This window comes from Ranitomeya imitator, unplaced genomic scaffold (assembly GCF_032444005.1).
Source record: "Ranitomeya imitator isolate aRanImi1 unplaced genomic scaffold, aRanImi1.pri SCAFFOLD_222, whole genome shotgun sequence".
NCBI classification, from domain to species: Eukaryota; Metazoa; Chordata; class Amphibia; order Anura; family Dendrobatidae; genus Ranitomeya; species Ranitomeya imitator.
In genome coordinates, this window is record NW_027193821.1 from 83,270 (window position 1) to 155,358 (window position 72,089).

Genomic DNA, 72,089 nt, shown 5'->3' on the forward strand with positions numbered 1-72,089 from the left:
CATACACCAATGGTTCCTGTGTCCCCCAATGAAGGCTCCGAGAAACAGATTTTATGGTAAGCAACCAAAACCCTGTTTTCTCTGTCCCCCATGACGGCACCACGGAGAGAGGGGATCCGCCCACCAAGGACAGGAAACCTACAGATAAAAAGGCGGTACCTCTCTCCCGCATCAGTTTGTGGTTTCCTGTTCTTGATGGGGAACCTGCAGCAATCTCACCTCAGATCGTCGTTGGAATTCCGGGGCCAGTCAGACCGGTTCAGGCAGCGGGGGTTCTCTGCCTCAGCTGGCATGGACACCAGAAGCGCCGCCGCTGGGATCAGTAGGTCTCTAGGGTGCGTGGGGAGCAGTAACAAGGATGCTGCTGCTCCTAAAAGAATCTTCACAGTAGCCGGCCAGGAGCTCCGCAAGCACCACGAGGGGTCCCTCCAGGTGTAGATACATGGCGCGGGCAATGAACGCACTAGCAGCCGTATCATCGTGCCGGAGATTGGCGGCAACGTGAGCCTCCTTGCGCAAGGAACCTCTGGAATGAGGTAATGCACATGCGCGGGACGACGCGCCCGGTACACTGCATGCTGGGGTAGTCACGCGTGCGCACACGGCTTTGCGGCCTTTCCTGCGCAAAGCTTCTCTGGGAAGAGGCAATGCGCATGCGCAAGGGGGGGTGATGTACCGGCCACAATGCATGATGGGTCCGGTCGATGTTATGACCTGGTGGTTAAGAGGCCACACTGAAATGACCTGGTGGCTAAAACGCAACATGGAACGAGCTCTGAGAAGGTGGTATCTCTACTGACCGCAGTCCCTAATCCTAACAACACAACTAGAAATAGCCGTGGGATGTTCCTGACACTCCCTAGACACTTCGTCACAGCCTAAGATATAACTACCCCTAAAGAAGGAAATAGAAAGCTATCTTGCCTCAGAGAAACCCCCAAAAGGAAAGATAGCCCCCCACAAATATTGACTGTGAAAGGAGAGGGAAATGATGAACACAGAAATGAAATTAGAATTCAGCAAAGGGAAGGCCAATACTAAACTAGATAGACAGAGAGCAAAGGATACTGTGCGGTCAGTATTAAAAACTACAAAATCCACGCAGAGTTTACAAAAATGAACTCCACACCGACTCACGGTGTGGAGGGGCAAATCTGCTTTCCCAGAGCTTCCAGCTAGCCTAAATAAGACATAGTGACAAGCTGGACAAAAGAGACAAAATGCAAAGCAATAGAGTCCTGTTATGATCCGGTGGTTTGGACAAATAATGGACCTAATTGTTACTGATAATAAGGACGAGCTCTGGGACGTGGGAACTCTGCTGACCGCAATCCCTAAACCTATCAAAACACACTAGAAATAGCCGTGGATTGCGCCTAACGCTCCCTAAGCAACTCGGCACAGCCTAAGAAACTAGCTAGCCCTGAAGATAGAAAAATAAAACCTACCTTGCCTCAGAGAAATTCCCCAAAGGAAAAGGCAGCCCCCCACATATAATGACTGTGAGTAGAGATGAAAATACAAACACAGAGATGAAATAGATTTAGCAAAGTGAGGCCCGACTTATTGAACAGACCGAGGATAGAAAAGGTTACTTTGCGGTCAGCACAAAAACCTACTAAAAACCACGCAGAGAGTGCAGGGAAAAATACCTTCCGCACCGACTCACGGTGCGGGAGGCGCCCCTCTGCGTCCCAGAGCTTCCAGCAAGCAAGGCAATATTGACAAAAGCAAGCTGGACAGAAAAAATAGCAAACAAGCAAAATAGCACAGAGGAACTTAGCTTCTGCTGGAGCAACAGGAACTCAGAACGATCCAGGAGCGAACTAGAGCCATAGTACAACATTGACAGCTGGAAAGGGGCAAAGATCTAAGTGGAGTTAAATAGAGCAGCCCACTAACGAATTAGCCTCGTCACCTGTGGAAGGAAACTCAGAAACACCCACAGGCACCAGAGAAAGTCCATGGACAGAACCAGCCGAAGTACCATTCATGACCACAGGAGGGAGCCTGACAACAGAATTCACAACAGAGTCCAAACAAATGGACAAACAAACTAGCAAAACTTATCTTTTGCAGACAAGGACTGGCCATATGAGAAATCCAAGGAAAGAATCAAATCCAACCAAGAACATTGACAGCAGGCATGGACTAAAGCCCAGAGCAGGTTTAAATAACAAACCCAGGCAAGGCGATTAGTGAAGGCAGCTGCTACAGCTACCTAACGGAGCAGCAGTTCCACTCGAAACCACCAGAGGGAGCCCAAGGGCAGAACTCGCAAACATACCATTAGCAACCAAAGGAGGGAGCTCCAGAACGGAACTCACAACAGGTCGGAGAGTGAGCAGACATCCGGTCACAAGAAGATCTACCTACCACATGGGAAAAAAGACTATGTAAATTATGTATAGAGCAAACACTCTGTGAAGGGCTTCCCGCGTTCGCTACAGAACTCAAATCGTTAATCAAAATCCAAGTGGAGGATACCTTTAACCCCTTCAAGTTGCGGCCCTTTTTCGTTTTTGCGTTTTCATTTTTCACTTCCCTCGTTCCCAGAGCCATAATTTTTTTATTTTTCCGTCAATATGGTCATTTGAGGGCTTATTTTTTGCGGGACAAGTTGTACTTTTGAACGACACCATTGGTTTTACCATGTCTTTTACCAGAAAACGGGAAAAAAATTCCAAGTGCGGTGAAATTGCAAAAAAAGTGCAATCCCACACTTGTTTTTTGTTTGGCTTTTTTGCTAGGTTCATTATATGCTAAAACTGACCTGCTATTGTGATTCTCTAGGTCATTACGAGTTCATAGACATCTAACATGTCTAGGTTATTTTTTATCTAAGTGGTGAAAAAAAATTCAAAACTTTGCTTAAAAAAAAAAAGTGCCATTTTCCGATACCCGAAGCGTCTCCATTTTTCATGATCTGGGGTCGGGTAAGGGCTTATTTTTTGCGTGCCGAGCTGACGTTTTTAATGATACCATTTCGGTGCACATACGTTCTTTTGATCGCCCGTTATTGCATTTTAATGCAATGTCACGGTGACCAAAAAAACGTAATTCTGGCGTTTCGGATTTTTTTCTCGCTACTTTGTTTAGCGATCATGTTAATGCTTTTTTTTATTGATAGATCGGGCGATTCTGAATGCGGCGATACCAATTTTTTAGGATGGGGCGAAAGGGGGGTGATTTAAACTTTTATATTTTTTATATTTTTTTTCATATTTTTAAAAACATTCAGTGGCAGATCTTGTCAGAGGCAATTTATCTAGGAGGAGATTTAGAAAGTCAGTTCAGTTTCTCATCAAACACAACTTTCTCACTAGAATGGTGGACAAAGGAGAGCAATCTGGGCCGAGGTATTCCATGGGTAGTCCCAATATCAAAGGTGGTAACCACAGACGCAAGTCCCAATGGTTGGGGGGCTCACCTAAATGATTTAGTGGCTCAGGGGACCTGGTCAGACAACTTGAAACCAGTATCTTCCAATATGAAAGAGCTACTAGCAGTGAAATTCGCGCTCATAGAATTCCTGAACCCCCTTCGCTCACATCATGTAAGAATATTTTCAGACAACAGAGTGGTAGTGGCTCACCCGAATCACCAGTACCCACTCTCAACCGTTAATGGAAGTAACACAATCAATCTTACAGATAGCCGAGAACAATCTAGCATCCTTGTCAGCCCTCCACATAAAAGGGGTGGACAATTTCAGGGCAGACTACCTAAGTCGGTCTAAGACAAGGGGAATGGGAGTTGAACCTATCCATATTCAACCAGATCGAGGAGAAATAGGGGACTCCTGTTATAGATCTTTTCGCGAACAATCTGAATCGGAAAGTGGCTACCTTTTGTTCCATAAACCCAGCAGGGAACCCTGTAGCGTTGGACGCTTTTCTAAAGGTACCGTTACACTAAACGATTTACCAACGATCACGACCAGCTATACGACCTGGCCGTGATCGTTGGTAAGTCGTTGTGTGGTCGCTGGGGAGCTGTCACACAGACAGCTCTCTCCAGCGACCAACGATCAGGGGAAAAACTTCAGCATCGTTGAAACTGTCTTCAACGATGCCGAAGTCCCCGGGTAACCAGGGTAAACATCGGGTTACTAAGTGCAGGGCCGCGCTTAGTAACCCGATATTTACCCTGGTTACCATTGTAAAAGTAAAAAAAAAAAGCACATACTCACATTCCGATGTCTGTCACGTCCCCCGGCGTCAGCTTCCCTGCACTGTGTAAGCGCCAGCCGTAAAGCAAAGCGGTGACGTCACCGCTGTGCTCTGCTTTACGGCCGGCCGGCGCTGACACAGTCATTGCGGGAAGCTGATGCTGGGGAACGTGACAGACATCGGAATGTGAGTATGTGTTTTTTTTTTTTTACTTTTACAATGGTAACCAGGGTAAATATCGGGTTACTAAGCGCGGCCCTGCACTTAGTAACCCGATATTTACCCTGGTTACCAGTGAACACATCGCTGGATCGGCGTCACACACGCCGATTCAGCGATGACAGCGGGTGATCAGCGACCAAAAAAAGGTCCTGATCACTCCCAGCGACCAACGATCTCCCTGCAGGGGCCTGATGGTTGGTCGCTGCCACGCATAACGATTTCGTTAACGATATCGTTGCTACGTCACAAAAAGCAACGATATCGTTAACGAAATCGTTATGTGTGAAGGTACCTTTATTCCTTGGAATTTCAGACTAGCATATGCGTTTCCCCGAATCGCATTAATACCGGCAATTCTGAGGAAGATAAGGGAAGACAGAGCCCGAGTAATATTAATAGCCCCCTTTGGGCCGAAAAGAATTTGGTTTTCTTAGGTCAGGAGGATGTCCATATCCGATCCTTGGGTACTCCCAGATCTGCCCAATCTCCTATTCCAGGGACCAGTAGCACATCCGCAGGTGGCACGGCTGCATATGACAGCTTGGAATTTGAAAGGGCGTTGCTAATGGAAAAAAGGGTTTTCACAAGGTTTAGTATCAACCCTCCTGAAAAGAAGGAAATTAACAACCACCAAACAATATGGTAAAATCTGGAAGAAGTTCCTTTCTCCTACGCCTCACTGGGGGACACAGGACCATGGGTGTTATGCTGCTGCCACTAGGAGGACACTAAGTAATACAGAAAGAATAGCTCCTGCCCTGCAGTATACACCCTCCTGCTGGCTCCAAGTGAACCAGTTCTTGCTTAGTGTCTGTAGGAGGCACTTGGGTCTGCTTTCAGACCCCACCGTTTTTATTTTAATTTTTACTTTTTATTCTATTTTTTCACTTAACGGAGTGAATGGGGGCGATGGATCCTTTCTAGGTTCCGATCTCCCCCAAATCATCAACAGGCGAGCACATGGAGCGCTCCTCCCGTATCCTTTCCTGCAACGTTCGATGCCAGCCCTGAGCCCATCTTACGGGTGACGGTTCCTTCACGTTCCGATCTCCCCCCTCCATAGCAGGCGACCACATGGAGTAGCCCTCCATCTACCTCTCCTGGAGCCAGGTGTATAGCCGGACATAATATGTATGGCGTCCGTGCAGCCCCCCTCTGCATCACCACTGATATAGCGGATGACGCAAGGCGGCAGAAGCTCTCCACCCCCTCCCTGACTATGGCGATGGTGGATTGAGCACCGGCCCACTGCATCTACCGTGAGTACACTGCGGCGGCCGAGGCGCTGGGGGGTCCTGGTCCCCGGGGTATGGGAGGTCCGCACCTTTAAAGCCCGGGTCCGTGGGTGGTCCACAGTGCGGCAATTCATTCACGGAGTGTGGCTTAAGAACGGCGCTAATAGCGGTCGTGGCGCTGCAGGCCGCAACCGCAGGTTTAAAATTTAGCCCCCGGCCTTTTCCCTTCATACAGGCCGGAGTTTTGGCCACGCCCACCGGCAGTTACCGCCACCCACTCTTTTCTGGCGTTTCTCGTTCCTTGAGAAGCTCTCACTTCCTGATCTCGGTGGCCATCTTGGTACACCCACAGGGCTGATGCTGCAGCACTGCTCCAGCCTTTTCAATCACAGCCTTCAGGACTAGCGATTCCTGTGCATAACTCCTGTGGCATCGCACTGCGGACCTCCCCTGGGGACTCAAGACACAGGACCTGGGTAAGCTCCAGAAACATAGCTTAACCCTTCCCCTGTGTAATAATTATAGGGGATAACTCAGGAGACTCTTTGCGTGGAACAAGACAACTACAGGACACAGTTTTATAAGTGGTAAAGTCTATATTATCACACGGTGATTCAAACAGGTGCAGAGAGAGACTCAAGTCCATAACACTTGGTGTAAATATTAAACGCAGCTTAACAGTCTATAGGGAATTTCAGAGGAAAATGCAATCACGCAGAAAGTCCACGAAGCATAATTATTCTTGAGGATACTTGACACGAATAAGTCCTTGTTTAGTCCGAACACATATAGCTATGCTTATAAGGCAGTTCAAATAATATCTTAGCTCAACCAGGGAGGCCTGGATAATAGTCTCGTGCCGTGCTGCGCTAATCCTCTGGAATGCTCTACCCCAACAAATTAGGACCATCCAAAATTTGCATAGTTTTAGGCGCTCCCTCAAAGCACATTTGTTCAGAGCGGCCTATCATGTTCCCTAATCAGTTATTTTGTTTGTGTGTAGCCCATTCAATACTTCCACCCCCCACCCCCTGAAGATGGCTGGACCATCATTGTAAATACATCATTGTAAATGCACACCTGTACTTTGTATTTCCCCACCTCATTGTAGATTGTAAGCTCTCACGAGCAGGGTCGTCTTGTGTTGCTTTAATTATTGTATTGTTAACATTGTTACTTATGGCTGTTTGTGTTTGAAGCTGTTAAACTGCAAAGCGCTGCGGAATATGTTGGCGCTATATAAATAAAGATTATTATTATTATTATTAGTCTCAGGTTTTTGCAGAGCAGCAACAGCTTACATGTCCAACAAATGCAGATGGAAGAAAACACAAGCAGCAGATGAAGGAGGATTACTGGAAACTGGTGTATGCAGCAGGACCTCAGAGCAGAGTAGTAGGATCACCACACAGGTTCACAGGAGCAGGTATATAGCCAGGGAGTCACCAGGGTCAGGAGCTGGATGCAAGGCAGAATACTCTAGCACAGACTGAAGGCTGGGGTGGAGTTTTATAGCAGGAAGACACAGTGCACATGAGACCAAAGACGCCATCTTGGAAAAGGGCAGTAATGCAGAAAAAGTAATAAAAAATGTTCAGAGTCCTGACATTACTCCCTCCTTAGAAGCGGCCTCAGGACGATCCTGGACCTGGTTTCTCAGGGAATCTCTGATGAAAACGAGAAATCTTCTGTTGGGCATTGATGTTTTCCACAGGTTCCCAAGAGTCTTCTTCAGGGAAATATCCCTGCCATCTTATCAGATATTGGAGCCGATTCCTGCGAATCCTGGAATCAATAATTTCCTCCACCACAAATTGTTCTTGCCCATCAATCACTACAGGCTGCGGTGGCACAACACGTCCCTGAAAGGTATTAGGAGATACAGGCTTTAGTAAAGATACATGAAAAACTGGGTGTACCTTCATAGTCCTAGGCAGCTTCAGCCGGCAGGCCACAGAGCTCACAATACCGTTGATCTTGAAAGGGCCAATGAATTTCTGTCCAAGTTTTTGTGAAGGAACATTTAAAGGGAACGTGTCACCCTGAAAATCGCGGGTGAGGTAAGCCCACCGACATCAGGGGCTTATCTACAGCATTCTGTAATGCTGTAGGTAAGTCCCCGATGTAACCTGAAAGAGGAGAAAAAGACGTTAGATTATACTCACCCAGTGGCGGTCCCGCTGCTGGTCCGGTCAGATGGGTGTCTCTGGTCCACAGCGGCGCCTCCCATCTTCATTCCAAGACGTCCTCTTCTGATCTTCAGCCATGGCTCCGGCGCAGGCGTACTTTGCCCTGTTGAGGGCAAAGCAAAGTACTGCAGTGCGCAGGCGCCGGGCCTCTCTGACCTTTCCGGCGCCTGCGCACTGCAGTACTTTGTTCTGCCCTCAACAGGGCAGACAAAGTACGCCCGAGCCGTGGCTGAAGATCAGGAGAGAACGTCTTGGAATGAAGATGGGAGGCGCCGCAGCGGACCAGAGACACCCATCCGACCGGACCAGCAGCGGGACCGCCCCTGGGTGAGTATAAGCTAATGTCTTTTTCTCCTCTTTCAGGTAACATCGGGGGCTTATCTACAGCATTCTGTAATGCCGGTGGGCTTACCTCACCCGCGATTTTCGGGGTGACAGGTTTCCTTTAACTTCAGATTCTTAGTTGCTAACCACACGGAATCTCCTACCTTAAACATGGGTGCCATGAGACCAAAGACACCATCTTGGAAAAGGGCAGTAATGCACAAAAGGTAATAAAAAATGTCAGAGTCCTGACACCCTGTTAGTAAGCGCTCTCCTCAAGGCTATGCTATACTTCAATCAAAGCCTCACAAAAAGTCAGGGAAAAACCCACACTATGTTTTTTTGCGGCATGTACCGCTCGTCAGGTGTCATTACCCCGGGGTCACAATACTGCATTATGCACAGCTTGTGACCCGGTGACTGCTCAGGAACCACCTGTTACTGATACCGAACCCAGTGACCCTAGTCCCCCTGAGTGGGCTACCTCCCTTACCCGGTCTATGGCATCCCTGGCAAAAGCGTTAGAATCGTTCCGAGACCCTTCCTCTAACCAGGGCACTATTTCGGACGACGCTTCCGATGATCAGAACCCCTTGTAGTCCAGGGGTTGTACCTTGCCAAGGAGCTCTCACTCTTCCAGGAACAGGACTCATGCCATATCCTTAGATCATCACCGGGATTCGGGTTCTGAGAGCTCCATTTCTCGCTCCCCTTCCATTGGGTCTAGTAGAGAACCTGTTTCAGAGGACGATTCTGATACGTCCCTAGATCTGAAATTTTATCACGATCAGGAGACTCTCTCATTGAGTCAGTGAATAAGGCTTTGAAGCTTGAGGAGGAACCTTTATCTAAAACGGATCATGCCGTGTCCTTTAAGAGGACCAAGCAAGCTCACAGAGTATTCGCCACTCATCCCGAATTTAAGGGATTAATTGAATCTTACAAGATCCGTCCAGATAAACGATTCACAGGGCAGAAGCCCATGGAGTCAAAATATTCTTTCGCCCAGGATCCAAGAAAAGATTGGTTGCAGTCTCCCCTGATTGGCTACTAAGTCGGTTATATACTCCTCGGAGGGTGCCTCTATTAACCCTGCTGTTCTGTTCGGGTCATAGTGACCCGAACAGACTTTTTGCGGCCCTGTAGATTTTTTCTGTAAGTCTATAAAACTTGAGACTCCTTGACTTTTCCTCATTTGAGGGGACCTACCTATGAGTATTTGTTTTTGTTTTTTTTGGTTACTTTTTGCTACACGCAAAAAGTTACACTTGTTGTGTTCGGGTCATATTGACCCGACATCGTTTTATACAGCTGTGAGGCCATATTTTCAGTTAAATAAAGGAGTTATAACCTCAGTTGGGTCTATTTATTGCATCTACTATTGTATATCAATTGATTTATTTCCTAAATTATTTCAATGGGGTCGTACACGCGCTCTACCGGGGGTATGCATTGAGATCTGCGCACCATAAAAATGGCTTTATATTGATTATTTTTGGTGCGCAGTCTATTCTAAAATGTAGAGTGCATCCGGAGAGATCACTAGGCGTGCACTACACGTGTATATTATGCGCAGAATGGACTGCTCAGAATGCGCTGTCTAAGACGTTTTTGTTTTTTTTTTGTAAAGCTGAGCTGTAAATTCTTGCAAATAATTTTTTTTTTGCTAAGTAAGTCTGTCTTCCTGGCTTATCTGCTTGTTTTCAGAAGGGTTCTTATCTTCTCTGCTCTTATCAGTACACATATGCTAGCCCAGACATGTTACCTTTCAGTTTCTTTGGAGAGCAGCTGTGTGCTTCTACCCCCATGGCCTCTTCCGGCATCAAAAGAAAAAGATGCAGCTATTGCCCTTCTACTTGTGACAACAAGACGAGTATACATGTTCTGGCTGTAAAACATTTCTATGCAAAAATCATGTGTATTGTTTTTCATGCAAGAATCCGTAAATTTATATGATCATGTAAATATATTCACATTGTAATGTTTATTATCTTTAATTTTTCATCACAAAATGTTTGATTTGATTGTTTTGTTTTTTTGTTTTTTACAAAATATGTGTAGTTTTCTATTTTCGTTTTGCTCATTGGATGGATCTGTTTTTTCAGAATAAAAAAAAAAAAAAAAAGATTTCTAGTTCATTTTTCTTTTTTTTTACTACCAAACATGTTCACAAACAGTCTAGTAAGCAAAAAGTATTAAAAAAATGGAGTTAGAGTGTCTAAAATCAAGGTTTAATAAGCTGGGTCATAGTGACTCGGAACACTACAAGTGTATAGTAAATGCGAACAAAACAGCAGGGTTAAAAACCCAACCGATTGTCAGATCGACAATATGGCGCATACAGTCCTTGAAGCCTCAGCAGCCGCACTTTTCCCATCTTTTGCCGCTACGTGGGTGGCTAAGGCTATGACCCACTGGGCTTCAGATAGCCAGAGTTGGGGATTTTGTAGTGACCGCGTCCCTGGATGCCGCTAACTGCGCTTCTCAAGCAGCAAACGCCATCACCATCCGGAAGTCCTTATGGCTCAGGGACAGGCGTGCGGATTCTGCTTAAAAAAAGTCATTGACTTCTCTACCATATCAGAGCGGTCGCTTTTTTGGCGAAAAGCTCGACCAATTGATTTCCAACGCCACTGGAGGGAAGAGTAAATTTCTTCCACAACCACAGGTTCGGTCCCAATTTTTTCGTTCCTTTCAAACTGCTCCTCTACTTCCACATCTCCCAGTTCCGGCCGGGCACAACATGCAGACAGAGGTTCCCAGGCCTCTTATACACCTTTCCCTTGATGGAGAGGCACGCCTAGGCAGTCGGGATCCAGAGGCTTCAGAACGGGCAGATCTTCCACACAATGACTCCCTGTGGTATCCGGGGGACACCCTCAAAGTAGGCGATCGCCTGCTTTCCGTCAGTGCCGCATGGCTCTCAGTCTTTCACGACGAGTGGATCCGCGACTTAGCGTTCTCCGGATACAAGATAGACTTCATATCTCGTCCTCCCAGGGCAAAAGCTTCAGAGTTCTTCCAAGCTATATGCTCTCTGAGTAAAGACGGAGTTATTATTCCAGTCCATCAAGGTGAACGGTTTCAAGGTTTTCATTCAAACCTCTTCATGGTTTCAAAGAAGGTCACTACAGTACGGCCCATACTGGACCTAAAACTGCTGAACACGTTCGTCGGGGTGCGACGGTTCCGGATGGAATCGCTTCTTTCTGTCATCGCCTCCATGGGAAAAGGCGAGTTCCTGGCGTCTAAAGACATCCAAGACGCGTACCTCCACTTCCAATTCGTTGCTCTGCCCTTTGGCCTTGCCATCGCCCCCAGGGTACTCACAAAGGTCATGGTTGCTGCCGTGGCCATATTCCACTCCTGTGGAGTGGTGGTGCTACCGTATCTAGACGACATCCTCATCATTCTCGCCTGGGTTAGAAGATAAACTTTAAAAAAAATCTTCCCCAGTACCGGCTTAGCGAATTTCTTTTCTAGGAATGATACTGGACTCGTCCCAGGAGTTAGTGCTTCTTCCCCCGGAAAAGATCTCAGCCTTACAACGGGAAGCTCAGAAGCTCTCTCAACCTCACTCTCACTCTCTAAACTTCAGTATGAGAGTCCTCGGCGGGATGGTAGCAGCCTTGGAGACGGTTCCGTTTGCCCAAATACACCTCCGTCCCTTACAGCATGCCCTCCTGGCTGTTTGGAACAGGAACCCGTTCTCCGACCGTTGGTTCTTCTTTCCCCAGCGAGTCACAGTCTCTCAGGTGGTGGACATTAAAGTCCTCTTTGAATCAAGGGAAGTTTTTTCTTCCACTACATTGGCCAGTTGTGACAACAGATGCCAGTCTTCTAGGCTGGGGAGTGGTATTCTTACATCACACTGCTCAGAGCCGCCGGTCACTTCAGGAATCACGCCTTCTGATCAACATCTTAAAAATTCGGGCAATCAGGTTAGCTCTTCTCCAATTCCATCCCTTCCTGGCAGGTCGTCCCATCAGGATGCAGTCCGACAATGCCACTGTAGTGGCATACATCAACCGACAAGGGGGAACCCACAGCAGGGTAGCCATGAACGACGTAGGCTACATTCTCCGTTGGACCAAGGAAAACCACTCAATGTTTTCTGCGGTTCACATCCGGGAGTGGACAATTGGGAGGCAGATTTCCTCAGTCATCAAGGCCTCGACTCTGAGGAGTGGTCTCTCCATCCGGAGATTTTCCACCTGATCTGCTGTCGTTGGGGCTCCCCCCGACGTGGATCTGATGGCCTCCCAGCTAAATTCCAAGGTTCCCATCTTCATAGTTCGGTTCCACGATCCAGCAGCAATCGGGGCAGATGCACTCGTACTCCTGTGGCATCATTTTCAGCTTCCGTACATATTTCCCCTGCTCCCCTTGCTGCCGAGAGTCATCAAGAATATCAGAGCGGAGGGAGTACTGGTAATCTTGAATGCGCCAGTTTGGCGCGCCTGGCGTGGTACGCAGAACTAGTCGCCGATGTTCCCTTGCAATAGCCGAATCGCGCAGACCTTGTTTCACAGAGCCCCATTTTCCACCAGAACGCCGAGGCTCTGGTTTGACAGCATGGCCGTTGAGTCCTGGGTTCCAACCCAGGCAGGTTTCTCTCCAGAAGTCATCTCTACCATGTCAGCGCTAGAAAGCCAAGTCTATGCACATTTATCATCGCTCTTTTTCCTGGTGCAACGACCGGGGACATTCTCCTCTTGAATTTTCTATTCCTTCCATCCTCAAATTTTTACAAACGGGTTCCGACTTAGGTCTCGCCCTTAGTACTTAGTTCTGTTCTAACGCAGGATTACTAATAGGTTACAAGTGAAGACGTCCATTCTGGGAGTCTCCCAAAGGGTGCCGCCCTATGAGATGCCGTTGGAACCATGGGTCCTTAATCTGGTCCTTGGAGTCTTGCAAGAAGCTGGTCCTCTACAGGAGGTTTTTCCCTGTCTTTTCTTTCTAGGAAGGTTGCCTTCCTGGTTGTGGTCACGTCCATTAGACAAGTTCCAGAGCTGGCGGTTCTGTCTTGTCAAGCTCCGTTCCCGAATTTTCATCAGGATAGGGTGGTTTTGAGAACATCCCCGTCCTTTTTTGCCAAAAGTTTTCTTATTCTTTCATCTCAATCAGGAGATTGTCTTACCGTCTCTCTGTCCGGCACCAGTATATCGCATCGAGAAGGCCCTCCACACACTGGATTTAGTGAGAGCTCTCAAGAGATACGTCTCGCGGACAGTGTCCTTCCGCAGGTCGGATGCCCTATTTGTGCGCCAGGAAGGGCCAAGGAAGGGGTTTCCTGCTTCCAAGGTGACAATAGCAAAATGGATTAGTTCAGCTAATCAGGAGTCTTTCCGAGTCAGAGGTCATTCTGTCCCAGCAGGGATTAAGACTTTCTACTCGGTCAGTGGGTGCATCTTGGGCCATCCGGCACCAAGCTTCAGCAGCACAAGTTTGCAGAGCTGCGACCTGGTCCAGTCTGCATACGTTTACAAAACATTACCATATTCACTCTCAGGCCTCGGCAGATGTGACCGTCGGCAGACGAATTTTGCAGGCGGCTGTGCTGCATCTGTAACCTGTGGGTACAGGGAGCAATTGCAGTTGATTTTTTCCCACCCAGGGACTGCTTTAGGACGTCCCATGGTCCTGTGTCCCCCAATGAGGCGTAGGAGAAAAGGAGATTTTTGTGTACTCACGGTAAAATCCTTTCCTCAGCCAATCATTGGGGGACACAGCACCCACGCTGTTAGCCTATTGGCTTTGTTTTTTCTGTTTTGACTTGATTTTGACATAGTTCATCCTTGTTAAATGTTAAGCTCCTACTGCTTTGTTACCGAACTGGTTCACTTAGAGCCAGCAGGAGGGTGTATACTGCAGGGAAGGAGCCATTCTTTCTGTATTTGCTTAGTGTCCTCCTAGTGGCAGCAGCATAACACCCATGGTCCTGTGTCCCCCAATGATTGGCTCGTAGAAAAGGATTTTACGGTGAGTACATAAAAATCTCCTTTTTGTCATTTGTACTGAAAAAAAAAGTCATGATGGAACCATAAAAAACATGCACTGGATTTGTGCATGTTTTTTATGGTTCCATCATTACTTTTTTTTTTCCCCTAGATAAAACCTTCATTGTAGAACATTTTCCAACATACAAGTACCTGCTCACAATGTCGGTATACTGCAGGATGCCCACAGGCCCCCATAAGTTAAAGTGGAAGCAGCTCAGGTCTTTTGGTTACCGTAAAATCTGTTTCTCAGAGCCTTCATGGTGGTGTATGCTGCTCTCACTAGGAGGCTGACACTATGCACAAAAAAATTAGCTCCTCAGCAGTGTTCACCCCACCGATTGGCATTAGGAGAAGCAACATGTAAAAGAGAAACAAAACACACAATTGCAAACTGTAGCAATATAATAGAGTAAACAGAGCTGTTAAACTTGGGAGGGTGCTGTGTCCCCCAGGGAAGGCTCCGAGAAAAAGATTTTACAGTTAGTAACCAAAAATCCTGTTTTATTCAGTCTCCCATGACAGCACCACGAGAGAGGGGATCCTCTCTTCAGGGACAGGAAACCTACAGACATAAAAGGGGGCGGCACCTCTCCCACGCATCATCAGTTGGTTTCCTCTCCCTGACGGGAACCCAGTCCTTACAGATATACCTGTGGAAGATCGATGGAACCCAGGCCTGGCTGGTCTGTTCAGGCAGCGGGGGTCCCCTGCCTCTGCCAGTGCGGGGGCCCTGGAGGCCACAGTGGGTTCAGGGTGGACCGCACGACAGTGAGCGGTGCAGATGGAGCAGTGTCCAGGGAGGATTACCAGCTCTGGAAGGTCAGCACTGGAAGAAAAGTATCCTGCAGATGCTGCGTGGTCTCCGGTGTGTCGCTACCTGTAGCATGCAGCAAGGCTGGGGTGTGTGCCCTGGGGCTCCGGTGATGCGTCTGGGGGCATGACGTGACCGGGGTGGTCCGTGGGGCTCAGGTGGTGACATGTCCTGGTGGGCTCTATGGTGCCTGAGGGTGCGTTCCAGTTACCCGGCTGTGGCCTACTCAGCCGGATGACGCAGCAGGGTGGTGCCACCGAGGGATGAGGCACCCGGGTCCAATGCGGGTCGGTGGCACGGTCATGGGTCTGCAGGGAGGCAAGCGGTAGCATCACACCGAGTGTAAGGTTTTAGACAATTTGCTATATCTGCTGTTATTTTTTTGTAGAACCTAGTTTTTTCCTGTCGGCCATTTTGCTTTCTGTTCTGCTGTATCTACTTTGCCCTTAACCAGCATGGAGTTCTCAGTTTCAATGTTTCTGCCCTGTTCTCTGCCACTTGCCCTTTTAAGCAGCATCAGCTGTTTAATCAGTGCTTCAGAATCAAGTCTGCAGTTTACTTGACACCTTGCTCCTGGAAGACTTGGACTTATTATCCTACCACCTTCTACTTCAGATCCTTGGACATGTGTGGACTCAGGAATCTCTCAGCTTACCATCAACATTGGCAAGGGAAGTAGAGAGAGAACCTTTAACCTGTTTCTGTGACTAGATGGACTTAAGGTTTATTCCTGCCTGTCTTGTATCCTGCCTGCAACTGTGTTAACCCTTACTTGTATGAAGTAATACAAGAACTACTTAAACAAGCCTGTGTCTTCTGTGTTTCCTGGCACCCACGCACAAGACTCTATACAGACTGTATTTTACATTTGACAAGATTCTGAAGCCAACGTTAGAGTCTGCTGTGGACTGTGAATGCCAGATATCCAGTTATACCTTCTGTGATGATAGTGGTTGTGACTTCTCACAACCATTTCAGCATTTGTATCTGAAAGGATCTGGGAAGATATTAATTTATACATTCTGTGATGACAGTGGTTGTGACTTCTCACAACCATTTCAGGTGTGCGCATTCCCTTTTTTCAGCCAGGTGTGTTACCACAGGTAAACACTATTGTGCGCTCTTTCCTCTTTTCCAGCTTTTCTGCCGTAAAATATCTGGGAAGATGGAGGCTCGTGTAAAAGATTTATGTGGAGTTACTGATCAGATTCAGGCTTTAAAGACCAGCTTTGCAAGCCAGCAAGATCTTAATAATCACAACTTGCAAGTTTTCAGACAAAATACGCAGGAATTGCGAACCAGGAGTGAGGCTCTGGAGGAACGAGTCCTGGCACCATCTGGATCCCTGGGTTCTGGGTTTCCAAAATTGCCACCTTTCCGTTTTGGCGGTGAACGGGAAAAATTTAGGGGATTTATTAATCAATGCAAACTGTTTTTCTCTGCTCATGCTTCACAATTTCTCTCTGAACGATCCAAGGTGCTAACTATAATCATGCTGCTCTCCAACAAAGCTCTGATGTGGGCAAACCCCCTGATTGAGACGGAGGATGAATGTCTAAATAATCTTGAAGCTTTCATTTCAGCTATGGAGCAGGTTTTTGATGACCCAAACCGAGGTGCAACAGCTGAAGCAGCCATGTTGGCTTTGCGCCAAGGTAAGCGCTCAGTAGCTGAATATGCCTTGGATTTCAGGAGATGGGCTCTCGATACCACTTGGGACAGTTCCGCAAAGAAATCAATTTTCCGTAAAGGGTTGTCTCCAATGATTAAAGACGAACTTGCTCGTGCCGACCCTCCCACCGCGTTGGGAGACTTTATTAACTACTGCATCCGTATTGATGCCCGTCTTACTGAACGCAGACAGGAGAGATGGTCTGAAATTAATCGTCCTAATCATTTCCTGCCTTCCTCCCCAGCTAAGGAGTTTGTGAGCCGGACCACACGGGAACCAGAACCTGAACCAATGCAGGTGGACTCCTTACAGAGACGGGTGAGTGATGCCCGCAAGGAACATCGACTAAAAGAAAATCTATGTTTCTATTGTGGTAAGTCAGGGCACTTCATTACAAGCTGCCTCAACCGTTCTCGTAAGACTGCTGCAGCAGTCATACACTGTGAGTGCTGCGAAAGGGGATCTGTCAAATCCGAATCTCAAGTTCTAGGGAGATCTGCAGCTATAGATACTGACTTCTCGGACTTAAACTCCATTATTTCAGAGCCTGATGATTGTATAAATGCAGCAATTTTTCAAGTTTCCCCTACAGTATCCCAGTTGAGCTGTAAGAAAAACAACTCTCATTGCTCCCTCTCCATCAAACTCTGGGTTGACTCGGTATGGGTGTGTAGCTCTGCCATGATTGACTCAGGGGCAAGTGGCAATTTTATGGACATCTCTTTTGCCCAGAAACATGGGATACGTCCCGTGAAGAAGGCTACTCCTGTACAGATGGAGACTGTGGATGGTTCCCTGTTAAACTCTGGACCAGTGGATCAGGAGACGGAACCCTTGAAGGTGTTCATGGGTAAAGATCATCAAGAGAGATTGTCTTTTATGCTTATTGCTTCTCCCCATTTTCCCATCATTTTAGGGTTGCCATGGCTGCAGGCTCAGAACCCTACAATTCACTGGGAGACCAAGGAGTTGCACTTCCCGGAGAAACAGATAGGTCCAGAAGTTGCAGTTTGTGCTGTTCCTGAGGGATCCTCCACGCTTTCAGAGCTACCAGCTATGTACCATGAGTATGCCGACGTATGTGACAAGAGGAACGCTGATCAGCTTCCCCCTCATCGTCCATATGATTGTCCAAATTGAACTCTTGCCAGGAGCAGGTATACCCTTTGGTAAGATCTACCCTTTGGCAGGGCCCGAGCTAAAGGCTTTGAAGGACTATATTGATGAGAATTTAGCCAAAGGCTTCATACGCCACTCCTCATCTCCTGCAGGTGCACCCATCTTCTTTGTGAAGAAGAAAGATGGATCTCTTAGACCCTGCATAGATTACCGGGAGCTTAATAAGGTTACTATCAGAAACCGTTACCCACTGCCTTTGATCCCTGAGTTATTGGAGAGAGTACGGCATGCCAAGATTTTTTTCTAAACTGGATCTCCGTGGGGCCTATAATTTGGTCCGTATTAGACCTGGGGATGAATGGAAGACCGCATTCAGATCACGTTATGGACATTTCGAATACTTAGTCATGCCGTTCGGTCTATGTAATGCCCCAGCAACTTTCCAACATTTAGTGAACGACATTTTCAGGGATCTTTTGGATACTTTTGTAGTGATTTATTTAGATGATATTTTGATTTTTTCTAACTCTACAGAGGAACATCATGGACACGTGAAGTTGGTCTTAGAACGCCTACGACAGAATCATCTTTATATCAAACTTGAAAAATGCGAATTCCATCAGACCGAGATTCAATTTTTGGGGTATGTAATGTCATCACGAGGAATTTGTATGGATGAAAGTAAGACCCAAGCCATCAAGAACTGGCCAGTTCCGAAGAATATGAAGGAAGTACAGCGCTTCATCGGGTTTGCCAATTTCTACAGGCATTTTATTAGGAACTTTTCTGAGGTAGTGTCACCTATCACGCAACTTACCCGTAAAAGATCTATCTTCACCTGGACTCCTCAAGCCCAAGAAGCGTTTTCTCACCTGAAGAGTAAATTTACCACAGCACCTATCCTAGTGCATCCCAACCCTGAACTGGCCTTCATAGTAGAGGTGGATGCCTCTGACTGTGCCATCGGAGCTATACTCTCCCACAGAACAGGTGAGAAGAATGTTTTGCATCCCTGTGCTTTTTTTCACAGCGGTTGTCTGCAGCAGAAAAGAACTACGACGTGGGCATTAGAGAATTGTTGGCCATCATTGCTGCCTTCAAGGAATGGAGACATCATCTTCAGGGAACTGCACAGCAGATAGTCGTCCTGACCGACCATCGCAATCTTGAATTTATCAGATCAGCTAAGTGCCTGAATCCTCGCCAGGCTCGTTGGAGTCTGTTCTTGAATCAATTCAATTTTGTAATCTCTTATAGGCCAGGGTCGTGCAATGGAAAAGCAGATGCACTCTCTAGGATCCATTCAACTGAGACCTCTCCACTCACTACTTCTAAGACTATTCTTCCCGATTCCAGGTTCCTGGGAGTGATTCACAATCAAGACCTACTTAATGACATCAAGGAGGCATACCATTCAGATTCCTTTCTGGCGCAACCTCCTAGGGATGTAAGTCTTGTTTATAGGAATGGTGTGTGGTTTCAAGGCCAACGTTTGTATATACCTGAAACGGTCAGACTGAGAGTACTACAACTCATCCACGACTCCAAGATAGCGGGACATAGAGGAGTCCTAAAGACTCAGGAATTCCTTTCTCGTTTCTTTTGGTGGCCCACTTATAGAAAAGATGTTCTAAATTATGTCTCTTCATGCGAAGTGTGTGCGAGATGCAAGACACCACGTTCTTCACCGACGGGTCTATTACAACCCCTACCCACCCCATCCCGTCCATGGGGATCCATTTCCATGGATTTCATTGTGGAGTTGCCAACCTCGCAAGGGAAAAACACAATTTTGGTGGTGGTGGATCGTTTGACAAAGGCAGCTCACTTTATTCCCTGTAGCGGCTTACCCACTGCTAAACAGACCGCAGATTTAATAATTCAAGAGGTGTTTCGTTTGCATGGACTACCGGATGAGGTCATTTCTGATCGAGGGGTGCAATTCACTTCAAGGTTTTGGCAGAACTTTTGTGCCACATTGGACATTAAAGTAAATCTTTCTTCTGCCTTTCATCCTCAGACTAATGGCCAGACAGAAAGGACCAACCAGACCCTGGAGCAGTATCTCCGCTGCTTTATCTGCCACCTACAGGATGATTGGGTGGATTTACTTCCTTTGGCTGAATTTTCTTATAATAACGCTCAGAGTGCCTCCACTAAGCAGTCTCCTTTTTATGCTAATCTAGGTTATCATCCTAACATACTTCCTCGATTTCCTATAGATACGCCTTTGCCAGCTGTGGCCGACAGAATCGCTTCCCTACAACGGAATGTTGATCTTCTAAAAGAGAATCTGGAATCGGCTAAGGAGAAATATAAGAAAGCAGCTGATAAGTTTCGTAAACCTGCACCAGCCTTCAAGGTAGGAGACTTGGTCTGGCTGTCAACTAAGAACCTTAAGTTAAGGATTCCATCATCCAAATTGGGACATAAGTACATTGGTCCCTACAGGATCAATAAGATTGTAAGTGCCGTGGCTTGTCGTCTTCATCTGCCCAGAACCATGAGAATTCACCCTGTTTTTCACGTTTCCCTACTAAAGGCAGCAGTACCCAATATGTTTCCTGGACGTTCTTCTCATCCTGACCCAGTGCTGATTGATGGTCAGGAGGAATTTGTAGTGGAAAAGATTCTGGATTCTAGATTGCATAGAAATCAGCTACAATACCTGATTAAGTGGCAAGGCTACTCAGTTGAAGACAACTCATGGGAACCAGTTGATAACATTAATGCTCCTCGCTTACTTCGCCAGTTCCATCAGAGGTACCCAGACAAGCCGGGTCTGGGGTCATCCGGAGGCTGTCCCTAAGAGGGGAGTAATGTAAGGTTTTAGACAATTTGCTATATCTGCTGTTATTTTTTTGTAGAACCTAGTTTTTTCCTGTCGGCCATTTTGCTTTCTGTTCTGCTGTATCTACTTTGCCCTTAACCATAATCCAAAGGCAATAGTTCCGTAGTAAAAACCAAAATTTTATTAATACAAACACTATTTAAAAGGCATATACCACCAATCATTGGGGAAACAGAACCACCGACAAACAACACACCAACACCGGTGTTGACGCACAGAGTCCAAGCATATTACATATAGATGACACTATCCGGCGATGCAATATAGAACACCCTGGCAAATAGACAAAGTACCGGCAGATTACTGCCCTATATGCCACTACATAGGCTGATAGACATCCCTCCTAATACCAACCCCCATATAGCCCACATTAGGTCAATGTAATAAAGGAGGACATGGACATTACCCGTATGGGAGAGAAGTCGCCACTGCTGGACACCGTGCGTCTGCCCCGACGCGCGTTTCGGACTCCTTTTTCAAGGGGCCCCCCAAAACGCGCGTCGGGGCAGACGCACGGTGTCCAGCAGTGGCGACTTCTCTCCCATATGGGTAATGTCCATGTCCTCCTTTATTACATTGACCTAATGTGGGCTATATGGGGGTTGGTATTAGAAGGGATGTCTATCAGCCTATGTAGTGGCATATAGGGCAGTAATCTGCCGGTACTTTGTCTATTTGCCAGGGTGTTCTATATTGCATCGCCGGATAGTGTCATCTGTTGTGAATTCTGTGGCAGAGCTCCCTCCTGTGGCCACAAGTGGTATTTCGGCTGGTTCTCTCTGTGAGCTTCCGTTGGTGGAAGGAAGTGGTACTGCAGCTTCTGAGTCTCCTTCCTCAGGTGATGTGGTGATGTCGTTAGACGTTTCCTATTTAACTCCGCCTAGTGCTGTGATCCTGGCCTCCTGTCAATGTTCTAGTGTGGGTCTAGCTTCCTCCTGGATCGTTCCTGTGGCCTGCTGCTCTGCATAAGCTAAGTTGTGCTTGTGTTATTTTTTGGTTTGCTGTTTTTTCTGTCCAGCGTGCTCTTTTTGTTTTTGTTGCTTGCTGGAAGCTCTGAGACGCAGAGGGTGTACCTCCGTGCTGTTAGTTCGGTACGGAGGGTCCTTTTGCCCCCTCTGCGTGGTTGTTAGTAGGGTTTTGTGTTGACCGCAAAGTTACCTTTCCTATCTTCGGTCTATTCAGAAAGTCGGGCCTCACTTTGCTAAATCTGTTTCATCTCTACGTTTGTCTTTTCATCTCACTCACAGTCATTATATGTGGGGGCTGCCTTTTCCTTTGGGGAATTTCTTTGAGGCAAGTTAGGCTTGTTTTCCTCTTAGGCCTAGCTAGTTTCTCAGGCTGTGCCGAGTTGCATAGGTAGCGTTAGGCGCAATCCACGGCCGCCTTTAGTTGTGGTACGATAGTATAGGAATTGCGGTCAGCAGAGTTCCCATGTCTCAGAGCTCGTCCTATGTTTTTGGGTTATTGTCAGGTCACTATTTGTGTTCTGAACTTCAACATCCATTGTGGTTCTGAATTACCATTTCATGACAGTACAGGAGGCCAAAGTACTAATGATTCTCAATAGAGGGAAAAAAGAAGTTCTGAGACCATTTTTTTTTTCTCTGCACTGTGTTCTGCCTTTTTTTTTTTCCCCTAGACATTTGGGTGGTTCAGGACACAGGTGTTGCAATGGACATTAAAGGTCTGTCTTCATGTGTAGATAAGCTCACGGCCAGGGTACAAAGTATTCAAGACTTTGTGGTTCAGAATTCTATGTTAGAACCGAGAATTCCTATTCCTGATTTTTTTTTTGGGAGATAGAAATAAATTTCTGAGTTTCAAAAATAATTGTAAACTTTTTCTGGCTTTGAAACCTCGTTCTTCTGGTGATCCAGTTCAACAAGTTAGGATCGTTATTTCTTTTTTGCGTGGCGATCCTCAGGACTGGGCATTTTCCCTTGCGCCAGGGGATCCTGCATTAAGTAATATCGATGCATTTTTCCTGGCGCTCGGATTGCTGTACGATGAGCCTAATTCTGTGGATCAGGCAGAGAAGAATTTGCTGGCTCTGTGCCAGGGTCAGGATGAAATAGAAGTATATTGTCAGAAATTTAGAAAGTGGTCCGTACTCACTCAATGGAATGAAGGTGCGCTTGCAGCGATTTTCAGGAAGGGTCTCTCTGAAGCCCTTAAGGATGTCATGGTGGGATTTCCCATGCCTGCTGGTTTGAATGAGTCTTTGTCTTTGGCTATTCAGATCGGTCGACGCTTGCGCGAGCGTAAATCTGTGCACCATTTGGCGGTATTACCTGAGCTTAAACCTGAGCCTATGCAGTGCGATAGGACTTTGACTAGAGTGGAACGGCAAGAACACAGACGTCAGAATGGGCTGTGTTTCTACTGTGGTGATTCCACTCATGCTATCTCTGATTGTCCTAAACGCACTAGGCGGTTCGCTAGGTCTGCCACCATTGGTATGGTACAGTCAAAATTTCTTCTGTCTGTTACCTTGATCTGCTCTTTGTCATCGTATTCTGTCATGGCATTTGTGGACTCAGGCGCTGCCCTGAATTTGATGGACTTGGAGTATGCTAGGCGTTGTGGGTTTGTCTTGGAGCCCTTGCAGTGTCCCATTCCACTGAGAGGAATTGATGCTACGCCTTTGGCCAAGAATAAGCCTCAGTACTGGACCCAGCTGACCATGTGCATGGCTCCTGCACATCAGGAGGTTATTCGCTTTCTGGTGCTGCATAATCTGCATGATGTGGTCGTGTTGGGGTTGCCATGGCTACAAGTCCATAATCCAGTTTTGGATTGGAAATCCATGTCTGTGTCCAGCTGGGGTTGTCAGGGGATACATGGTGATGTCCCATTTCTGAATATTTCATCATCCACCCCTTCTGAGGTTCCTGAGTTCTTGTCTGATTACCGGGATGTATTTGAGGAGCCCAAGTCCGATGCCCTACCTCCGCATAGGGATTGTGATTGTGCTATCAATTTGATTCCTGGTAGTAAATTCCCAAAAGGTCGACTGTTTAATTTATCTGTGCCTGAGCACGCCGCTATGCGGAGTTATGTGAAGGAGTCTTTGGAGAAGGGGCATATTCGCCCGTCATCGTCGCCATTGGGAGCAGGGTTCTTTTTTGTAGCCAAGAAGGATGGTTCACTAAGACCTTGTATAGATTATCGCCTTCTTAATAACATCACGGTTAAATTTCAGTACCCCTTGCCATTGTTATCTGATTTATTTGCTCGGATTAAGGGGGCTAGTTGGTTTACCAAGATAGATCTCCGTGGTGCGTATAATCTTGTGCGTATTAAGCGAGGCGATGAATGGAAAACTGCATTTAATACGCCCGAGGGTCATTTTGAGTACCTAGTCATGCCATTCGGACTTGCCAATGCTCCATCAGTGTTTCAGTCCTTTATGCATGACATCTTCCGAGAGTACCTGGATAAATTCCTGATTGTATACTTGGATGACATTTTGGTCTTCTCGGATGATTGGGAGTCTCATGTGAAGCAGGTCAGAATGGTGTTCCAGGTCCTGCGTGCTAATTCTTTATTTGTGAAGGGATCAAAGTGTCTCTTCGGTGTTCAGAAGGTTTCATTTTTGGGGTTCATTTTTTCCCCTTCTACTATCGAGATGGACCCTGTTAAGGTCCAGGCCATCTATGATTGGACTCAGCCGACATCTCTGAAGAGTCTGCAAAAGTTCCTGGGCTTTGCTAATTTTTATCGTCGCTTCATCTGCAACTTTTCTAGTATTGCTAAACCATTGACCGATTTGACCAAGAAGGGTGCTGATGTGGTCAATTGGCCTTCTGCTGCCGTGGAAGCTTTTCAAGAGTTGAAGCGCCGTTTTTCTTCTGCCCCTGTGTTGTGTCAGCCAGATGTCTCGCTTCCGTTCCAGGTCGAGGTTGATGCTTCTGAAATTGGAGCGGGGGCTGTTTTGTCGCAGAGAAGTTCTGATTGCTCGGTGATGAAACCATGCGCCTTCTTTTCCAGGAAGTTTTCGCCTGCTGAGCGAAATTATGATGTTGGCAATCGAGAGTTGCTGGCCATGAAGTGGGCATTCGAGGAGTGGCGTCATTGGCTTGAAGGAGCTAAGCATTGCGTGGTGGTCTTGACTGATCACAAGAATCTGACTTATCTCGAGTCTGCCAAACGATTGAATCCTAGACAGGCTCGTTGGTCGTTGTTTTTCTCTCATTTTAATTTTGTGGTTTCATACCTTCCGGGCTCTAAAAATGTGAAGGCGGATGCCCTGTCTAGGAGTTTTGTGCCCGACTCTCCGGGTTTATCTGAGCCGGAGGGTGTTCTCAAAGAGGGAGTAATTGTGTCTGCCATCTCCCCTCATTTGCGGCGGGTGCTGCAAAAATTTCAGGCTAATAAACCTGATCGTTGCCCAGCGGAGAAACTGTTTGTCCCTGATAGGTGGATGAATAAAGTTATCTCTGAGGTTCATTGTTCGGTGTTGGCTGGTAATCCTGGAATCTTTGGTACCAGAGAGTTAGTGGCTAGATCCTTTTGGTGGCCATCGCTGTCGCGGGATGTGCGTTCTTTTGTGCAGTCCTGTGGGATTTCTGCTTGGGCTAAGCCCTGCTGTTCTCGTGCCAGTGAGTTGCTTTTGCCCTTGCCGGTCCCGAAGAGGCCTTGGACACATATCTCGATGGATTTTATTTCAGATCTTCCCGTCTCTCAAAAAATGTCAGTCATTTGGGTTGTATGTGATCGTTTCTCTAAGATGGTCCATTTGGTACCCTTGCCTAAGTTGCCTTCCTCCTCTGATTTGGTGCCATTGTTCTTCCAGCATGTGGTTCGTTTACATGGCATTCCAGAGAATATCGTTTCTGACAGAGGTTCCCAGTTTGTTTCGAGGTTTTGGAGAGCCTTTTGTGCTAGGATGGGCATTGACTTGTCTTTTTCCTCGGCTTTCCATCCTCAGACTAATGGCCAGACCGAACGAACCAATCAGACCTTGGAGACATATCTGAGATGCTTTGTTTCTGCTGATCAGGATGACTGGGTGTCTTTTTTGCCTTTGGCTGAGTTCGCCCTTAATAATCGGGCCAGTTCGGCTACCTTGGTTTCGCCGTTCTTCTGCAACTCTGGGTTCCATCCTTGGTTCTCTTCTGGGCAGGTTGAGTCTTCGGACTGTCCTGGTGTGGATACTGTGGTGGACAGGTTGCAGCAGATTTGGACTCATGTAGTGGACAATTTGACCTTGTCCCAGGAGAAGGCTCAACGTTTTGCTAATCGCAGACGCTGTGTGGGTCCCCGACTTCGTGTTGGGAATTTGGTTTGGTTGTCATCTCGTCATATTCCTATGAAGGTTTCCTCTCCTAAATTTAAGCCTCGTTTCATTGGTCCATATAGGATTTCTGAGGTTCTTAATCCTGTGTCTTTTCGTTTGACCCTTCCTGAATCTTTTTCCATCCATAACGTGTTCCATAGGTCATTGTTGCGGAGATACGTGGCACCTATGGTTCCATCGGTTGATCCTCCTGCCCCGGTTTTGGTGGAGGGGGAGTTGGAGTATATTGTGGAGAAGATTTTGGATTCTCGGGTTTCAAGGCGGAAACTCCAGTATCTGGTTAAGTGGAAGGGTTATGCTCAGGAAGATAATTCCTGGGTCTTTGCCTCTGATGTCCATGCTCCCGATCTGGTTCGTGGCTTTCATATGGCTCATCCTGGTCGTCCTGGGAGCTCTGGTGAGGGTTCGGTGACCCCTCCTCAAGGGGGGGGGGGACTGTTGTGAATTCTGTGGCAGAGCTCCCTCCTGTGGCCACAAGTGGTATTTCGGCTGGTTCTCTCTGTGAGCTTCCGTTGGTGGAAGGAAGTGGTACTGCGGCTTCTGAGTCTCCTTCCTCAGGTGATGTGGTGATGTCGTTAGACGTTTCCTATTTAACTCCGCCTAGTGCTGTGATCCTGGCCTCCTGTCAATGTTCTAGTGTGGGTCTAGCTTCCTCCTGGATCGTTCCTGTGGCCTGATGCTCTGCATAAGCTAAGTTGTGCTTGTGTTATTTTTCGGTTTGCTGTTTTTTCTGTCCAGCATGCTCTTTTTGTTTTTGTTGCTTGCTGGAAGCTCTGAGACGCAGAGGGTGTACCTCCGTGCCGTTAGTTCGGTACGGAGGGTCTTTTTGCCCCCTCTGCGTGGTTGTTAGTAGGGTTTTGTGTTGACCGCAAAGTTACCTTTCCTATCTTCGGTCTATTCAGAAAGTCGGGCCTCTCTTTGCTAAATCTGTTTCATCTCTACGTTTGTCTTTTCATCTCACTCACAGTCATTATATGTGGGGGCTGCCTTTTCCTTTGGGGAATTTCTTTGAGGCAAGTTAGGCTTGTTTTCCTCTTAGGCCTAGCTAGTTTCTCAGGCTGTGCCGAGTTGCATAGGTAGCGTTAGGCGCAATCCACGGCCGCCTTTAGTTGTGGTACGATAGTATAGGGATTGCGGTCAGCAGAGTTCCCACGTCTCAGAGCTCGTCCTATGTTTTTGGGTTATTGTCAGGTCACTATTTGTGCTCTGAACTTCAACATCCATTGTGGTTCTGAATTACCATTTCATGACAGTCATCTATATGTAATATGCTTGGACTCTGTGCGTCAACACCGGTGTTGGTGTGTTGTTTGTCGGTGGTTCTGTTTCCCCAATGATTGGTGGTATATGCCTTTTAAATAGTGTTTGTATTAATAAAATTTTGGTTTTTACTACGGAACTATTGCCTTTGGATCATCGTTTTTTCAATATCTACAGTATGTAGTAATTGATGATAGGCTTCAGTAATCTGATATTCACATGGTGACTTATTAATTAGTGATTGTATACTTTACCATGTTTTTTTGTCATGTATCCTTGATGATTTGCCCTTAACCAGCATGGAGTTCTCAGTTTCAATGTTTCCGCCCTGTTCTCTGCCACTTGCCCTTTTAAGCAGCATCAGCTGTTTAATCAGTGCTTCAGAATCAAGTCTGCAGTTTACTTGATACCTTGCTCCTGGAAGACTTGGACTTATTATCCTAACCACCTTCTACTTCAGATCCTTGGACATGTGTGGACTCAGGAATCCCTCAGCTTGCCATCAACATTGGCAAGGGAAGTAGAGAGAGAACCTTTAACCTGTTTCTGTGACTAGATGGACTTAAGGTTTATTCCTGCCTGTCTTGTATCCTGCCTGCAACTGTGTTAACCCTTACTTGTATGAAGTAATACAAGAACTACTTAAACAAGCCTGTGTCTTCTGTGTTTCCTGGCACCCACGCACAAGACTCTATACAGACTGTATTTTACATTTGACACGGAGGGTGTGGCAGATCTAGGGGAGGAAGAGGCGCCAGCACCAGGAGCTTTTGACTTGGAAATCTGGGGTGGTGGGGGATGTGCCCAGAGTTTAAATTGGGCACATTGCACATTCCTCAGTGCTTCTGGCCCCACTTCTGAGGATGTAATCAAGCGAGCAGGTACACCCTGCGCAGCAACATGAGCAGCCCATTCAGAAGCCCTGTGCAGCCCAGCTGAAGACCCGTGAGAATTTGGGAGATAGCCAGGCATGCGAAAGTCGGGATTCTGCAGAAAGGTCCAGCCGCAGGAGCTCCTCCAGAGTGGATGAGTCAGCAGCGTCGGCTGAGATGCGCCCTCATTGTTAACCGTTATCTATTCGTTTGCAGCACTGGTAAGTGATCTTCGTGAAAGATCAATCGGTGATGTAGTCTTCCCCATATTTCTCCTAATTCTGCCAGGGAAAGAAGTGTGCAGGGAAGTTGAAACACTAGGAATTCTGCCCTTTGCAGGTCCCCCTTTCTGTACTCCTGTCCGAATGATTCAGTCCTGTGTCCAGCAGATGGTAGGCTAAGGAGACTTGTAACTTCACCACAAGCCTAAAGAAATTATTAGGACGGAAGTGAAGGAGTACATGATGTTCCTATCCCAGGGAGAGTGCCGTAAGGGAAAGGGGAAAGGACATAAGTTCCCAGAGTCAGACTCCTGTTGACTTTATAGGGGATGAGGATTCTTCCAGATCATCTCCTTTAGCATCCTCTTCTTCAGAAGATGACTCTGGCTCCTTCTGTTTCCCCATAGACTGGGTGGATAAATTAGTGCAAATGGTCAGAAGCACTATGGGGATAGTAGAGTCTAGGCCGGAACATTCTGTTCAGCATGTCATGTTTGGGGGACTAGACCAAAGGAAGCACAGGTTCTTCTCCTTAAACAAGAAAATCCATTCTCTGTTGCGCCGGGAGTGGAAGAGGCCAGAGAAGAGGGGCTCCCTTCCCCAACGTTTAAGAGGAGATGCCCCTTTGAGGACGCTGTTGCAAGCACTTGGGATAAGGGCCCACAACTTGATGCGGCAGTGGCCAAGGCGTAAAAAAAAAATACTCATTGCCCCTTTGAGGACCTGGGGACGCTAAAAGACCCTTTGAATAAGAAGGTGGACACGTTTCTTAAAGGGGCATGCCAAATGTCTGCAGGTGCCCTGAGGCCGGCAGTGGCATCTACGTGTACGATCAGTTCAATGATGATCTGGCTAGATCAGCTAGAGTCTGAGTTAAAAGGGGGAGCCTCACGGGAAACTTTTAAGCACCTTATGAGTGATTCAAGGTGCCGTTGTTTTCGTCAGATGCCTCTGCAGACTCTGTCCGGATGGCAGTTAAAGTAGCGGGCCTCTCAAATGCAGCTCGAAGAGCTTTATGGCTGAAGCGCTGGCCCGGGAATATTCAGGCCAGATCTAGACTGTGTTGTACTCCATGTGAGTGGTATTACCTCTTTGGACCGGTCCTGGATGAGCTTCTGTAGAAGGCATTGGATAATAGAAAAAATTCCCCAGTCTGTCGACTCCTTCCTACAGGCATCCCTTCAGCAGAAGGAGGTTTAGTCATCGGAAGCCTTCCAGGGACCGAGCCTAGTGGGATGAAAGGAAGAGAAAAGAAACCACCTTAATGAATGCCGGCCCTGGTAGAGGGTAGACTATTGGCCTTCTACCCGGCCTGGTCAAATATTACCAATAGTGACTGTTTGTAGCCTGATATCATCGGGGCTGAAAAGTAAAAAAAAGAAAAAACGCAAAGCTCCGACTTATTAGAATGCAAAAAAAAGCACTGACAGCGTGTAAAACACAGGTAGATCAAATATACCTGAAAACATCTGATTAAGGCCTATCAAAGATGGAGGAAGAAAACAATTGAATGAGTGACACATGAGAACAAACACAATGACCCAAAACACACAGCCAGGGCAACTAAGGATTGGCTCCATAAGAAGCATTTCAAGGTCCTAGAGTAGCCTGGCCAGTCTCCAGACCTGAACAAAATAGAAAAGCTTTGGCAAGAGCTGAAACTCAATGTTGCCCAGCAACAGCCCCGAAACCTGAAAGATCTGGAGTAGATCTGTATGGAGGAGGGGGCCAAAATCCCTGCTGCACTGTGTGCAAACCTGGTCAAGATCTACAGGAAACATTTGACCTCAGTAATTATAAAGGTTTCTGGACAAAATATTAAGTTCTGTTTTTCTATTGTATCAAATACTTACCATATATACTCGAGTATAGACTGAGATTTTCAGACCACTTTTTTGGGCTGAAAGTAACCCTCTCGGTATAACGGACACAACTAGAACTGAGAGTGGACCCTCTGAACCGTGGGTAGCCCTACCCCTGGGCGAGCGGACCTTGGGATGAACCGACCCCTATACAGGGACCGTAAGGGGCAGGCCCAGAGGTCACTTACCCACAGTGGAAGTACCGAGAGGGACGGCTCCAGGAAGAAGAGACGAAAAAGGCACCGAAGGAACACCAGCAGGACTGAAAACCAGGAGAAGACTCAGACGCCAGCAAAAGACTGTGGAACAAAAACAAAAGGAAGGGTTAAGAGTACAAGGTAACACAGAATCGGGAACCACAAGAACAAGGGACAAAAATGGAGAGGAACGAAGTCCACCGAAACGACAGCGAACCAAGCACGAGCACAAGAGAGGGGCCAGAAGCACAGACAATGCTATGACAAACAGGCAATGAGGCACAGAGGAGGACGCCTAATATAGTAAAGACAAGGGTAGGGATTGGTTGAGACTACACTGACCTTGAACCCTGAGGAATAGCATCAGGTGTGATGCGCCTGCGTCTATTGGAGAAACCAGAGCGCCTGCGCAGGGTCAGCAAGCCTCCAGCAGCAGAAGACTCCGGAAGAGAAGATGAGTCGGCGAGACGCCCGAACCCGGAAGTGGAACGCCGGGAATGCGCCGCCGCAGAGACCGGGACAGAGCGGCGAGAGCGAGCCGCAGCACGAGCAGGGACCCCAGCAGGAGAGGAGGAACGGATGCTGTTGTGAATTCTGTGGCTGAATTCACTCCTGTGGTCACAAGTGGTACTGCAGCTTCTGAGCTTCCTCCCTCAGGTGTTCTGGTGAGCTCGTTGGCTGCTTTGTTATTTAACTCCGCCTGATTCTGTCTTCCTTGCTCCTTGTCAATGTTCCAGTGTTGGATCTGAGCTTCTGGATCTTTCCTGTGGCCTGCTGCTCTGCTTAGATAAGTGCTTCTTTGCTTTTTTGCTACTTTTTCTGTCCAGCTTGTCAATTTGTTTTGCTGGAAGCTCTGAGACGCAAAGGGTGTACCGCCGTGCCGTTAGTTCGGCACGGTGGGTCTTTTTGCCCCCTTTGCGTGGTTTTTTGCTTTAGGGTTTTTTGTAGACTGCAGAGTTCTCTTTGCTATCCTCGCTCTATCTAGAATATCGGGCCTCACCTTGCTGAATCTATTTCATCCCTACGTTTGTCTTTTCATCTTGCTAACAGTCATTATATGTGGGGGGCTGCCTTTTCCTTTGGGGTATTTCTCTGAGGCAAGTCAGGCTTGTTTTTCTATCTTCAGGCTAGTCAGCTCCTCAGGCTGTGCCGAGCTGCATAGGTAGTGTCAGGCGCAATCCACAGCTGCCTTTAGTTGTGTGTAGGATAGGTTCAGGTATTGCGGTGTACAGAGATTCCACGTCTCAGAGCTCGTTCTATTGCTTTTGGGCTATTGTCAGATCACTGTATGTGCTCTGATTGCTGGCACACTGTGTCACTGGATTGCCTTCATAACAGTACAAGGAGCCAACCTAATGATTCTCAATAGAGGGAAAAAAGAAGTTCTGACATCATTTTTTTTCCTCAGCTCTGTGTTCAGTTTTTTTTTTTTTTTTCCCCTAGACATTTGGGTGTTTCAGGACACAGGTGTGGACATGGATATTCAGGGTCTGTGCTCTTCAATGGATAATCTCGTTACAAATGTACAAAGGATTCAAGATACTATTGATCAGAAATCTATGTTAGAACCAAGAATTCCTATTCCTGATTTGTTTTTTGGTGATAGAACTAAGTTTCTTAATTTCAAAAATAATTGTAAGCTATTTCTGGCCTTGAAACCTCATTCTTCTGGTAATCCTATTCAACAGGTTTTGATTATTATTTCTTTTTTGCGCGGCGACCCTCAGGACTGGGCATTTTCTCTTGCGCCAGGAGACCCTGCATTGAGTAATGTCAATGCGTTTTTCCTGGCGCTCGGATTACTTTACGATGAGCCTAATTTAGTGGATCAGGCTGAGAAAAATTTGCTGGCTTTGTGCCAGGGTCAGGATGATATAGAAGTATATTGTCAGAAATTTAGGAAGTGGTCAGTACTCACTCTGTGGAATGAATCTGCGCTGGCAGCTTTGTTCAGAAAGGGTCTCTCTGAGGCTCTTAAGGATGTCATGGTGGGTTTTCCTATGCCTGCTGGTTTGAATGAGTCTATGTCTTTGGCCATTCAGATCGGTCGACGCTTGCGCGAGCGTAAATCTGTGCACCATTTGGCGGTATTGTCTAAGATTAAACCTGAGCCTATGCAGTGCGATAGGACTATGACCAGAGTTGAACGGCAAGAACACAGACGTCTGAATGGTCTGTGTTTCTACTGTGGTGATTCCACTCATGCTATTTCTGATTGTCCTAAGCGCACTAAGCGGTTCGATAGGTCTGCCGTCATTGGTACTGTACAATCCAAATTCCTTCTGTCCATTACCTTGATATGCTCTTTGTCATCGTATTCTGTCATGGCGTTTGTGGATTCAGGCGCTGCCCTGAATCTGATGGATTTGGATTATGCTAAACGTTGTGGGTTTTTCTTGGAGCCTTTGCGGTGTCCTATTCCGTTCAGAGGAATTGATGCTACACCTTTGGCCAAGAATAAACCTCAGTACTGGACCCAGCTGACCATGTGCATGGCTCCTGCACATCAGGAGGTTATTCGCTTTCTGGTGCTACATAATCTGCATGATGTGGTCGTGTTGGGGTTGCCATGGCTGCAAACCCATAATCCAGTATTGGATTGGAACTCTATGTCGGTATCCAGCTGGGGTTGTCAGGGGGTACATGGTGATGTTCCATTTTTGTCTATTTCGTCATCCACTCCTTCTGAGGTCCCAGAGTTCTTGTCTGATTATCAGGATGTATTTGAAGAGCCCAAGTCCGATGCCCTACCTCCGCATAGGGATTGTGATTGTGCTATCAATTTGATTCCTGGTAGTAAATTCCCTAAAGGTCGATTATTTAATTTATCTGTGCCTGAACACGCCGCTATGCGCAGTTATGTGAAGGAATCCCTGGAGAAGGGACATATTCCCCCATCGTCATCACCACTGGGAGCAGGGTTCTTTTTTGTAGCCAAGAAGGATGGTTCGCTGAGACCGTGTATTGATTACCGCCTTCTTAATAAGATCACTGTTAAATTTCAGTATCCCTTGCCATTGTTATCTGACTTGTTTGCTCGGATTAAGGGGGCTAGTTGGTTCACTAAGATAGATCTTCGTGGTGCGTATAATCTGGTGTGAATCAGGCAAGGAGATGAATGGAAAACTGCATTTAATACGCCCGAGGGTCATTTTGAGTATCTAGTGATGCCGTTCGGACTTGCCAATGCTCCATCTGTGTTTCAGTCTTTTATGCATGACATCTTCCGTGAGTATCTGGATAAATTCCTGATTGTTTACTTGGATGACATTTTGATCTTCTCAGATGATTGGGACTCTCATGTGAAGCAGGTCAGAATGGTTTTCCAGGTCCTGCGTGCTAATTCTTTGTTTGTGAAGGGATCAAAGTGTCTCTTCGGTGTGCAGAAAGTTTCATTTTTGGGGTTCATCTTTTCCCCTTCTACTATCGAGATGGATCCGGTTAAGGTCCAAGCCATCCAGGATTGGACTCAGCCGACATCTCTGAAAAGTCTGCAAAAATTCCTGGGCTTTGCTAATTTTTATCGTCGCTTCATCTGTAATTTTTCTAGCATTGCCAAACCATTGACCGATTTGACCAAGAAGGGTGCTGATTTGGTTAATTGGTCTTCTGCTGCTGTGGAAGCTTTTCAGGAGTTGAAGCATCGTTTTTGTTCTGCCCCTGTGTTGTGTCAACCAGATGTTTCTCTTCCGTTCCAGGTCGAGGTTGATGCTTCTGAGATTGGAGCAGGGGCGGTTTTGTCACAGAGAGGTTCTGGTCGCTCAGTGTTGAAACCATGTGCTTTCTTTTCCAGGAAGTTTTCGGCTGCTGAGCGTAATTATGATGTGGGCAACCGAGAGTTGCTGGCCATGAAGTGGGCATTCGAGGAATGGCGTCATTGGCTTGAAGGAGCTAAGCATCGCGTGGTGGTATTGACTGATCATAAGAACCTTACTTATCTCGAGTCTGCCAAGCGCTTGAATCCTAGACAGGCCCGTTGGTCGTTATTTTTTGCCCGCTTCGATTTTGTGATTTCGTACCTTCCGGGCTCTTAAATGTGAAGGCGGATGCTCTGTCTAGGAGTTTTGTGCCCGACTCTCCGGGTTCATCTGAGCCGGCGAGTATCCTCAAGGAAGGAGTCATTGTGTCTGCCATCTCCCCTGATTTGCGGCGAGTGTTGCAAAAATTTCAGGTGAATAAACCTGATCGTTGTCCGGCGGAGAAACTGTTCGTCCCTGATAGGTGGACTAGTAAAGTTATCTCTGAACTTCATTGTTCTGTGTTGGCTGGTCATCCTGGAATCTTTGGTACCAGAGAGTTAGTGGCTAGATCCTTCTGGTGGCCATCTCTGTCACGGGATGTACGTACTTTTGTGCAGTCCTGTGGGATTTGTGCTAGGGCTAAGCCCTGCTGTTCACGTGCCAGTGGGTTGCTTTTGCCCTTGCCGGTCCCAAAGAGGCCTTGGACACATATTTCGATGGATTTCATTTCTGACCTTCCCGTTTCTCAAAAGATGTCAGTCATTTGGGTGGTCTGTGATCGCTTTTCTAAAATGGTCCATCTGGTGCCCTTGGTTAAATTGCCTTCCTCCTCTGATTTGGTGCCTTTGTTCTTCCAGCATGTGGTTCGTTTGCATGGCATTCCTGAGAATATTGTTTCTGACAGAGGTTCCCAGTTTGTTTCAAGATTTTGGCGAGCCTTTTGTGGTAGGATGGGCATTGACCTATCTTTTTCCTCGGCTTTCCATCCTCAGACTAATGGCCAGAACGAACGAACCAATCAGACCTTGGAAACATATCTGAGATGTTTTGTTTCTGCAGACCAGGATGATTGGGTGTCCTTTTTGCCGTTGGCTGAGTTCGCCCTTAATAATCGGGCCAGCTCGGCTACCTTGGTCTCTCCATTTTTCTGCAATTCTGGGTTCCATCCTCGTTTCTCTTCAGGACAGGTTGAGTCTTTGGACTGTCCTGGTGTGGATTCTGTGGTGGACAGGTTGCAGCAGATCTGGACTCAGGTAGTGGACAATTTGACCTTGTCCCAGGAGAAGGCTCAACTTTTCGCTAATCGCAGACGCCGTGTGGGTCCCCGACTTCGTGTTGGGGATCTGGTTTGGTTATCTTCTCGTCATATTCCTATGAAGGTTTCCTCTCCTAAATATAAACCTCGTTTTATTGGTCCGTATAGGATTTCTGAGATTCTCAATCCTGTGTCTTTTCGTCTGACCCTCATAGACTCCTTTTCCATACATAATGTATTCCATAGGTCGTTGTTGCGGAGATACGTGGCACCTATGGTTCCATCTGTTGAGCCTCCTGCCCCGGTTTTGGTGGAGGGGGAATTGGAGTATATTGTGGAGAAAATTTTGGATTCTCGTGTTTCTAGACGGAAACTCCAGTATCTGGTTAAATGGAAGGGTTATGCTCAGGAAGATAATTCCTGGGTTTTTGCCTCTGATGTCCATGCTCCAGATCTTGTTCGTGCCTTTCATGTGGCTCATCCTGGTCGGCCTGGGGGCTCTGGTGAGGGTTCGGTGACCCCTCCTCAAGGGGGGGGTACTGTTGTGAATTCTGTGGCTGAATTCACTCCTGTGGTCACAAGTGGTACTGCAGCTTCTGAGCTTCCTCCCTCAGGTGTTCTGGTGAGCTCGTTGGCTGCTTTGTTATTTAACTCCGCCTGATTCTGTCTTCCTTGCTCCTTGTCAATGTTCCAGTGTTGGATCTGAGCTTCTGGATCTTTCCTGTGGCCTGCTGCTCTGCTTAGATAAGTGCTTCTTTGCTTTTTTGCTACTTTTTCTGTCCAGCTTGTCAATTCGTTTTGCTGGAAGCTCTGAGACGCAAAGGGTGTACCGCCGTGCCGTTAGTTCGGCACGGTGGGTCTTTTTGCCCCCTTTGCGTGGTTTTTTGCTTTAGGGTTTTTTGTAGACTGCAGAGTTCTCTTTGCTATCCTTGCTCTATCTAGAATATCGGGCCTCACCTTGCTGAATCTATTTCATCCCTACGTTTGTCTTTTCATCTTGCTAACAGTCATTATATGTGGGGGGCTGCCTTTTCCTTTGGGGTATTTCTCTGAGGCAAGTCAGGCTTGTTTTTCTATCTTCAGGCTAGTCAGCTCCTCAGGCTGTGCTGAGTTGCATAGGTAGTGTCAGGCGCAATCCACAGCTGCCTTTAGTTGTGTGTAGGATAGGTTCAGGTATTGCGGTCTACAGAGATTCCACGTCTCAGAGCTCGTTCTATTGTTTTTGGGCTATTGTCAGATCACTGTATGTGCTCTGATTGCTGGCACACTGTGTCACTGGATTGCCTACATAACAGGACGCGCCCGGACCCGGCACAAAGACCGCGACGAGCAGCGGTAACAGTACCCTCCTCCTTACAACCCCCCTTACATAAACGGGCAAAAAATCTGTTAAGAATACGAGGAGCATTAATGTTTTCAGAGGCCTCCCAAGATCTCTCCTCAGGACCAAAACCTTTCCAATCAACAAAAAAAAAATCCTTTCCACAAATTTTCTTAACCGCTAGGATATCCTTCACAACGAAAATATTATCTGCACTGACTGGTTGCGAGGAAGAACTAGACAGGGAATGGAAGCGGTTAAAGATAACTGGTTTGAGAAGAGAGACATGAAAAGTATTGGGAATACGGAGCGAGGCAGGTAACTTCAGCTTGTAAGCGACATCGTTAACTCGACGCAGAATCTCAAAAGGACCAATGTAGCGTGGACCAAGCTTATAGGAGGGAATCTTGAGTCTGATGTATTTTGAAGAAAGCCAGACCTTGTCACCGGGTACAAAAGGAGGTGAATCCAAGCGCTTCTTGTCAACTTGCCTCTTCATTTTTAAGGATGCTCTATCGAGCGACCTCTTAACCTCACCCCAGATTGTAGAAAAGTTGCGAGCTGAAAAGTCTGCCGCTGGAACTCCGGAGACAGAAGAGACTGGTAGGGGCAAACCAGGATGTTGACCAAACACTACAAAGAAAGGAGTCTTCGCAGAGGCTTCACTGGAATGGTTATTGAAGGCAAACTCCGCCCAAGGAAGCAGATCGACCCAATCACTATGATGAGCATTGGTGAAGTGTCGCAGATAGGCGGCTAAAGTCTGGTTAGTCCGCTCAACTTGACCGTTCGTTTGAGGATGGTAGGCAGAGGAAAAGTCTAGAGAAACTTTAAGGAGTTTGCACAGAGCTCTCCAGAATCGAGAGGTGAATTGTGCTCCTCTGTCGGAGACGATATGAAGAGGAAAGCCATGGAGTCTGAAAATGTTCTGGATAAATATTTTTGCCAACTCAGGAGCGGTAGGTAAACCGGGAAGTGAAATGAAGTGAGCCATCTTAGAAAACCGGTCAACTACGACAAGGATGACGGTACAACCTGAGGAACTTGGTAGATCGGTAATGAAATCCATGGCTATATGCTGCCAAGGTATAGACGGAACCGGTAGAGGAAAGAGATTGCCAAAAGGTAATTGTCTGGGCACTTTGTTCCTAGCACAGGAAGGACAAGATGCGACGAATTCTTTGACATCTTGGCGTAGAGTAGGCCACCAATAATACCGCGAGATGAGGAGGAAAGTCTTCTTAGAACCCGCATGTCCAGCCAGTTTGGAAGAATGACCCCAAGACAACACTCTCACCCTGTTGCAGTCTGGGACGAGGGTTTTACCTGGTGGCGGAGAAAACATCTGTAGCGGTGCCACAGTCATGATCTTGGAGGGGTCAATAATGTACGCTGGCGGTTCCTCCGTATCCGGCGGCTGAAAGGACCTGGACAGTGCGTCAGCTTTAAGATTCTTGTTGCCGGGCCGAAAGCGTAACTCAAATTCGAAACGGGCAAAAAATAGAGACCATCTGGCCTGACGAGGATTTAGTCTTTGCGCGGTTTGTAGATACGCAAGGTTTTTATGATCGGAGTAGATAACGAATGGATGTACAGACCCCTCCAACAAATACCTCCACTCTTCCAAGGCCAATTTGATGGCTAATAACTCACGATCACCAATGGTATAGTTTCGTTCGGAGTTTGAAAAACTCTTAGGCCGGCGTCACACTGGCGTTTAAAACGGCTGAGTGCAATGCGATAAAAAATCGCCTTGCACTCGGACCAATGTTAAGCTATGGGGCAGCTTCCACCAGCCGACTTTTTGTCGGCCGTTTTCCTCGGTCCGAGACAATCGCAGCATGCTGCGATTGTCAACGATTATCGGATCGGACTCGCCAATGCAAGTCTATGGATGCGAGGAAAAATCGGATTACAAACGGACCACACGTGTGACTTGTGATTAAATCGCCAGACTTCGCCAGGTGACAGGAAATTGCATCAGGCATTGTCAGGAAGCTTTGGCATGCTAATTACCCTGGGAGAGTTAAAAAAAACCAGGAACAACGCCTCCACGGATTCCTACAAGCATGTCGACGCTAATTAACGTCGAGATGCTCATAGTTCTGGTCCAAGAGAGACCAGAACTATGGGACCAGAGAGATGCCCATTATGCCGACCGGGCATGCAAGGAGGCAGCGTGGAGAAGAATATGTTGCCAAATGTTCCCAGATTATGCAGACAGATCTCGGGAGGACCAGGAGAGAATTAGTAAGTACACTAATGTTTTTTTGGGGTGGTTTAGTCAGCACAGTAAAATGTGCCTTTTTGTATATTGAGGGGGGGTGTATTTAGCTAAAGTGTCCTCCTTGTCAGATAAACAGCTTTTTCCAAGCATTACGGCACATTGTTATGTGTGAATGTTTTCTCCCTAAATTTTGGGCCGCAATGTATGTTGTCCCCATTACTTTGCTATGCATTACTTACCACATTTTTCACTCATAAATTTTTCCATTTTTTGTTTATTTTTTGCCCCTATCTTAGCCAGTATATAGGTGAATCCAAAAATCATCATTGTAGTTACTTTCCTTTTCAAATATGTTCTAATGAAGGTTCTTTTCCACCCTTTTTTTTTGGTGGGTTAATCAATGACTTAATTGGTTTTTATTGTTTGCATAGTCAATTTTTGGATGGTCTGAACATACCATATTTGTGTTTTCACAACTTGTGTTTTGTGTTACATTTCAGTGAATGATGTGACAAGGCGTTGGCGTAGCTGTAGGGATTCATATAGGAGGGAGAGACAGCTGCGGAGCCGGAGTGGTGCGGATGGAACCACCAAGAGGAAATACCTCTACTTTGACCGGCTGAATTTCCTAGCTCCGGTGATGGATCTGAGACCGTAAGTGAATTATATTATTCTGTCTTTGGTATATTTTGCAGAATGAAGCATTTTAATAGATATAATTTAATTTCTACATATAGCACTGAGTCAAACCTGACAGACAGGGAGACGGGTACCGAATCAGAGGTGCAAATTGATCCAGTGGGTGATGATGATGAAGAGGCTGGTCCTTCCTCATCACTTTCCAGAAGCACCCAATCAGCACCACCACCACCACTACCACCACCGGAATCAGAAAGCCAGGCTGCACATCCCGATGATCAGGCCATCAGTAGCAGCCCCACCATGCCTCTGGCTGCCTCTCCCCAGGCTTCTGGCATCCCACGGCGAGCACGGCGAAGAAGAGAAGGAGCAGGTTCTGTCACAAGGACTCAGGTGGACAGAGGTGTTTTAGATTACTTGTCATCAGTGACTCGTGATGATGGGGAGGAGGCATATGGACGCAGTCTGGCACAGTATCTCAGGGCTATTCCCCGTGAGTTCCGGTTGCGTACAAGAGGGGCTATACAAATAGTCCTAGATGCCTCCTCAAGGCCAATATATGGCACATAGTGCACATGCCCAATATGGCCACTTGAACATACCCAATGTTGTTGGCTGGCCACAACATGGGTATGGGCGACATGGCCATATTGGGGGATATAGTCAGTTTGGTCAGCCCTACACTCAGGACAACCCTCAACATTTACACTACCAACACCCACAACTGGATTCTGGAAGGTTCCAACAGATTCCAGGTCTGTCTGCCACCACACATGTTGACACTGAGGTTGCCCAGCAAACTAGGCAAGCAACCCAATCTGGACCACCGCCTTCTCCACCCCCGACCTACCATCATTTGTAGTTTGCATTTTGTGACACAGTGAGTGCCTTCTATTTTGTTATGCAAAGTATTTTATGTTTTGTTATATATTTGGACATTGATATGTGAGGATAACATTATACCATATGTTTGAAATATGGTTTTCTAGTTTTCATACAAAAAATAAAAAGGTCCATGTTTAAGCACAATGACTCCTTGTTAATGTTAGGACATGTTACGTAATTTGTTAGCTAAATATAACAGGACAAAAAATAGCAAAATAACATACACAAAATCAGGAAGTTAATAGAGTTTAGACTATGAACATCTAACAACACTACATAGATAATGCATCCTCATGACAGGGATTAGCACCCTGAGGTGACACTAAATAAGTTGTTAACTCATCACGTAATTTAAGTCATCAAGGGGACGATGGGGAGGGAGGGTCCTAGGGCCGGGAAGTAACTATGCTGATTCTAGGAACAGCAACATATCATTGTTTAGACATACAATAACGTAATGATAAGCCGCTCCTCTAAAGAAATATGTTTAGCCATTCTGGTGTCCGGAAACGTGACCTCAGGGTGCCCAATATCAACCAAAAAAAAAAAAGGCCCATCCAAGAATATTTCAAATAATTGTCAGGATGGCTACGCAGACATGATTCTAGATGGGGGAAATGTCCTTTTAGTTAGCTTTTGCCTCAAAAGTGGATGGACCAACATTCTTGCTCCTCCTTCGCGGATCCACAATCACAGGGTATGCCTCTCAAAAACGTCGGAAGAAAACACAATTGAAAAGCACACGCTCAGTGGTGTTTCAATGCCAGTCTATCTGTCATGTTTGTCACAAAGCACAACTAAACACAAACCAAACAACAAATGTGGGGTAAAGTTGGTAGTCTCACAATAAATAGGTGTCTGGCTGCTGTTTTTAATTTATTACAGGCCTAAAAACCGTTATTTGTCCATTTTGCTAGCCGCCGACAAAATATCGCCAGACGGATGTCAAACGGATTACGAACGGACGCTCACATGCGAGGAAATCGTATCCTCGCATTACAATCGGATTACAGACGGATCATTGTTTAGCAAACATTTGTGCGATTCTCGTCCGTATAAAATGGACCGATTTTTTTAGATGTTGTGTGTGACACCGGCCTTAGAGTAAAAACCGCAGGGGACCACTCGCCCTTCAGAAGACTTTTGCGAGAGCACAGCTCCAGCTCCAGTAGAGGACGCGTCTACCTCCAGAATGAAGGGTTTATTAACTTCCGGATGATGTAAGACTGGAGCGGAGGAAAAAGACTTCTTAAGAGATTCAAAGGAGACTTCAGCTTCCGGAGTCCATACCTTAGAACTGGAACTTTTTCGGGTGAGAATGGTAAGGGGTTGGATTATAGACGAGAAGTTCGGAATGAATTGTCTATAGTAATTGGCAAACCCAATAAATCGTTGGATGGCTTTTACTCCACAGGGTTGCGGCCATTTGAGTATGGCACTCACTTTCTCAGGATGCATGCTAAGACCCGAATCCGAGATGATGTATCCCAGAAACGGCAAAGAGGTCTGTTCAAACAAACATTTCTCGTATTTGGCAAACAGGTGGTTCTCTCTTAGACGCAGCAAGACCTTGCGAACACTTCTTCGATGAGACGGAAGATCGGTGGAAAAAAACAAGAATGTCATCCAGATACACCACAACACACGAGTTGAGAAGATCTCTGAATATATCGTTGACGAACTCTTGAAAAACCGCGGGGGCGTTGCAAAGCCCAAATGGCATAACCAAATATTCGTAGTGGCCGTCTCGAGTGTTAAAAGCGGTCTTCCATTCGTCAGCGGCGCGAATACGAACAAGGTTGTAAGCGCCCCGAAGATCAAGCTTGGTGAAGATACGGGCACCACGGAGACGGTCGAAGAGCTCGGGAATGAGAGGTAGAGGGTACCTGTTCTTGACCGTAATATTGTTCAATCCTCGATAGTCAATACAGGGACGTAAAGAACCGTCTTTCTTTTTCACAAAGAAAAAACCTGCTCCGGCAGGGGAAGAAGACTTTCGGATAAACCCTTTAGCCAGATTCTCCTTAATGTATTCCGACATAGACTGGGTCTCAGCTGCCGACAAAGGGTAGATTCTTCCTCTGGGTGGAGAACAACCGGGAAGGAGATCAATCGGGCAGTCATAAGGCCGGTGTGGAGGAAGACTCTCCGCCTCTCTCTTGTCGAAAACGTCCGCGTAGGACCAGTAAGGAGTTGGTAACCCTTCAGGGACACAAGCAGACAGAGACGGCAGAACTGGGCGAACAGACTGTAGACAACGTAAATGACAAGTAGACCCCCATCGTAGGATATCTCCGGTACGCCAATTAAGGGTAGGTTCATGCACTCGAAGCCACGGCAGTCCAAACAATAACGTGTGAGAAAGATTCGGGAGAACATAGAAAGCAATCTTCTCGTGGTGAAGAGCCCCAATCTGTATCTCCACCTCCTCAGTAATCAACGAGACAGCCTCCCGTAAGGGTCTCCAATCCACTGAAGCAATTAAACGAGGAGAGTCCAAAGAGACTGGAATGCGAAGCCTCCGAGCCGCATCAAGACTGATAAAATTACCTGCCGCGCCCGAATCCACATACGCAGTCTCAGAAAAGCGACATAGATCGGAAATAAGTAAAACAGAAAGGGTTAAAGGTTGAGAGGAAGCTGGAACACCTAGGGAAGCCTCTCTTACCTGTCCTAGGCAGAGAAGTTTTCCGGTCTCTCCGGACAGCTACGTAGCAAGTGAGCGGCACTCCCACAATAAAAGCAGAGGCCTTGGGTACGCCTCTCCTTGCGACGTTGCTCCGCCAACCTTACTCGATCCACTTGCATGGGTTCAGGAGAAGAGGCGGAAGAAGAAGCTGCGGCGGGAACTCGAGGGCTACTGGACCGACGGGGAGGAGCAGAGACATTAGACCTTCTAGCACAAGCAGATTCTCGGGAACGTTCCTGAAAGCGAAGATCTATACGTGTAGCGAGAGAGATAAGATCCTCCAGAGTGGTTGGAGTATCTCGTCCAGCGAGTTCGTCCTTAATACGGCTGGACAAGCCCCGCCAAAAAGCACCCACTAGAGCCTCATTATTCCATCCGAGCTCCGATGCCAGGGTACGGAAGCGGATAGCATACTGTCCCACAGATAGAGAACCCTGACGTAAATTAAACAGAGACTTAGTAGTAGAAGCTAAACGTCCGGGCTCGTCAAAAACCTTACGGAAGGTCTCAAGGAAATCCTCTAAATGGGAGACTATGGGATCATCCCGCTCCCACAAGGGATTAATCCAGGCTAAAGCCTCTCCCTCCAAATGAGACACTATAAACGCTACTCTGGCTCATTCAGTAGGATACTGCTGAGGTAGAAGCTCGAAATGGAGACGGCATTGATTCAGAAACCCTCTGCAGAGTTTGGGATCGCCAGAATACCGGGGAGGTTTACCCAGACGAGGAGGAGGGTGAGAAGTTAGGACTGGAGCGGAATCCAGAGCGGAAGCAACAGGAGCCGACTGTAAGCTGAATAGGCGATCATCAATAGATGCCATATGACTCAACATACGGGTTTGAGTATCCCGCTGTTGAGAGAATTCCTGCTGTAGGTTAGCAAGCTGAGCGGCGTTCACTGGATCAGCAGTTTGCAGGGAGGTTAAGCGTGACTCCATGGTCTTCATAAAGGCCATAATGCGCTGCTGGTTATCGCGCAAAAGGGTCAGCTCTTTCTGAGCCGAGAAGGGTGTACTAGTGGGGTCCATGGCCTGTTTGTACTATAACGGACACAACTAGAACTGAGAGTGGACCCTCTGGACCGTGGGTAGCCCTACTCCTGGGCGAGCGGATCTTGGGATGAACCGACCCCTATACAGGGACCGTAAGGGGCAGGCCCAGAGGTCACTTACCCACAGTGGAAGTACCGAGAGGGACGGCTCCAGGAAGAAGAGACGAAAAAGGCACCGAAGGAACACCAGCAGGACTGAAAACCAGGAGAAGACTCAGACGCCAGCAAAAGACTGTGGAACAAAAACAAAAGGAAGGGTTAAGAGTACAAGGTAACACAGAATCGGGAACCACAAGAACAAGGGACAAAAACGGAGAGGAACGAAGTCCACCGAAACGACAGCGAACCAAGCACGAGCACAAGAGAGGGGCCAGAAGCACAGACAATGCTATGACAAACAGGCAATGAGGCACAGAGGAGGACGCCTAATATAGCAAAGACAAGGGTAAGGATTGGTTGAGACTACACTGACCTTGAACCCTGAGGAATAGCATCAGGTGTGATGCGCCTGCGTCTATTGGAGAAACCAGAGCGCCTGCGCAGGGTCAGCAAGCCTCCAGCAGCAGAAGACTCCGGAAGAGAAGCGGAGTCGGCGAGACGCCCAAACCCGGAAGTGGAACGCCGGGAACGCGCCGCCGCAGAGACAGTGACAGAGCGGCGAGAGCGCGCCGCAGCACGAGCAGGGACCCCAGCAGGAGAGGAGGAACGGACGCGCCCGAACCCGGCACAAAGACCGCGACGAGCAGCGGTAACACTCGGCTTATACTTGAGTCATACCAAGGGGTTGGCAGGGGAGGGGGAGCGGAGCTGTGTAATCATACCTGCTCCTGGCGCGGTCCCTGAACGTCCCTGGTTCCCCGGCGCCGGCAGCTTCTTCCTATATTGAGCGGTCACATGGTACCGCTCATTACAGTAATGAATATGGACCCAACTCCACTCCCATATGGGGAGGAGCTGCATATTCATTAGGAGGAAGCTGCCAGCGCCGGGGAACAGACATGCAGGGACCGCGCAAGGAGCAGGTGAGTATAACTCCGTGCGTATATTCACCTGCTCCCTGTTCCACCATCGGCGCCGCTGCGTCTTCCGCATCCTCTGCAGTGACGCTCAGGTCAGAGGGCGTGATGACGCGATTAGTGTGTGCCGCCCTCTGCCTGAACGTCAGTGCAGAGGACGGGAAGACACGTCGGCAGTGGAATGCGGAACAGGTGAATATAGCAAGTGCCGGGGGCCTGAGAGGTGAGTATGTAATTTTTAATTTTAATCGCAGCAACAGCATATGGGGCAAATGTCTGTATGGAGCATATTATAGGACCAGGTGCAGCATTATATGGGGCAATTATCTGTGTGGGGCAAATATCTGCATAGAGCATCTTATGGGGCCATGTGCATTATTTGGGGCAATTATTTGTATGGAGCATTTTATGGGGCCATGTGCAGCATTATATGGGGCAATTATCTGTATGAAGTGTGACGCCCAGGAGACCGGGATACCCAGCACCGGACCAATGGAGTCAATCTCTTGAGGGGGATGTCACGGGTGGCTTGACCCAGTGCTGTGGCCTCAGGCAATGCACAGTGTAAGGGGTATCATGAGGGGACAGGCACTTACTTGATCAGCAGCAGGTTCTCCCAGCGGTGACGATCCTGATCCTGGATAGATGGCTATTGTCCAAATGAAAGACTGAGGCACTGAAACGTTTAACCAGTTTACTTTAACATAAAAGGATTTACAACCAGTCCTGTCACTGGAGTCTGTATGGGAACTCTGAGTTACTTTGACCCTGCCGGGGTCTTCGCCTCTTATTGTGCGCAATTTCTGTGTGGCCCTGCTGCTGTATGTGAACTGGCTGCCGGCCCAATCTGTCCCCTCCGGGTCCTGGTTCGACGGGCAACCCGAGTCCTTTTATCAGCTTACCCCCTCTGGGAGTACCGCTGAACTCTGTGTCTGTTGCTGCATCCGACCCTAGTGAAGCTGATATCACCTCACGTTTTTCCGGTTGCTGTATTATATATAATGAATACAGCCACGGATCCGGTATCCGTCTTTGCGCCTGTTCTGGGTAGTGATTAATGCTACCCGGTTCTCACAATGTCCTTTTTCTCTATCCCTCTTCTCCTCAGGCCGGTGATTTAGGCCTGGTAACAGTCACAGGGCTGTTAGAGATCCAACTGTATGACCTCTCACTATCAGCTCCTTGGCCCAACTGCCATTTCTTCTCTCAGACCAGAATGGATCAAGGGGAGTCTCTGGAGCTCCCCCTTCTGGCCGGAGGTGGTAGTGCAGTCTTGCTATTTTAGTATTTGTACTTACTGTCAGTAACTATTTTTGTGGCAAATACCCCTAGGGGTGCCACATTCCCCCTTAGTTAAGAACAGTACTCCGGGACTGTGGGACGATAACATTTTGAAATAACAATTAATAGGTACAGAGTCTTAAAAATGAAAAGTTACAAAAACCACTCAAGGAAACAAAAATAGAGTTCTGTAAAAAGTCACTTCAAATAGCGTCCATTAATACAGTTCTATCCTTGAAGGTATTAGGAAAGGCACTGTACTTAGTGTCCAGGAATTTAGTTCCATTTTTCCAACGGAGTTATCAATATAAAGTCTAAAGAAAGTTCAAAAAGAGCAAAAAGCAAAGTTCAAAAAGCAGTCTTTCCGGAGCTTTGATTTAGTGCCTCCGGGCTGATAAAAAGTTCAAGAATATGCAAGAAGTTCATACAGACAAGTCTCTGTAGGCACTGGGCTTAAACGTTGCAGACTGATAACAATGACTATACTACATTTTCTGTTTAACTATATACGGCATAACATATATACAATTCACATTATGAGCTTTATAGTTGGTAATCTGCATACCTGGCCGGTAATTGACCCTGGGTACTACGCTGTGATCTACGTAATAGCGGTGTCTCTTCATGTGGTGTACTACTATCTACTGCGGATGTAGTATCTGCCCGCTCTGCTAAAGATAATTCCACGACTATGGAGTTGGCAAGTCCACCGTGAATGGGATTACTCTGACCAGGAATCTGTTCTTCCTGGCCTGGAACCTCCTGTAGTACGGGGTCAGCCTCTTCCTGTCTTGGGACTTCTGGTATTGGGTTCGGTGTTGGGTAAAAGGCCACCATGGGAACCACTACTGCACCATGGTATGTTAGTAGGGTTTTGGGAAAGTCTCCTATACAGGTGTGATACACTTCCTCTTCTTTTTCCTTTACTGGTTGAACCTGTATGGGTTGAATAACTTCTGGTTCTGGCTGGACAACGTCTGGCTCTTTCAATGCTTCCGGACATAATTTAAGATTGTCTCTTGACACTAGTACAGATGTTAAGCCTCCGTTTTTGCTAATGAGACACATTTTAGGATTATCCACTCTTGTTGGTAAAACTGTGTAGGGTACGGCTTCCCACTGATTGTCCAGTTTATTGGTTCGACGATTTCTCTTGAGCACTTGGTCACCCGGTCTTAATGGGGTCGCTAGAGCATTCTGGTTGAAAGTTCGCTCTTGTCTTTCTCTAGTTTGCTGAAGGCTTCTTTCCACACTCTCTTGCACTTGGCGATACTGCTTTTGCCGTATGATATCCCAATTGGAGTCTTGAACTTCTGCGTCTGGTTTCAGAATTCCCATTTCTAGATCGATTGGTAATTGGCCGGGTCTTGCACGCATAAGGTAAGCTGGGGTGCAGTTGGTGGAGCTCACCGGGACATGATTATACAGATCCACCAAGTCAGGCAATTTCTCTGGCCATTGATTCCTTTCTGTCTCAGGTAAAGTCTTTAGTAGGTCTATTACAATATGTTTCATCTTCTCGCATAAGCCGTTTGTTTGTGGATGATAGGCCGTCGTCCGGATCTTTTTGCAACCATACATATTACAGAATTCTCTGAAGATCTCTGATTCAAAGGCTGTACCTTGGTCGGTGAGAACCTGTTCCGGATATCCATGGGGTCTACAAAAGTACGTTTGGAACGCTTTGGCTGCTGTTTTTGCTGTCAGATCTTTTACGGGTACTACTACCAAGAAACGTGAATAATGGTCCACGATGGTCAAGGCATAGACATAGCCGGACCGGCTTGGTGTCAACTTCACGTGGTCTATGGCTACAAGTTCAAGTGGTTGTTTGGTGATTATGGGCTGCAGTGGTGCTCTTTGGTTCTTTTGATCGTTTCTTCTGAGGTTGCACGGGCCACAATTTCTGCACCACTGTTCGATTGATTTTCTCATCCCGACCCAATAAAATCTTTCTCTTAGAAGTACTTCTAACTTTTTCCAACCGAAGTGACCAGCACCATTATGGTAAGCTTCGAGGACCATCTTCACATCTTGTTTAGGCACAATAATCTGCCAAACCAATTCATGTGTTTTCGGATTGGTGTATCTTCTACAGAGCTTCCCTTGATACAGGAACATTTTGCCTCTCTCTTTCCAGAGTTGATGCGTCTCTTCTGGGGCATCCTCATAGGGATATGCACTTTGCTCAGTCAACAGTTCCTTCACCAACTTCACAGCCGGATTGCTGTCTTGGGTGTCAGCCCATCTATGGTGTGCTAACGGATTAAAATTCACCTCTTGTTGTTTCTGATAGGTACTTGACTGATGATGTTTTGCCTTGGGACGATGGAAGGCTGGTAGTTCAATTTCTTCAAGCTCCCCCGTTTCCTCTTCTACATCTCTCAAGTGTGGCATCCGGGATAGGGCATCGGCATTTCCATTCTTGCGACCTGCTCGATACTTGATTATGAAGTTGTAATTAGATAACCGGGCTATCCATCGCTGTTCTAACGCACCTAATTTGGCTGTGTCCAGGTGGGTCAACGGATTGTTGTCAGTATAGACAATAAATTCTGCAGCGGCCAGATAGTGTTTGAAACGCTCCGTCACAGCCCAAACTACTGCCAGTAGTTCCAATTTGAAGGAGCTGTAATTTTCTGAATTTCTTTCAGTAGGCCAGAGCTTTCTACTTGCAAAGGCGATGACTTTCTCCCGACCTTCTTGCTTTTGTGACAGCATCGCTCCTAGTCCCACATTACTGGCATCGGTGTAGAGGATGAAAGGTTTATGGTAATCTGGGTATGCCAGAACCTCTTCTCCGGTTAGTGCCTTCTTTAGTTGTTCAAAGGAGTCTTCCCTTTCGTCGTTCCACTGAAAAGGAGGGTTTCGGTTTGAAGGTTTCTTCGTCTGCCCTACCAAGGTGTCTTGCAAGGGTGCTGCCAACTTGGTAAATCCTTTTATAAATCTGCGATAGTAACCCACCAATCCCAGGAATTGTCTCACTTCTTTTGCGCTGGTAGGTCTTGGCCAATCCCTTATGGCGCTTATTTTCTCGGGATCTGGTGCTACTCCCTCCGAACTCACGATGTGTCCCAGGTACTGTACCTTTGGCTTGAGAAGGTGACATTTGGATGGCTTGACTTTCATGCCATACCTGGATAAGGCTTCGAACACTTCTGCCAGGTCTATTAAGTGTTGTTCGTAAGTCTTTGAGTAGACGATCACATCATCTAGGTACAGGAGGACGGTCTCGAAGTTCTTGTGTCCGAGGCAGCATTCCATCAGCCGCTGGAAGGTACCGGATGCGTTGCAGAGTCCGAACGGCATGCGATTAAATTCACATAGACCCATTGGTGTGGTGAATGCCGTCTTTTCCTTATCTCTCTCAGCCACAGGGACTTGCCAATACCCGCTTGTTAAGTCTAAGGTGGAAAAATAATTAGCAGATTTCAAAGCAGTTAAGGACTCTTCTATCCTAGGCAAGGGGTAGGCGTCTTTATGGGTGATGTTATTAATCCTCCGGTAGTCTACGCACATTCTCATGGTTCCGTCCTTTTTTTTGACAATCACTAGAGGGGCCGCCCAGGGGCTACAGCTGTCTCTTATTACCCCGGCCTGTTTCATCTCCCTCAGCATATCTTTTGCACATTGATAGTGAGCGGGCGGTATGGGTCTATATCTTTCTTTTATTGGGGGATGGTCACCTGTGGGGATTGTGTGTTCTACCCCTTCTATCCGTCCGAAGTCCAATGGGTGTTTACTGAAGACTTGTTCATATTCCGTCACTAGCCTATACACCCCTTGTTTTTGATGGGTAGGTGTTGAATTTATGCCCACGTGTAGCTGTTGGCACCAATCCTCCATTTCTCCATCTGAGCCATTGCCTTCCACCTGACAGGTTGGTTCTAAGGGCTCAATGGTTGTGATGGCATTGTTGTCAACAGTATATAGCTTTGCCATTGTAGCATACCTTGGCAAAGTGACCTCTTCCTCTCCACAGTTCAAAAGTCGTACCGGCACTCGTCCCCGGTGTACCTCGACTATCCCTCGTGCTGTGAGTATAGTGGGCCTGCTGTCGGTGTACACTGGTTCTATTAAGGCTTGATAATCTCGTCCCTTAGTACCAATGGCTGCTCTACACCATACCAGCATTTCTGTTTTTGGTGGGATTACAATAGACGTTGGATCACTTACCCTCACACTGCCGATTTCTCCACCTGCAACTTCTACCTGTTGCCTTAACATCAATACTTTTATTTCCCTCCGGAGAACTCTCTGCTGGCAGGATTGGGCAGTTTCAGCAATTTGCTGTAAGACAGAAATGACTTCGGAAAAGCAGTTCTCTAACACATTCATTCCTATCAATACAGTTGGTTCACAGTTCCGCCGGTCAACATCAACAACAATTATACCCTGTTTCTTCAGTTCTACTTTACCAATCTTTATGGTCATCTCCCTGAATCCTAGTTTCGGTACCAACTTACCATTACTGGCCCATATATCTAGTTCAACATCAGAGGGCCCTTTATCAATATCTGCATCAGCCCAGTACCTCTTATAAAGGATATACGGTATAGATGAAATCTGGGAACCTGTGTCCAGCAAAGCGTTGAGGGGAATTCCGTCCAGCACGATAGGGATAATGGGTCGTCCTCCGATGTACCTGTCGTGCCAGGGTGTTGGGCCTTGAAAGTTCATTCCTGCGAAGCGGCCCGCATTCCCAGGGGATTCCCGTTTAAATCACAATCTCGTGCAAAGTGGCCCGGCTGCTGGCAACGGCGGCAAATGGGCTGTCCATCCGGTTGGTAGCGGTCGCGTGGTCGTCCTCTCCATGTCGGGTATCTCCGGGGTCTCATCCATGGAACATCCTCTCTACAGTTTGCCAACTCCATCTTGTGTCCTCTCATCTCCTGCATGGTTTTAGCCATTGAAGCAACAACATCAGCTAAAGAGTCAAGCTTTTGTTGAAGAGCCTCATTAGTACTGGGCCCCAGGGGCTTAGCAATGGCCCCAGACATAGCTGATGTCACTGGCACTCCCTGTTGTTGAAGTGCCTCTGCCATGGGTTGCGCAGGATCCTGATCCTGAGGTGCCTCTGCCAGCTGGAGACGTATAGCGCTCTCCTTTAATTGGGCAAATGTCAATTCAGGGTTCTTAAAAACAAGCATGCTCACATGCCCCCGGTGAGAAGGGGTGTAGAGTCCCTCAATAAATTGATCTCTTAGCAGTTTATCCGCTCCGGTGTTAAAAATGGGTTCAGCCAGTGTAAGTGATTTAAGGGCTTCCTGCAGGTTTAAGGCAAAGTCTCTCACGCCCTCATTAGCTTTTTGTTTGCAACTAAAGAATCGTATTTTAGTTTTGCTGCTGGCCGTGGTTTCAAATGTAGCTTTTAATCCAGCAAATATGCGTTCAACAGTGCCTTTTAGATCAGCTGCCCATGCTGTGACTTCTCGCTTAGCATGGCCACTTAACTGCATCATCAGGAGACTAACACGCTGAACTTCACCCACGGGGAACATGTCAAAATGGGCCAGCATCTTTTCTCTGAAATCGTCAAGGGTATTAGGCTCACCTTCATACATTGGAAGCCATGGGCCACCCGGGGTATATGGCATCAGCACCGGCATGATGGGCGCCACTCCTTGCACCGCTGCGCTGCCGGACTCTCTATTGACACTCTGTCTTTCAGCTGCATTAGCGTTGCCGAGTGCTGCGGCGTCTCCGTGCTGCGACATACTGTGCCCCCTTAGTTAATCCGGACCCTTCCGGTCCTCCGCTTCCGTCGGGATAGTGTAGATTCGTTCCGCTGTGCAGCAGGATCGATTTTCCCCTTGCTCTGATGTCAGAGCGCTCAGCTTGGTGCCACCCACAATGACACGCCCCCTGCTGCTCCCACCCACCGCGCTCTGTAATGGCGGATTCTGAAGTTTTTCAGTTAGACTGGGGCTCAGGTGATGGCGTAGCTCAATTAACAGTCTCGTGCCTAACGGTTATGAAGTGATTACCTCAGGGGATGGCGGCCATCTTTACTCCATTATAACCAATGGGGAAAAGTCACTTTCAATAGTTTTCAATGGGGAATGGATTTTTCTTTAATAAAGTCAATTTTCAAGATTTTTCATCCCAGTTTTCACAGTTTTGGGCTCCAATCACGGCACACAATACACGGTATACGGGCTGGCTAGATCCTGTTCGTGACGCCAATTGTGACGCCCAGGAGACCGGGATACCCAGCACCGGACCAATGGAGTCTGTCTCTTGAGGGGGATGTCACGGGTGGCTTGACCCGGTGCTGTGGCCTCAGGCAATGCACAGTGTAAGGGGTATCATGAGGGGACAGGCACTTACTTGATTAGCAGCAGGTTCTCCCAGCGGTGACGATCCTGATCCTGGATAGATGGCTATTGTCCAAATGAAAGACTGAGGCACTGAAACGTTTAACCAGTTTACTTTAACATAAAAGGATTTACAACCAGTCCTGTCACCGGAGTCTGTATGGGAACTCTGAGTTACTTTGACCCTGCCGGGGTCTTCGCCTCTTATTGTGCGCAATTTCTGTGTGGCCCTGCTGCTGTATGTGAACTGGCTGCCGGCCCAATCTGTCCCCTCCGGGTCCTGGTTCGACGGGCAACCCGAGTCCTTTTATCAGCTTACCCCCTCTGGGAGTACCGCTGAACTCTGTGTCTGTTGCTGCATCCGACCCTAGTGAAGCTGATATCACCTCACGTTTTTCCGGTTTCTGTATTATATATAATGAATACAGCCACGGATCCGGTATCCGTCTTTGCGCCTGTTCTGGGTAGTGATTAATGCTACCCGGTTCTCACAATGTCCTTTTTCTCTATCCCTCTTCTCCTCAGGCCGGTGATTTAGGCCTGGTAACAGTCACAGGGCTGTTAGAGATCCAACTGTATGACCTCTCACTATCAGCTCCTTGGCCCAACTGCCATTTCTTCTCTCAGACCAGAATGGATCAAGGGGAGTCTCTGGAGCTCCCCCTTCTGGCCGGAGGTGGTAGTGCAGTCTTGCTATTTTAGTATTTGTACTTACTGTCAGTAACTATTTTTGTGGCAAATACCCCTAGGGGTGCCACATTAGCATCTTATGGGGCCATGTGCAGCATTATATTGGGCAATTATCTGTATGGAGCATCTTATGGGGCAAATATCTGCATGGAGCATCTTATGGGGCCATGTGCAGCATTATATGGGGCAATTATCTATATGGAGAATCTTATGGGGCCATGTGCAGCATTATATGGGGCAATTATCTGAATGTAGCATCTTATGGGGCCATGTGCAGCATTATATGGGGCAATTATCTGTATGGAGCATCTTATGGGACAAATATCTGTATGGAGCATCTTATGGGGCCATGTGCAGCATTATATGGGGCAATTATCTGTATGGAGTATTACGACCCGAGAAATGGACCCTCTGGGTCACGGCTACAGAGCCCCCGAAGGCGAGCGGACCAGATGGAGCCACCCCCTATACAGGGAGTGTTAGGGACAGGCCCAAGGAGGGTGAAGCCGCGACTGCCGGAGCCAAAGGGACGACTAATATAAGAACCAGAGATGGGTCAGAGGATATGGGAGAGGTGGTGTCACTGAGGCAAACAGATCAGAAGAGTCACAGGACGAGCAGAGTATGTAGGGAAAATGTACTGACCGGTATGAAGGAGACACACGATAGATGGGGAACGTCAGAAACACGGGACTGGCAAGACGGCAGGAACACGGGACTGGCAAGATGGCAGGAACACAGGACTGGCAAGGCGGCAGGAACACAGGACTGGCGAGACGGCAGGAACACAGGACTGGCATGGAGGCAGGAACACAGGACCGGCACGGAGACAGGAACACAGGACTGGCATGGAGACAGGAACACAGGACTGGTGAGACGGCAGGAACACAGGACTGGCACGGAGGCAGGAACACAGGACTGGCATGGAGGCAGGAACACAGGGCTGACGAGACGGCAGGAACACAGGACTGGCACGGAGGCAGGAACACAGGACTGGCAAGGAGGCAGGAACACAGGACTGGCAAGGAAGGTGACAATGAGACAAAGATCAAAACAGAGTAAAAGCTAGTGGTGCCAAGGAAACTAAAGGGATGCCGGCTAGGAACCGACAAACACGATAGACGCAAAGGCGTCTAACCAGGGCAACTGCAGGAGTGAAATACCCGATGGGCGCCGCCATATTGGGGGCGGAGCCAACGGGTCACAAACTCTCAGAAGCCCCAGCGGTACGAGAAGCCCGTCTGCGCATGCGCGGACCGGCAAAGGGACGAGCACCCCGGAAAGCAGAGACAGAGGAGCGAGGAGGAGCGTCGGGAGCGCGCCGGCCGGAAAGGTAAGTATAGGATAGCGTAACAGTACCCCCCTTCTTTAGAGCTGGAAAGGAATCTCTTCAAAACTAAAGGAGCATTGATATTCTCAAGAGGCTCCCAAGACCTTTCCTCGGGTCCAAACCCTTTCCAATCAATTAGAAAAAATGTTTTGCCCTTGACGGTTTTCTTAGCGAGAATATTCTTAACCTCAAAAAAAGCATCAGAGGAAACCGGGTGGTGAGAACATGAAGGAACAGAATGAAAATGATTGAAAATTGTGGGTTTGAGGAGAGATACATGAAAAACATTAGGAATGCGTAGGGAGGCGGGTAATTTCAACTTGTATGCTACGTCATTAACTCGGCTAGAAACATCAAAGGGACCGATGTAACGTGGACCCAACTTCTGAGAGGGAATTTTAAGTCTGATATAGCGAGAGGAAAGCCAGACCTTATCGCCAGGTTAATAAGGAGGGACATCCAAATGCCTTTTGTCGGCAAACCTTTTCATTCTGCTACTAGCCTTTACTAGCGCCTCCTTAGTCTCCTGCCAAATCTTGGAAAACTCCTGGGACAAGGAATCCACCGCCGGTACGCCTGAGGTGGGGAGAACAGGAAGAGGAATGCCGGGATGTTGCCCAAAAACAATAAAAAAGGGAGACTTGGATGAAGATTCACTAGTGTGGTTATTGTAGACGAATTCTGCCCAGGGAAGAAGAGACACCCAGTCATCATGGTGTGCATTGGTAAAATGACGAAGATATGATATGAGGATTTGATTTACACGCTCCACTTGACCGTTGGACTGGGGATGGTACGCGGAAGAAAAATCTAGCGAAACTTTCAAAAGACCACAAAGAGCTCTCCAAAAACGGGAAGTAAACTGAACTCCTCGGTCAGACACAATATCCTGAGGGAATCCGTGGAGCCAAAAAACTTGAAGTAAAAAAATCTTTGCTAGGTCAGGAGCAGATGGTAGACCAGGCAGAGAAATGAAGTGGGCCATTTTGGAAAATCTGTCTACCACCACCAAAATTGCTGTGCAACTAGAAGACTTAGGTAAGTCGGTGACAAAGTCCATGGCTATATGACTCCAAGGAAATGATGGAACAGGAAGCGGAAGCAGAGATTCAGAAGGAAGCTGTCGAGGAACTTTGTTCCGAGCACATTAGGAACAGGAAGCAACGAAATCCAATACATCTTGGCGAAGAGAGGGCCACCAATAATGACGAGAAATCAAAGAAAGAGTCTTCTTACCTCCAATATGTCCAGCGAACTGGGAGGAATGACCCCAACGCAAGATCTTTAACTTGTCCCGATTAGATACGAAGGTCTTACCCGGAGGAGGAGTGATCAAATCTAGAGGACCCAAAAAAACAATCCTGGATGGATCAAGAATATGTGTAGGTCTCTCCTCTTCATCCAATGGTTGAAAAGATCGTGATAAGGCGTCAGCCTTGATGTTTTTATTTCCGGGTCGGAAGTGTTATTCGAAGTCGAAATGTCCGAAGAACAAGGACCATCTGGCTTGTCGAGGATTCAACCTTTGGGCAGACTGGACGTAGGCGAGATTCTTGTGATCCGTAAAAATGATGAAGGGATGAACAGCCCCTTTGAGAAGATACCGCCACTCCTCCAAGGCCAATTTGATGGCTAACAATTCTTTGTCACCGATGGAATAATTGCGTTCCGGAGGAGAAAAAGCTTTGGAGAAAAAGCCACAGGAAACTAACTGTCCAGTGTTGGATCTCTGTAAAAGCACAGCTCCGGCTCCAATAGAAGATGCATCCACTTCAAGAATAAAAGGCCTATTGGTATCAGGACGATGAAGCACCGAGGCTGAAGCAAATTCTTGCTTCAGAGTTTGGAAGGCTGTTTCTGCCTCTGGAGGGCAAAAATTAGGATCGACCCCCTTGCAGACCAGAGCAGAGATTGGTTTAGACAAAGAGGAGAAGTGAGGGATAAATTGTCTGTAGTAATTGGCAAAGCCAAGAAATTGCTGGATAGCTTTTACTCCTGATGGACGGGGCCAATTCAAAACGGCAGACACCTTCTCAGGATCCATCTTTAGACCATCCTCAGAAACAATATATCCCAGGAAAGACACAGAAGACTGCTCAAAGACAAATTTTACAAACTTTGCGAAGAGATGATTCTCCCTTAGACGAAGTAAGACTCGGCGAACGTCTCGTCGATGGGTGGAAAGATCACGAGAGAAGACGAGGATGTCATCCAAGTAGACTACAACACTGGTATAGAGACAGTTACGAAAGATGTCATTGACGAACTCTTGGAACACTGCAGGAGCATTACAAAGCCCAAAAGGCATTACCAAATACTCGTAGTGACCGTCCCGGGTATTGAATGCTGTCTTCCACTCGTCTCCCGCACGGGTATGAACCAAGTTGTAAGCTCCCCAAAGATCAAGCTTGGTGAAAATTCGTGCTCCTCTCAGTCGGTCGAAGAGTTCAGAGATAAGCGGTAAAGGGTATTTGTTCTTCACGGTGATGTTGTTTAACCCTCTGTAATCAATACACGGGCGAAGGGTACCATCCTTCTTCTTCACGAAAAAGAAACCTGCCCCGGCTGGAGAAGATTTCCGAATAAAACCTCTAGCAAGATTCTCTTGAACATAGTCCGACATAGCTTGTGTTTCTGCAGGCGAGAGCGGATAGATTCTTCCCCTAGGAGGCGTGGTACCAGGAACAAGATCTATGGGACAATCGTAAGGTCGGTGCGGCGGAAGAGACTCAGCCTCCTTTTTGTCAAAAACATCAGAAAAAGAAGAATAAGCAGAAGGCAACCCGGAGGGGATGGGAGGACAAGGAACACCAACAGGATGCAACGGCAGCAGACAACGAGACCGACAGGAATCTCCCAAACAAAGAATATTGCCCCCACGCCAGTCCAAGAAAGGTTCGTGGAGATGCAACTACGGGAGACCGAGAAGAATAGGGTGAGAGATGTTGGCCAGAACTAAAAACTAAATTCTCTCTCTATGAAGAGCCCCTACTGAAGCTCCACCAAGTGCGTGACTTGAGTAATAGTCTCCTGCATCTACAGAAGCGAGAAGAAGAGGATTCTCTAAAGGTCTAACAGGGACTGAGAATTTAATTACCTCCTCTAACCTAATAAAATTTCCTGCTGCACCCGAGTCTAAATAAGCCTCAAGAGAGAAACGTTTGTCGTGAATGTGCAATAAAACGGGCAATGTGAGGGGTTGAGAGGTTTCACATGTACCTAGGGAGGCCTCTCTTACCTGACCTAGGCAGAGGAGTTTTCCGGACGGTCAGGGCAGGCTCGAAGAAGATGTGAGGGACTTCCACAGTAAAAACAGAGACCCTGGGTACGCCTCTCCTTGCGACGTTGTTCGGACAGTTTAACATGATCAACTTGCATCGGTTCGGGGGCAGAAACTGAAGCAGCGACCCTGGGACGAGGACTGGGAGGTCTGCGGGAAGTCATGAAAGAACGAGGAAATTTTCTCTCCCGAGCTCGCTCCTGAAAGCGAAGATCTATTCGCGTAGCTAAAGAAATCAAATCCTCCCAAAATAGTTGGAGTATCCCGGCCAGCTAATTCATCCTTGATACGACTGGAAGGCCCCCGCCAGAAAGCCCGACCAAAGCCTCATTATTCCAACCTAAATCGGAAGATAAAGTTCGGAACTGAATTGCATATTGCCCAACAGTTAGAGACCCCTTCTGTAAATTAAACAGGGCTTCTGTGGTAGAAGCCAAACAACCTGGTTCATCGAACACTCGACGAAACGTCTCCAAAAAAGATGTTAATTGATTAACCACAGAATCATCGCGCTCCCAGAGAGGGTTAACCCATGCTAGCGCATCACCCTCCAAATGAGAAATAAAGTAAAAAGTAAAGGCTATCTTGGCCCGGTCAGAAGGGTATTGCTGGGGAAGGAGCTCGAAATGAAGACGGCACTGATTTAGAAATCCCCAGCAAAATTTGGGATCACCATTAAAAAAGGGAGGTTTAGCCAATCGGGGAGGGGGATGAGGAGCAGGAGTAGGCACAGGAACAGACGCCGCAGTCTGTAAAGAAAGAAGTCGAGTATCGACAGATGCCATATAACCCAGAATATGGGACTGAGTGTCCCGCTGCTGTACCAGCTCTTGTTGCAGACTGGCTAACTGGGAGGCATTCCCCGGGTCAGAGGTCTGAAGAGCAGAAAGTCGGGAGTCCATGGATTTCATGAAGGACATCATCCGACTTTGATTCTCCCGAAGGAAAACTAGTTCCTTCTGAGCAGCCGTAGCTCCAGAGGGATCCATGGCATTTGCGTACTATTACGACCCGAGAAATGGACCCTCTGGGTCACAGCTACAGAGCCCCCGAAGGCGAGCGGACCAGATGGAGCCACCCCCTATACAGGGAGTGATAGGGACAGGCCCAAGGAGGGTGAAGCCACGACTGCCGGAGCCAAAGGGATGACTAATATAGGGACGACTAATAAGAACCAGAGATGGGTCAGAGGATAAGGGAGAGGTGGTGTCACTGAGGCAAAGAGATCAGAAGAGTCACAGGACGAGCAGAGTATGTAGGGAAAATGTACTGACCGGTATGAAGGAGACACACGATAGATGGGGAACGTCAGAAACACGGGACTGGCAAGATGGCAGGAACACGGGACTGGCAAGACGGCAGGAACACGGGACTGGCAAGATGGCAGGAACACAGGACTGGCAAGGCGGCAGGAACACAGGACTGGAGAGATGGCAGGAACACAGGACTGGCACGGAGGCAGGAACACAGGACCGGCACGGAGACAGGAACACAGGACTGGCACGGAGACAGGAACACAGGACTGGCGAGACGGCAGGAACACAGGACTGGCACGGAGGCAGGAACACAGGACTGGCACGGAGGCAGGAACACAGGACTGGCAAGGAGGCAGGAACACAGGACTGGCAAGGAAGGCGACAATGAGACAAAGACCAAAACAGAGTAATTGCTAGTGGAGCCAAGGAAACTAAAGGGATGCCGGCTAGGAACCGACAAACACGATAGACGCAAAGGCGTCTAACCAGGACAACTGCAGGAGTGAAATACCCGATGGGCGCCGCCATATTGGGGGCGGAGCCAACGGGTCACGAACTCCCAGAAGCCCCAGCGGTACGAGAAGCCCGTCTGCGCATGCGTGAACCGGCAAAGGGACAAGCACCCCGGAAAGCAGAGACAGAGGAGCGAGGAGGAGCGTCGGGAGCGCGCCGGCCGGAAAGGTAAGTATAGGATGGCGTAACATGGAGCATCTTATGGGGCCATGTGCAGTATTACATGGGGCAAATGTCTGTATGGGGCCATATGCTGCATTATATGGGGCAAATATCTGTATGGAGCATCTTATAGGGCCATGTGAAGCATTTTATGGGGCAAATATCTGTATGGAGCATCTTATGGGGCCATGTGCAGCATTATATGGGAGAAATATCTGTATGGGGCCATATGCAGAATTATATGGGGCAAATATCTCTATGAAGGATCTTATGGGGCCATGTGCAGCATTATATGGGGCAATTATCTGTATTGAGCATCTTATGAGGCCATAGTCCACATTTGTGGAGCATTACACGGGGCAAATGTATCTATGGAGCATCTTATGGGGTCATAATCAACATTCGTGCAGCATTATATGGGGCATATTTTAATATGGAGCATCTTATGGGGCCCATCATAAACTGTATGGAGCATTATATGGGGCTCCTGATTCAATATGGATATTCAAAAACACTTAGGCTATGTGCACACGTTCAGGAATTCATGCAGAAAATTCCTGTGGAAATCCAAACATTTCTGCCAGATTTCCGCATGAAATCCGCATGCATTTTTTTGCGCGTTTTTTTACGCGTTTTTTTTGCGCGGTTTTTCCTGACATTTCCCAATGCATTAGACAGTGTGAAATCCGCAAAAAAAAACGCAAAATTAATGAACAGGTTCATTATTTTTCCGCAATGTGTTTTTCATGCGGAAAAACGCACATCATGTGCACAGAAATTGCGGATTCCATTATAAATGATGGGATGCTTAATGTATGCAGATTATTTGCGGTTTTATAGCGTTTTTATAGCGCAAAATCGCTAAAAAAACGCAAATAATCTGCAACGTGTGGACATAGCCTTAACCTACTGATGTCTCAATTAATTTTACTTTTATTGGTACCTATTTTTATTTTTGACATTTACCGGTAGCTGCTGCATTTTCCACCCTAGGCTTATACTCGAGTCATTAAGTTTTCCCAGTTTTTTTGTGGCAAAATTAGGGGGTCGGCTTATACTCAAGTATATATGGTATTTCACGCAATAAAATGCAAATTAATTATGTAATAATCATACAATGTGATTTTCTGGTTTTTATTTTTAGATTCTGTCTCTCACAGGTGAAGTGTACCTACGATAAAAATTACAGACCTCTCCATTCTTTGTAGGTGGGAAAACTTGCAAAATCGGCAGTGGATTAAATATTTATTTTCCCCACTGTAGTCCTGGTTGAATGGACATTTATAACCTATGAGGGCTAAAGACTAGTCAAAACATAGGAGTAATGACCTCCCTTATCCATCAGGACAGGGAACTTTTAGGCCATGTGCACACGTACAGTATTTTTCGCGTTTTTTTCGCGTTTTTTCGCTATAAAAACGTGATAAAAACGCGAAAAAAACGCTTCCATATGCCTCCTACTATTTACAATGTATTCCGCATTTCTTGTGCAAATGTTGCTTTTTTTTTTCGCAAAAAAATCGCATCGCGGAAAAAAAAGCAACATGTTCATTAAATTTGCGGAATTGCGGTGACTCCGCACACCTAGGAGTGCATTGATCTGCATACTTTCCGCATGGGGCTGTGCACACCATGCGGGAAGTAAGCAGATTATGTGCGGTTGGTACCCAGGGTGGAGGAAAGGAGACTCTGCTCCACCGACTGGGCACCATATAATTGGTCAAAAAAAAAGAATTAAAATAAAAAATAGTCATATACTCACCTTCGATGTCTTCCCACCTCTCTGCGCTGCACGCTGCCGCTTCTGTTCCTATAGATGGTCTGTGTGAAGGACCTGCGATGACGTTGCGGTCCTGTGATTGGTCGCGCGACCGCTCATGTGACCGCTCACGCGACCGCGACGTCATCGAACGTCCTGCACACACACACCATCTAAAGAAACGAACGCCGCTGAGGAGAACTGCTGTCTGCGGGTGAGTATAACCTTTTTTTTATATTATTATTTTTAAACATTCTATCTTTTACTATTGATGCTGCATAGGCAGCATCTATAGTAAAAAGTTGGTCACACTTGTCAAACACTATGTTAGACAAGTGTGACCAACCTGTCAGTCAGTTTTCCAAGCGATGCTACAGATGGCTTGGAAAACTTTAGCATTCTGCAAGCTAATTACGCTTGCAAAATGCTAAGAAAACCGCAAAAAAAACGGGGAAAAACCGCAAACAAAAAATGCGGATTTCTTGCAGAAAATTTCCAGTTTTCTTCAGGAAATTTCTGCAAGAAATCCTGACGTGTGCACATACCCTTAGAACATTTCTTCCTTTCCTTTTCAGTGAAATGTAAGGTTCTGACAGAATCGGACTCCTTGGCTCCGTGATTCACATAAATATTTTTTTAGGGCTCTGCCAACATCAAGGAAATGTAGCCTCCTCTTCATCGGAAGTGAGATCTGGGTACTGAAAGCTCAATCTGCTGCTTTATGTTGCACATCACCTAATAGGAATGAAGGATCTTTCTCCAGACAACCTGATCTTGGGGGGGGGGAAGAACAGGTTTCACAGGGTAGCACCTTTGAAAAAAATAACCAGTTAGTTGCTGGTGTATGATAGGGCTTGGTTCCTCTTGAGGAAGCCATGTACGAAACGCACACGCTTTTGTTATTTATTTGGTTGAGAGGTTATGAATTATGCTTTTCTTCCATACATTTATGATATTTTTCATGTTTGAGTATATCAATGCACTTGCACTTTATAAATATTTTATCCATGATTGGGTCTAAATATTCCCCAGCCTCTCCCCTCTGTCAATCCCTGCACTGGCTCCCCATCACCCAGAGACTCCAGTACAAAAGCCTAACCATGACATACAAAGCCATCCACAACCTGTCTCCTCCATACATCTGTGACCTCGTCTCCCGGTACTTTCCTGCACGCAACCTCCGATCCTCACAAGATCTCCTTCTCTACTCCCCTATTATCTCCTCTTCCCACAATCGCATACAAGATTTCTCTCGCGCATCACCCCTACTCTGGAATTCTCTACCACAACATATCAGACTCTCGCCTACCATCGAAACCTTCAAAAAGAACCTGAAGACCCACCCCGACAAGCCTACAACCTGCAGTAACCACCGATTGACCAAACCGCTGCACGGCCAGCTATACCCTAACCTACTGTATCCTCACCCATCCCTTGTAGATTGTGAGCCCTCGCGGGCAGGGTCCTCTCTCCTCCTGTACCAGTTGTGACTTGTATTGTTCAAGATTATTGTACTTGTTTTATTATGTATACCCCTCCTCACATGTAAAGCGCCATGGAATAAATGGCGCTATAATAATAAATAATAATAATAATATAGTAATGCACTTTCACTTCATATTTTCACTTCATACTTATGATATTCATGATTTATGTTTTATTTATTGTATTCACAAGATGGCTAATAATGTGATCTGGATAGCCTTTTGTATCTATATATATATATATATATATATATATATATATATATATGCATATATATATATATATATATTATCAGCCTTAGGCCGGCGTCACACACAGCGTATGAAAATACGGTCCGTATATTACGTGTTATGAACAGGTAATTCAGAACCACAATGGACCTTGAAGTTCAGAGCACACAAAGTGACCTGACAATTATCAAAAACATAGGACGAGCTCTGAGACGTGGGAACTCTGCTGACCGCAATCCCTAATCCTATCCAACCACACTAGAGGTAGCCGTGGAGCGCTCCTGACCAGACCTATGCACCTCGAGCACAGCCTGAGAAACTAGCTAGCCCTAAGAAAGAAAAATAAGCCTAGCTTGCCTCAGAGAAATACCCCAAAGGAAAAGGCAGCCCCCCACATATAATGACTGTGAGTTGAGATGAAAATACAAACGCAGAGATGAAATAGATTTAGCAAAGTGAGGCCCAACTTACTGAACAGACCGAAGATAGGAAAGATTGCTTTGCGGTCAACACAAAACCCTACAAACAACCGCGCAGAGGGGGCAAAAAGACCCTCCGCACCGACTAACGGTACAGAGGTGCTCCCTCTGTGTCCCAGAGCTTCCAGCAAGCAAGAAAAACCAATATAGCAAGCTGGACAGAAAAAATAGCAAACAAAAATAACACAAGCAAAACTTAGCTTATGCAGGAAGACAGGCCACAGGAACGATCCAGGAGAAAGCAAGACCAATACTAGAACATTGACTGGAGGCCAGGATCAAAGCACTAGGTGGAGTTAAATAGAGCAGCACCTAACGACTTAACCTCAACACCTGAGGAAGGAAACTCAGAAGCCGCAGTACCACTCTCATCCACCAAAGGAAGCTCAAAGACAGAACCAGCCGAAGTACCACTCACGACCACAGGAGGGAGCTTGGCCACAGAATTCACAACAGTACCCCCCTTGAGGAGGGGTCACCGAACCCTCACCAGAGCCCCCAGGCCGACCAGGATGAGCCACATGAAAGGCACGAACCAGATCGGCAGCATGGACATCAGAGGCAAAGACCCAGGAATTATCTTCCTGACCATAACCTTTCCACTTAACCAGATACTGGAGTTTCCGTCTCGAAACACGAGAATCCAAAATCTTCTCCACTATATACTCCAACTCCCCTTCAACCAAAACCGGAGCAGGAGGATCAATAGATGGAACCACAGGTGCCATGTATCTCCGCAACAATGACCTATGGAACACGTTATGGATGGAAAAAGAAGCTGGAAGAGTCAAACGAAAAGACACAGGATTTAGAACCTCAGAAATCCTATATGGACCAATGAAACGAGGCTTAAATTTAGGAGAGGAAACCTTCATAGGAATATAACGAGATGACAACCAAACCAAATCCCCAACACGAAGTCAGGGACCCACACAGCGCCTGCGGTTAGCAAAACGTTGAGCCTTCTCCTGGGACAAAGTCAAATTGTCCACTACATGAGTCCAAATCTGCTGCAACCTATCCACCACAGTATCCACACCAGGACAGTCCGAAGACTCAACCTGCCCTGAAGAGAAACGAGGGTGGAACCCAGAATTGCAGAAAAACGGCGAAACCAAAGTAGCCGAGCTGGCCCGATTATTAAGGGCGAACTCAGCCAAAGGCAAAAAGGGCACCCAATCATCCTGATCAGCAGAAACAAAACATCTCAGATATGTTTCCAAGGTCTGATTGGTTCGTTCAGTCTGGCCATTTGTCTGAGGATGGAAAGCCGAGGAAAAAGACAAATCAATGCCCATCCTAGCACAAAAGGCTCGCCAAAACCTCGAAACAAACTGGGAACCTCTGTCAGAAACGATGTTCTCTGGAATGCCATGTAAACGAACCACATGCTGGAAAAACAATGGCACCAAATCAGAGGAGGAAGGCAATTTAGACAAGGGCACCAAATGGACCATCTTAGAGAAGCGATCACAAACCACCCAAATGACCGACATTCTTTGAGAGATGGGGAGATCCGAAATAAAATCCATAGAGATATGTGTCCAAGGCCTCTTCGGGACCGGCAAGGGCAAAAGCAACCCACTGGCACGAGAACAGCAGGGCTTAGCCCGAGCACAAATCCCACAGGACTGCACGAAAGAACGCACATCCCGCGACAGAGATGGCCACCAAAAGGATCTAGCCACCAAATCTCTGGTACCAAAGATTCCAGGATGACCAGCCAACACCGAACAATGAACCTCAGAGATAACTTTATTTGTCCACCTATCAGGGACAAACAGTTTCTCCGCTGGGCAACGGTCAGGTCTATTAGCCTGAAATTTCTGCAGCACCCGCCGCAAATCAGGGGAGATGGCAGACAAAACCACCCCCTCTTTGAGAACACCCGCCGGCTCAGGCAATCCCGGAGAATCGGGCACAAAACTCCTAGACAGGGCATCCGCCTTCACATTTTTAGAGCCCGGAAGGTACGAAACCACAAAGTCAAAACGGGAGAAAAACAGCGACCAACGAGCCTGTCTAGGATTCAACCGTTTGGCAGACTCGAGATAAGTCAAGTTCTTGTGATCAGTCAAGACCACCACGCGATGCTTAGCTCCTTCCAGCCAATGACGCCACTCCTCAAATGCCCACTTCATGGCTAGCAACTCTCGATTGCCAACATCATAATTTCGCTCAGCAGGCGAAAATTTCCTGGAAAAGAAGGCGCATGGTTTCATCACCGAGCAATCAGAACTTCTCTGCGACAAAACAGCCCCTGCTCCAATTTCAGAAGCATCAACCTCGACCTGGAACGGAAGTGAAACATCTGGTTGGCACAACACAGGGGCAGAAGAAAAACGACGCTTCAACTCCTGAAAAGCTTCCACAGCAGCAGAAGACCAATTGACTACATCAGCACCCTTCTTGGTTAAATCAGTCAATGGTTTAGCAATACTAGAAAAATTATTGATGAAGCGACGATAAAAATTAGCAAAGCCCAGGAACTTCTGCAGACTCTTTAGAGATGTTGGCTGAGTCCAATCATAAATGGCCTGAACTTTAACAGGGTCCATCTCGATAGTAGAAGGAGAAAAAATGAACCCCAAAAATGAAACCTTCTGAACACCAAAGAGACACTTTGACCCCTTCACAAACAAAGAATTAGCACGCAGGACCTGGAACACCATTCTGACCTGCTTCACATGAGACTCCCAATCATCCGAGAAGACCAAAATATCATCCAAGTATACAATCAGGAATTTATCCAGGTACTCTCGGAAGATGTCATGCATAAAGGATTGAAACACTGATGGAGCATTAGAAAGCCCGAATGGCATAACCAGGTACTCAAAATGGCCTTCGGGCGTATTAAATGCTGTTTTCCATTCATCGCCCCGTTTAATACGCACAAGATTATATGCACCACGAAGATCTATCTTGGTGAACCAACTAGCCCCCTTAATCCGAGCAAACAAATCAGACAGCAGCGGCAAGGGGTACTGAAATTTGACCGTAATTTTATTTAGAAGGCGGTAATCAATACAAGGTCTCAGCGAACCATCCTTCTTGGCCACAAAAAAGAACCCCGCTCCCAATGGCGACGATGACGGGCGAATATGACCCTTCTCCAAAGACTCCTTCACGTAACTCTGCATAGTGGCATGCTCAGGTACAGATAAATTAAACAGTCGACTCTTAGGGAACTTACTACCAGGAATCAAATCGATAGCACAATCACAATCCCTATGCGGAGGTAGGGCATTGGACTTGGGCTCATCGAATACATCCCGGTAATCAGACAAGAACTCTGGGACCTCAGAAGGGGTGGATGATGAGATAGACAGAAATGGAACATCACCATGTACCCCCTGACAACCCCAGCTGGACACAGACATGGATTTCCAATCCAAAACTGGATTATGGACTTGTAGCCATGGCAACCCCAACACGACCACATCATGCAGATTATGCAACACCAGAAAGCGAATATCCTCCTGGTGCGCAGGAGCCATGCACATGGTCAGCTGGGTCCAATACTGAGGCTTATTCTTGGCCAAAGGCGTAGCATCAATTCCTCTCAATGGAATAGGACACTGCAAGGGCTCCAAGATAAACCCACAGCGCCTAGCAAACTCCAAGTCCATCAAATTCAGGGCAGCGCCTGAATCCTCAAATGCCATGACAGAATAGGAAGACAAAGAGCAGATCAAAGTAACGGACAAAAGAAATTTCGACTGTACCGTACCAATGGTGGCAGACCTAGCGAACCGCTTAGTGCGCTTAGGACAATCAGAGATAGCATGAGTGGAATCACCACAGTAGAAACACAGCCCATTCTGACGTCTGTGTTCTTGCCTTTCAGCTCTGGTCAAAGTCCTATCGCACTGCATAGGCTCAGGTTTATGCTCAGATAATACCGCCAAATGGTGCACAGATTTACGCTCACGCAAGCGTCGACCGATCTGAATGGCCAAAGACATAGACTCATTCAGACCAGCAGGCATAGGAAATCCCACCATGACATCCTTAAGGGCTTCAGAGAGACCCTTTCTGAAAATAGCTGCCAGCGCACATTCATTCCATTGAGTGAGCACGGACCACTTTCTAAACTTCTGACAATAAATCTCTATCTCATCCTGACCCTGACACAGAGCCAGCAAATTTTTCTCTGCCTGATCCACTGAATTAGGTTCATCGTACAGCAATCCGAGCGCCAGAAAAAACGCATCAATATTACATAATGCAGGATCTCCTGGCGCAAGGGAAAATGCCCAGTCTTGAGGGTCGCCACGTAATAAAGAAATAATGATCTTAACTTGTTGAACTGCCTCACCAGAGGAGCGGGGTTTCAAAGCCAGAAATAGTTTACAATTATTTTTAAAATTCAAAAACTTAGCTCTGTCTCCAGAAAATAACTCAGGAATAGGAATTTTAGGTTCTAACATAGGATTCTGAACCACCAAATCTTGAATATTCTGTACATTTATAGCGAGATTATCCATGAAAGAGAACAGACCCTGAATGTCCATGTCCACACCTGTGTCCTGAACCACCCTGATGTAAAGGGGAAAAGAAAGACAGAACACAGTGCAAAGAAAAAAAAAATGGTCTCAGAACTTCTCTTTTCCCTCTATTGAGAAGCATTAGTACTTTGGGCCTCCAGTACTGTTATGAACAGGTAATTCAGAACCACAATGGACCTTGAAGTTCAGAGCACACAAAGTGACCTGACAATTATCAAAAACATAGGACGAGCGCTGAGACGTGGAAACTCTGCTGACCGCAATCCCTAATCCTATCCAACCACACTAGAGGTAGCCGTGGAGCGCTCCTGACCAGACCTATGCGCCTCGAGCACAGCCTGAGAAACTAGCTAGCCCTAAGAAAGAAAAATAAGCCTAGCTTGCCTCAGAGAAATACCCCAAAGGAAAAGGCAGCCCCGCACATATAATGACTGAGAGTTGAGATGAAAATACAAACGCAGAGATGAAATAGATTTAGCAAAGTGAGGCCCAACTTACTGAACAGACCAAAGATAGGAAAGATTGCTTTGCGGTCAACACAAAACCCTACAAACAACCACGCAGAGGGGGCAAAAAGACCCTCCGCACCGACTAACGGTACAGAGGTGCTCCCTCTGTGTCCCAGAGCTTCCAGCAAGCAAGAAAAACCAATATAGCAAGCTGGACAGAAAAAATAGCAAACAAAAATAACACAAGCAAAACTTAGCTTATGCAGGAAGACAGGCCACAGGAACGATCCAGGAGAAAGCAAGACCAATACTAGAACATTGACTGGAGGCCAGGATCAAAGCACTAGGTGGAGTTAAATAGAGCAGCACCTAACGACTTAACCTCATCACCTGAGGAAGGAAACTCAGAAGCCGCAGTACCACTCTCATCCACCAAAGGAAGCTCATAGACAGAACCAGCCGAAGTACCACTCACAACCACAGGAGGGAGCTTGGCCACAGAATTCACAACAATTACGGCCGTAATACGCTGAAAAGTCCTGAAAATAGTGGTCCGTAGCTCCTTCGTAGGCAGGGTGTGTCACCGTTTTTTGCGCATGGCATCCTCCGTATGTATTCGTATGGCAGCCGTAATGCGTGTTTTGATCGCAGGCTTGCAAAACCGACATACGGCTATACAAGGGATCGATGTGTAATAAAAAAAAAACCATATATACTGTCTATATATATATATATATATATATATATATATGTCAGTAGACACATATATGTATATATATTAATATTTCATCCAGCACGATATAGCAGAAAGCCGGTAATTCAATTACCGGCTTTTGCTTTCTCCTTCCTAAAACCCGACATGATATGAGACCTGGTTTACATACAGTAAACCATCTCATATCCCCATTTTTTTTGCATATTCCACACTACTAATGTTAGTAGTGTGTATGTGCAAAATTTGGCCGTTCTAGCTAGTAAATTAAGGGGTTAAATGGCGGAAAAAATTGGCGTGGGCTCCCGCACAATTTTCTCCGCCAGAGTGGTAAAGCCAGTGACTGAGGGCAGATATTAATAGCCTGGAGAGGGTCCATGGTTATTGCCCCCCCCCCCTGGCTAAAAACATCTGCCCCCAGCCACGCCAGAAAAGGCACATCTGGAAGATGCGCCTATTCTGGCACTTGGCCACTCTCTTCCCATTCCCGTGTAGCGGTGGGATATGGGGTAATGAAGGGTTAATGCCACCTTGCTATTGTAAGGTGACATTAAGCCAAATTAATAATGGAGAGGCGTCAATTATGACACCTATCCATTATTAATCCAATACTAGTAAAGAGTTTTTTAAAAAAAACCACACACACATTATTGAAAATTAATTTAATGAAAAAAACACAAAGCTTGTTGTATTAATTTATTCTACTCTCAATCCACTCACTGAAGACCCTCGATCTGTAAATAAAATAAAAACAAATAAACCAAGAATATACATACCTTCCGAGGATCTGTAAGGTCCAACGATGTAAATCCATCTGAAGGGGTTAAAATATTTTGCAGGCAGGAGTTCTGCTAATGTAGCGCTACTCCTGCCTGCAAAACCCCAGCGAATGAAGGTAAAGTAGGTCAATGACCTATATTTAGCTTCATTTGCGGTGAGGCGCCCTCTGCTGGCTGTTCCTAGATCGTGGGAACTTTCCTAGAAAGCTCCCTGGCTCGCGTTCATATGAGGACAACCAGCAGAGGGCGCCTCTTATGATCTCGAGCCTGGGAGCTTTCTAGGAAAGTTCCCACGATCTAGGAACAGCCAGCAGAGGGCGCCTCACCGCAAATGAAGCTAAATATAGGTCATTGACCTACTTTACCTTCATTCGCTGGGGTTTTGCAGGCAGGAGTAGCGCTACATTAGCAGAACTCCTGCCTGCAAAATATTTTAACCCCTTCAGATGGATTTACATCGTTGGACCTTACAGATCCTCGGAAGGTATGTATATTCTTGGTTTATTTTTATTTTTTTTATTTACAGATCGAGGGTCTTCAGTGAGTGGATTGAGAGTAGAATAAATTAATACAACAACCTTTGTGTTTTTTTTCATTAAAATAATTTTTAATAATGTGTGTGTTTTTTTTTAAACCCTTTACTAGTATTGGATTAATAATGGATAGGTGTCACAACTGACGCCTCTCCTTTATTAATTTGGCTTAATGTCACCTTACAATAGCAAGGTGACATTAACCCTTCATTACCCCATATCCCACCGCTACACGGGAATGGGAAGAGAGTGGCCAAGTGCCAGAATAGGCGCATCTTCCAGATGTGCCTTTTCTAGGGTGGCTGGGGGCAGGAGATTTTGGCCAGGGGGGGGGGGCAATAACCATGGACCCTCTCCAGGCTATTAATATCTGCCCTCAGTCACTGGCTTTACCACTCTGGCGGAGAAAATTGAGCGGGAGCCCACGCCAATTTTTTCCGCCATTTAACCCCTTAATTTACTAGCTAGAACGGCCAAATTTTGCATATACACACTACTAACATTAGTAGTGTGGAATATGCAAAAAAATGGGGATATGAGATGGTTTACTGTATGTAAACCAGGTCTCATATCATGTCGGGTTTAGGAAGTAGAAAGCAAAAGCCGGTAATTGAATTACCGGCTTTCTGCTATATCGCGCTGGATGAAATATTAATATATATACATATATGTGTCTCAATGACATATATATATATATACCTATTCTCTGTGTACACATTTATTCTACCTATTCTACTGTAACCTGTCAGTGTGATTTTACTGTACACCGCACTGAATTGCCGGCTTTTCTCTCTAACAGCGCTGCGTATTCCTCGCAAGTCACACTGCTGGTCCGTGTGTAATCCGTATTTTTGGGGCTTCCATAGACATTCATTGACGTTTTATTTGCGCAATACGGTGACAAACGCAGCATGCTGCGATTTTCTACGGCCGTAGAAAGCCGTATAATACTGATCAGTTTAATACGGCAGATAGGAGCAGGGGCATAGAGAATAATTGTGCCGTATTTTTTGCGAGTTTTACGGACGTAGTTTCTGCGCTCTTACGTCCGTAAAACTCGCAAGTGTGACGCCGGCCTTACACTTTCATTCATGTTGATTATGCTGACTGTTCTGAGACTTTTTTTGATATAACGACATATAATTTTAGTAAGACTTAAATAAAATATTATATTTTATTCTTTATAAAG